The sequence below is a fragment of the Bubalus bubalis genome, chromosome 6, assembly GCF_019923935.1.
Source record: "Bubalus bubalis isolate 160015118507 breed Murrah chromosome 6, NDDB_SH_1, whole genome shotgun sequence".
NCBI lineage: Eukaryota > Metazoa > Chordata > Mammalia > Artiodactyla > Bovidae > Bubalus > Bubalus bubalis.
In genome coordinates, this window is record NC_059162.1 from 3,285,563 (window position 1) to 3,357,651 (window position 72,089).

The window sequence follows — 72,089 nt, forward strand, 5'->3', positions numbered from 1 at the left end:
ACTTGATCTCTGGTTCCTCTGGCTTTTCTAAAACCAGCTTGAACATCAGAAGTTCACAGTTCACATATTGCTGAAGCCTGGCTTGGAGAATTTTGAGCATTACTTTACTAGCATGTGAGATGAGTGCAATTGTGCGGTAGTTTGAGCATTCTTTGGCATTGCCTTTCTTTGGGATTGGAATAAAAAATGACCTTTTACAGTCCTGTGGCCACTGATGAGTTTTCCAAATTTGCTGACACATTGAGTGCAGCACTTTCATAGCATCATCATTTAGGATTTGAAATAGCTCAACTGGAATTCCATCACCTCCACTAGCTTTGTTCGTAGTGATGCTTCCTAAGGCCCTTGACTTCACATTCCAGGATGTCTGGCTCTGGGTGAGTGTGATTAATCACACCATTGTGATTATCTGGGTTGTGAAGATCTTTTTTTGTATAGTTCTTCTGTGTATTCTTGCCACCTCTTGTTAATATCTTCTGCTTCTCTTAGGTCCAAACCACTTTTGTCCTTTATTGAGCCCATCTTTGCATGAAATATTCCCTTGGTATCTCTAATTTTCTTGAAGAGATCTTTGGTCTTTCCTATTCTATTTTTTTCCTCTATTTCTTTGCATTGATCACTGAGGAAGGCTTTCTTATCTCTCCTTGCTGTTCTTTGGAACGCTGCATTCAAACAGGTATATCTTTCCTTTTCTACTTTGCTTTTTGCTTCTCTTATTTTCATAGCTATTTGTAAGGCCTCCTCAGACAGCCATTTTGCTTTTTTGTATTTCTTTTTCTTGGGGATGATCTTGATCCCTGTCTCCTGTACAATGTCACAAACCTCTGTCCACAGTTCATCAGGCACTCTGTCTATCAGATCTAGTCCCTTAAATCTATTTCTCATAAAGGATTTGATTTAGGGCATGCCTGAATGGTCTAGTGGTTTTCCCTACTTTATTCAATTTAAGTCTGAATTTGGTGATAAGGAGTTCATGATCTGTGCCACAGTCAGCTCTTGGTCTTGTTTTTGCTGACTGTATAGAGCTTCTCCATCCTTGGTTGCAAAGAATATAATCAATCTGATTTTGGTGTTGACCATCTGGTGATGTCCATGTGTAGAGTCTTCTCTTGTGTTGTTGGAAGAGGGTGTTTGCTATGACCAGTGTGTTCTCTTTGCAAAACTCTATTAGCCTTTGCCCTGCTTCATTCTGTACTCCAAGGCCAAATTTGCCTGTTACTCCAGGTGTTTCTTGACTTCCTACTTTTGCATTCCAGTACTCTATAATGAAAAGGACATCTTTTGGGGGTGTTCTAGAAAGTCTTGTAGGTCTTCATAGAACCATTCAAATTCAGCTTCTTCAGCATTACTGGTTGGGGCATGCTGCTTCTGCTGCTGCTAAGTCACTTCAGTCGTGTCTGACTCTGTGCAACCCCACAGATGGCAGCCCACCAGGCTTCCCCGTCCCTGGGATTCTCAAGGCAAGAACACCGGAGTGGGTTGCCATTTCCTTCTCCAATGCATGAAAGTGAAAAGTGAAAGTGAAGTTGCTCAGTCGTGTCCAACTCTTAGCGACCCCATGGGTTGGGGCATAGACTTGGATTATTCTGATACTGAATGGTTTGCCTTGGAAATGAACAGAGATCATTCTGTCATTTTTGAGATTGCATCCAAGTACTGCATTTTGGACTCTTTTGTTGACTATGATGGCTACTCCATTTCTTCTAAGAGATTCTTGCCCACAGTAGTAGATCTCATGGTCATCTGAGTTAAATTCACCCATTCCAGTCCATGTTAGTTAGCTGATTCCTAGAATGTCGATGTTCACTTTTACCATCTCCTGTTCGACCACTTTCAATTTGCCTTGATTCATGGACCTAACATTCCAGGTTCCTATGCAATATTGCTCTTTACAGCATCGGACCCTGTTTCTATCACCAGTCCCATTCACAACTGAGTGTTGTTTTTGATTTGGCTCCATCCCTTCATTCTTTTTGGAGTTATTTCTCCACTGATCTCCAGTAGCACATTGGGCACGTCCAAGGTCAGGAGAGGCAGCCGAGAAGAGCTACCCCATCTCCAAGGTCAGGGGAGGCAGCCATGAAGAGATATCCCATCTAAGGTAAGGAGCGGTGGCTGCACTTTGCTGGAGCAGCTGTGAAGAGATACCCCACGTCCAAGCTAAGAGAAACCCAAGGCAGCAAAGCTGCTTAAGTCTTCTGCATTTTTGTTGCTAAGGGTGTCCTCCATTTGTACCTATGCAAGCAGATGTTAGCACACACATGCAGAAAATTAGATTCATCTTTATTAACTTTCATAATCTTAAATTTAGTCTGTCACTTGGTGGCTCAGACTGTAAAGTGCCTGCCCACAATGTAGGAAACCCAGGTTCAATCCCTGGGTCGGGAAGATCTCCTGGAGAAGGAAATGGCAATCCACTCCAGTGCTCTTGCCTGAAAAATCCCATGGATGGAGGAACCTGGTAGGCTACAGTCCATGGGGTCACTAAGAGTAAGACATGACTGAGCAACTTCACTTTCAGTTTTTAACTATTAGAATCAGTCTTCAGTAGAGATTTAAAAAAAAAATCCAATTGTCATTCTATATATTAGCAAGTGATAAGAGAATCTTATATCCCAACTAGCACAAAAAGACTTTCCTTCAAGCCTCAGGTGTTCACTGCCGTGGCATGATTGTGGGGGGCCTTCCCAGGTGGCTCAGTGGGCATGATTACAAATATTTTCACAATTAGACATTTTCTCAGCTCACACCTTAAGTAAAGATCCTCTGGCAGGGTAGAAGAGGTGCTTAATACCTATGGCCCCTCACTCATGTACTAGGAACAGGATACTTATATTTTAGATAAAGACTCAAAAAGAATTAAATGATAGAGTCAGGGTTAGGTATGAGGCTCACGCCAGCTAAGATTTTATTCAAGAAAAAAAATGTAACTGAAAATAAAAGTCACTCAAATGAATGAGAGTTTCAAAAAACCCTATAATTCTTCAATGGCAGCTTTTGCACCCGCTGTTCAAGCCGGTTCTAACCCAACCAAGATGCTGGAAGGCAGAGCACACAGTGGTGCCCATCAGGCCAATGAGGGCGATGAAGCTCAGGGCTCCCCGCTGCCGCTTTCTGGGTTCTAAAAGAAAGAGGAAGGAACAGAAGTTACTGGGGACGCTCCACAATTACAATGCTGTCAACATGCAGCAGCCATTCTATCAAGGCACTTGGGGTTGTACGTTAGACCATTTGGTCTTAAGAGGTCAGCCAACTCTTTAGCCTGCGCTGGCAACTGTCAGATACTGCATGTAAAGTTGTCACAACAGGATTGGACTTGAAAACAAATTATAGGATAATAATTAGAGCACCTTTGCTTTAGGATCTTTGGGAACTTCTTTCCTCTTCCAAAAGGTAAGCACAGACAGAAGAGTCTCTTCCCCACTTGTCTCTCAGAAACACCGTTTATAGTACAGCTGAGGAGCAGATCTGAAGTCTGACTGCCTGGGTTTGAATCCTGGCTTTCTAGTGTACACTTAGTAGCTCTGAGACCTGGAGTCTTAATCTTTCTAAGCCTCAGTTTCCTCATCTATATATTAATACTATCTATGTCATGGAATTGTTATAGGGTTAAACAACATATGCTGAGGTCTTAGAACAGCAATAGACACATTGAAAATGTTCAGTAAACATGAGCTTTGTTATTAAATTCTATTCAAAGGTTAACAGAAGGAAAGAAGATAACCAATCTTTCACCTTGGTTATCAAGTTACTTTGATAGCTACAGCTTGGTTATCAAGTTACAGAAAGACAAAGTAAATTGTTACTTTGCTTTTTGAAAAGCCTTGCTAAACAGGAAAGTACAGTAGGAGAAGATTTTAAATTTGTTTCCTTGGCAGACAGCAGCGTGTCCTTACCTCCTGTGTAATAGCCGTAAGCATAAAGGACTCGTCCAACGATCCAGGCCAAGCCCAAGCCAGAAACTATGCGCTAAAATAGAAGGGCTCTGTCAGTGTTTTCATTCAAGAAACAGGCAGATGTTTATTAACATCTAGGATTGATTACACACTTTAATAAAAAGTTAACAATTTCACAGATATGGTAAAATACTCCCTACCAAATGAGGGTAGAATGAAATTGTTTTCAGTCAGAAAAATCAAAGCACTGTGATCCTTCTGTGAACTGCTCGCAGACCTGAGAGGTGATTGCTGGCCTGCCTTCTCCTTGGTAGGTGGGATGGCAGGAACCGCCGGGCTTGCCTTGGAGGAGTCAGGGTGCTAGAGCACAGTGATTCTGCTCTGGGAGCGGCAGGCCTAGGGGTTGCAGGGCAACAAGGAGAGGAAACCAACGGAAAGGCAGGACTGGGGGAGCAGTGCTGTGAGCAGTGGCCTGGGCATTCCGTGCTGACGGCTGCTTCATCAGTGAGGGCCCCCAGAGGGCTCCGAGGGGCTACACTGCGCCCTATGCCCAAGTGTGGGGCTCTCCCAGAAAAAGCCAGAGGGGGTGCTACGTTGTGAACCCCAGGATATGCAGTCTTGGGAGGGGACAGTCTCCCTGTTTCCAACACCCTTCAGAAGACAGAGGAAATACTCATGTGAGATGGAAAAATCCTTCTATTTGGCCGCCCTCCTGGGGTGACAACCCCTCTGGTCCAAAGGAGGCCAGGGAGAAGGAGAGAGGAGGTGTGAGGATGTGAGTCACTGAGTGCCGCTGTCCTCAAGCATCTTTCCAACTCAGCACTGTCATGAGTGGGGTGAGGTTCCTACTTCAGGGTTTTTATTTGTTTGTTTCCATGATTTTAGGGAGTGTTAAATATTGGTAGGAGTATGAAACAACTATAAATAAACACCCAGGCACATATGTCTCTATCTAGGAGGTCTGTAGACTCATTAGGCTGCTCTGTAAACCCAGGAGCTGCATTAGGCGCTTGTCCTCAGAGCAGTCTTAGGGTATTTTTAAAGAACTAAGCTCAAGGAACGGGATCCCGGGGTGCAGGACAGAAGCAGGGTTTGGGTGCAGAGCAGAGGCTTATGGAAGTCTCAGAACCCTAAATGTGAGGTACCAGTCCTCTGGTCACAACCCAATGGAGGGGAAATCTGGCCCCTTGAAAGGAAAGTTTCTGTCCAAAGCAAGACCCAAACGGCAACTAACCAGAGAACCTTGCTTTATTTCGATAAGGTGCAGCGCAGACCAAATCCAGGGCTCACAGGGCCACTGCAGCCTACAAGGCACTGAAGTGCCCCCTCACCCCTGCCGTCACCCCCTGCCCACCACTGAAGCCGTGCTGCTCACTGTACACCAGGCAGACCAGATAGGCTCCTGCTCCAGGGCCTCCCCTGCCCATCTCCCGCCTGGGGGTGTCTGGAGACATGTGCTCCCTACCAACTGCCCAGGTGCCACCTTCGCTGCAAGGAACACCTCCTGACTGCGCCCCTCAGCACTGGTCCCCCAGCATTCCCTTTCCACCATGCCCGCTTGTGTTTCCTCTGTGGGGAGCACCACTTCTAATATACTATGTGATGCATGAAGCTGAAACTCCAATACTTTGGCCACCTGATGCGAAGAACTGACTCACTGGAAAAGACCCTGATGCTGGCAAAGATTGAAGGCGGGAGGAGAAGGGGACGACAGAGGATGAGATGGTTGGATGGCATCACCGACTCAATGGACATGGGTTTGGGTAAACTCCAGGAGTTGGGGATGGACAGGGAGGCCTGGCGTGCTGCAGTCCATGGGGTCGCAAAGAGTCGGACAGGACTGAGCGACTGAATTGAATTGACATGATGTATTGGGTTGGCCAAAAAGTCTGTTCAGGATTTTCTATAAGATGTGAAAAAACGCAAATGAACTCTTTGGCCAACCCAATACTTGCATTACTTTTTCATCTGTAACCCCAAGTAAGAGTCAGTGCATGAGACCAGGAATCTGTGCCTGTTTTGGTCACTGCAGTAAACTCAGGTGTCCAGGAAATTTCTGTTGCCTGAATAAATACAGCAAAGGAAAACTCGATAAACATGAGCCTCCTAGGAGCAGACAGTCCTACGGGTTCAAATTATGACTTTTTTACTCTAGTTATTTGATCTTGAGAAAGTTATACAATATTCAAGAGGTTTCTCATCTGTTAAAAAAAAAAACAAAACAGGAAAAATTCTACCTGCTTTAAGAAACTGTAAGAAGTAACAGAATTTAATTCTTTAAAATATATGGTGCCTAGACATCAAAGATGTTCATTGAATGTTCATTTCCTCTTCCCGCCCCAAAGACTCAGTGAATTAAATCTATTAAATCTAATCAGATGCCTCCCTCCTCCACCCCCACCCTGCCCCCCCCAAAAAAAAACACTTGTGCTGTGCGTGCTCAGTACTTACTGGGTGGTAAACACCTCCAACAGCTAGAAAAAATAAGAAGGGAGGGTACACTTCCAACCTGGAATAGAAAGAAAAACTTTTTTTTAAGAAAAGCACCCTACTTAAGTACGTCCATGTAAAACTAAGACCTTTTTACATTCTTACTTGCCAAGTTAGAAATTTGAGAGTAAAAATAATCATTGAGTAGAGGTGGAAGGCTGGACCACTAAGATCATCCACCTTCTTTTGCTTTGCTTGGGATTAGAGGTAACTCAGAAGACAGTGAGTCCAAGACCTCAGAGCTAACACAGTGAAGAGGTGAATTAGAGTCAACTTGCTTACAGAGCTCAAAGCCTGTCACCCCCTAGGCTGGGACATTCAGCATCACTTTAGAGTGGACTTGTTGCAAATACTGCAGAAGAGTACCTTAGCATTAAAGACATGTTGGGGGAGGGATGGAGTGGGAGGTTAGGGTTAGCAGATGTCAGCTATTATATGCAGAATGGATAAACAACAAGGTCCTATTGTGTAGCACAGGGAACTGAATTCAATAGCCTGTAGAAAACCGTCATGGAAAAGAATATAGGTATAACTGAATCACTTTGCTGAAAGTAACACAGCAGAAATTAACACAACAAGGTAAATCAACTTCAATTTAAAAAAAGAAATGGAAAGAAAAGGTTATCCAGTCTCTCACCATCCTAACAACTCTTAATTTTGCTTAATATTTATTTTAATCTGTTCATACACACATTATGTGATCCTTTTAATGAGTATCCATGATCATCATCCCAGTTACTCAGCAAACCAAGGGCTGAGGTGTAGGACAGAAAGCTCCCACTCTGCGGACGTCTCAGGAGCCCAGCAGGGCCAGCACTCACGTGTTCTGGTGAGCTCGCTGAATGCAGTTGAAGATGTGCCCGTTTTCAGGGTCGCTGCTGTACATGGTAGGGTACTGTTAAAACAAAGCGTGTGTGATCATATGGTCAAGTGCAGCATTCAGTGCTGAGAGTTAAAATCAGCCTTAAAGATAATGTATCCCAAAGCATCTTCTGTCATAACTTTGGTAGATGATCATTCAATTTCTGCTTAAATACATGCAGTGAGAGAGGTCTCATTCTCAGAGGCAGATTCAATCTGGGTCTATTAATATCCAGAGCAAGGACAGATGTCTGTGCCATTCAAGGGGTGGAGGCAGCATGCGCCAAATTCAGTGCTCTTGTTGACATTATGCCATCACTGGTGGTTTTGAGATGCACTACGAGCAGTAACTGGGTCCCAAGAGTCAATCAGATACCACAGCCTTTAAGGTTCCCTTACTGGGGGAATGGAAATTGTGTGTGAGAATGTTAATGGATGTGTGCATTGAGAAAAAGAAACTAGACATGAGAACTTTAAAAGGAGTTCTGCTTAGGGAGCCTAATTATAATTATTCAACAGAGTAGACATTTAAAATTGCTCGCCAGGGACAGCTTCAGTAATTATCCCTTCTAGATTAGCTGGAACTAAAGGAAGCATTCAGCAGACCTTCCCCCTACGTCTAATGTCCAAGCACATTAGACGGGATAACCGTGGCACCACATGCTTCTTTTCTACTCTGGAGACAGGAAAATCACCAGAAGACATCGTTTTAAACAGGCGCACCAGAAAACAACTGCTATTTAACCCCCCCGTTTTAAAATTTTATTTATCTTTGGCCACACCTCAAAGGTTGTGGGATCTTAGTTACCTAACCAGGGATTGAACCCGGGCCCTCAGCAGTGAAAGCATGGAGTCCTAACCACTGCATCACCAGGGAGTTCCCTGTTTAACCTCCTTTAGAAAATAACTCTCTTCCCAGCAAAGAGCTCCAGACAAAAGCACACCTGGTTTTTCTACAGAAGAGACAAAAGAGAAACAAGACTGAAGAGACCCTCTAGCAGGGCCTGTACTTCTTTCTCTCCTCCCGCCGGACAGGGGCAGAGCTTCTAACAGGAACGTCCCTCGCACCGCTAGCATCTCACCTCTGCCTCCGTGGCTGAAAACGGGTTCCTGCCCCGACACGCCTATAAGGGCACCACTGTGTTCCCACTCACCTCCACTTTGTACTTCTTGCGGGCCTTGGAAACATTGATGGCTAGATGAGTTACCATCAAGAAGCTGGCAGCACCAGTTAGAATCACGAAACCATATTCCTTAGAGAGGACGGCCATCCTGACTCTGTGGGAGAAAGGACACATTAGGGTGCCGCCCGGCAGCAAGGGCGCTGTGCCACAGGAGGTCTCAGGAGTGCGATGCTCTGTTACCAGCAAGTGCATCCCTACAAATCGAAAAGAGCTGTGAGTGATCTGATGGCTCTAAGAGGTAGTCAGAGATGTTAACCACCCAACAGAATCTTTACAAAAATGACTGAAGTCTGCAATATACGCACAGAAAAGTTCACGATCACATTCTCTTCTGTGCTGGAGTTCCTTTGATCAACACTGCATTTATGAGATTTATCTAAACCACTGCAGTGGTCATTGCCATAGGATGGTCTGGCCACTAAAAACCACAATTTAAAAAAATATTTTATAAGGCAAAATGCTAAAAGATTACCAGAAGGAGACGGACAGACAAAAAGGGAAAAACAGAAAGAGAGAGAAAAACGGGGCATAAACCAGTAAGTGCACAATGACCCCAGGCTTTCGTTTGTCTGGTGGCACGGGGGACACGGGGGGCAGGGACCTCTAGGCCTCGCTTAGACCCTGAGGCACGTGCTAGTGAGGCAGCAGGAGCATCACACTGGAAGGGAAGGCATGGTTTTTAGTGCTTTGAAAGCAGAATGGGGCTCCGAGCAGCTCTTGGAGAACCCAAGCTGCTACTGCTGCTAAGTCGCTTCAGTCGTGTCCGACTCTGTGCGACCCCATAGATGGCAGCCCACCAGGCTCCCCTATCCCTGGGATTCTCCAGGCAAGAACCCTAGAGTGGGTTGCTATTTCATTCTCCATGGAGAACCCAAGGTGTTCATCAAATCAATACTTCAAAACTAACTCCATGATGCGTCCTGGTTCCTGCAATGCCACTTACTTTGAAATGCATCAAAAATGACGATATAAGCTAATATAGCAAAATATTAATTCTGGAACCTGTGTTAGATAGATGTATGATAAATGTACAATTCTTTCAACTTTTCTACATGTTTGAGAAATTTCTTAATGAAATATTTGGAGGGAAAAAAAACTCATCTCAGCATTTTTCAGTGTTCGGCAGTTTCAGCTCTTTGAGTTCCTGTCCTGCCCCAGGAGGGAAAGAAGGAACGCCAAGGAGAGGAAAACTTGGTGGTTGGGAAGAAGCCCTAATAATGCTGCCTCCAACCTCTCTGAACTTTATCACCAGATGTCCAAAGAGCACGGCAGCATAAAGAGAAATAGCTACAAGGCTTCCCGAGCTCTCAGCTGCTGGCCCACCACATGCACGGATGCCGCAGGCCGACAGCTTATGTGTGTTCTGCCCTCAGCTTAGAGCTTCCATCCCTGCTAACTGCCTGGCTACATCTCTCTCGTAAGCCTGGGAGGGCTACCCTGCTCCAAAATGTTTCCAGTCATCCTCACTAACAACCCTACCAGATAGTATTCTCCCCATCTTCCAAAGAATGCCCAGAGGTTAAGTAATGTTCCAAAGGTCTAAACGAGAAAGTAGCAGAGTTGGGATTCAAATTTAGATTCTGATTAGGTTCCGATGTCCCCTTTCAATTCCACTTGACGATTCAGAGCTGAATTGACACTGGAGTCACAGTATCTTTCTCAGTGTGGAATCTGGGGCCTGTAAACAGCTCAGCTCTTTAAAAGTTTAAGTTTCCCTTACATCTGCAAAATATCATTTGAAAACAAAATCCTAAAATCTGCTCACCCCTCACCGTGTTTCACAATAATTTCCATCAGTTTCCCTTGCTATAGTCTTTCTTCACCTGGAGCTGCTCGCTGAGGGGTACCCACCACCCTCTTCTTTGGGACCGCAGACACATTCTGGAAAGGGCCATTCCCATGACTCAGCACCAAAGTCACCACCAGGTCAGCCTCTCCTGGGCCATCACATGTGGCTGCAGAGAGCAAGGAGTCTCTGGTTGCCCTCCAAGCTGCCCTGCCCTCATTCTCTTCTAGAGTTAGTCATTTTCAGAGTTTAGAAAATCAGCTTGGGGAGAAAGCTTTAGTAGTAGATAGTAAAACAAAAATACGGAGTGAATACCAAACACCTCTTTGAAAATTAAAATAAACATGACTACCTGATTACCCTGGAGTTCAACACATCTAGGCCAAACAGGCTATTGGAAATGAAGCTGTCTCTGACTTTGCCAAAAGCTGCCTGTTTAAGAATTATATGGTCAGGCTCAGCTGGTAAAGAATCCACCTGCAATGCGGGAGACCTAAGTTCGATCCCTGGGTTGGAAAGATCTCCTGGAGAAGGGAAAGGCTACCCATTCCAGTAATCTGGTCTAGAGAATTGCATGGACTGTATAGTCCATGGGGTTGCAAAGAGCGACTGAACGACTTTTACTTCACTATCTGGTTTAAAGTTTCCAAGCTGAAAGTCCATTCAGACCTCAGCTTTGGACGGCAGGCTGGGCTCCCTCACAGCCTGGGGTCACCTGGTGACTTTTCAGCATGCTTGTAATCTTCCCCCAAATCCCGTAAGTTCCATTTTACAGAAAAGGAAATAGAGGCACAGGTAGCAAGGTGAAGGCAGAGCTAAGGCCAGAACAGTCTGTAGAACTTTCCCCCAAATACTCCAACTAGCCCTGGCAAAACATTAGAATTCGTGGCCAAGTCACTGGCCTCTGTTTCTCTGGCCTGTAAGGGTTTGGGTAGAAGAAGGTAGGTGGCAGGACAGAAAAGCGCCTTTTGAGCATATGTTTCTACTGCAGGCAATGAACTTGGAAAGGCAACTGCTCAAAAATCTGCAATTTGGGGCTTCCCTGGTGGTCCACTGGCTAAGACTCCATGCTCCTAGTGCAAGGGACCCAGGTTCAATCCCTGGTCAGGGAACTAGATTTCACATACTGCAACTAAGAGTTCTAATGCTGCAACTAAAGATCCTGTATGCCGCAACTAAGACTCAGTGCAGTCAAATAAATAACTAACAAAGGCACCCCACTCCAGTATTCTTGCCTGGCAAATCCCATGGACAGAAGAGCTTGGAAGGCTGCAGTCCACGGGGTTGCTGAGGGTCGGACACGACTGAGCGACTTCACTTTCACTTTTCACTTTCATGCATTGGAGAAGGAAATGGCAACCCACTCCAGTGTTCTTGCCTGGAGAATCCCAGGGATGGGGGAGCCTGGTGGGCTGCCGTCTATGGGGTCGCACAGAGTTGGACATGACTGAAGAGACTTAGCAGCAGCAGCAGCACATAAATATTTAAGAAAATCTGCAATTAGAAATGAATGTTTACTACTGTGTTCCTCTTCCAAAATATAAATGCAGTTTCGGAGGACATGCTCAGGCAGTCACACCCTAATTAAAGTGCGTCTCCTCACATGCTGCTGTGATGATAGGTACTGGGGGAAAAGGAATCAGGGTGGGGACAAGCAGAAGCAGGAGCAAGACCTTTGCAGGGCAGAGAATCTACATGAAGGGGGACCTAGAGTCTGATGCTAAAGTAGGTGGTTTGCAAAAGATGGTGTAATGGGTCAGGAAACTGTAAATGTGCCAGGGGCAGGAAGAGAGAGGAGGCCCTCCCCGAGGCTCTCCCTGCAGGGGCCATGGACACACCCGCACCAGTGCAGGAGCCAAGCCTGTTCAGCCCGCCCAGACGCCGCCATGCACTTTGACCCAGTGAGGAGCCCCGCTTCACAGGCGCAGCAGCCAGCACTTCCCAGCTGGTGTGATCAGGGCTAGAAGAGAGAGAGCGGCCAATTGTACCAGCTACTAAGCTCCCACGAGGGAGGGACCATGTTTGTCCAGCATCCTCCGTGCCAAGCACAGAGTGTGTGCTTATAGAAAGCTGTAGAATAAACGGAGCAAGCTGTAAGTCCAGGTGGCTTTCAAAATGATCCCTCCACTTGGCACAGTGCCTGGCATAAAGTATGTGCCTAACCCATGTCAGTTTCCTTTTTATCCCCCTTAAACTATCTACTGAAACAATGGAAGCAATTGGATGTATGAATTCCTGGAGAAAGAAATCAGAGCACAGAGAAAAGCTCTGTCACTATAGCTGATGAAGACACAAATCCCATGCGGATTGACAATGCTTACAGCTTGTCCTTTAAGAAAAGAATCCGTTTAATTCACTTAGGGGTCAAAAAAAAAATATCTTCATTTGATGAACCCCTATTTTCTGAGAAATCCAGGGCAGAGAGCTGGACACTCCCAACCTGTCATGGGTTTGGGTGTGTGCACTGGGAAAGGGGAGGCACTTCAGCTCACAGCAGCCGTGTCCCAGGCAGCCCAGCCACACCCAAGGCGGGGCCACCCGCAGCTAGTAGATAGCTCCCACGGCACAGGCTTGAGAAGCTGATATGTGGAACACAAACCTCTCTTTGACAGGAGCACTCATTCGGACTGCACACCACGGTTCGTTGATTACATACCTGCTCTTTGTCACCAGCAACCCATATATCCACCCAGCGAGATAAGGTTCTTGGGGTGGGAACTCTGCCCTAGACTTTGCCTTCTACATGGTGACAGACACATATTGGTCCTTTTGGAACTGAACTTTCATGACCAGGGTAGATTACTCTGTAACTATCTTGGTTGTATAATAGCACTTGTTAATTTTCATGCAGTTTTCAAGGTTAGTCACACACCAGCTGTAAAGATTAAAATTTATGATCTGTACAAATAAAAATTTATTTAGTTACTTTGCAGTGTTACATGCTTCTGGGGGACATGTAAAACAGAACCATCTGGAGAACAGCCTGAAAGCAGGTAGTACACTTTATACTGTTCGTATTTTAAAAATGTTCAAAAATTCTACTGGGAATCTATCCTAGGGTAGGAATCAGGAAGGCAAACAGATATGGTTCAAAGACTTCAGCACTGTTTATAACAGCAAAAACAGAAATGGAACAGATGTCCAAACAAAGAGGACTACCTAAATAAATAACATGGCCATAAAATAGAATAGAATAGAATCATCAAAAATAGTGAAATATTTCAGATGGTGAAACAGATTTAAAATACAGAGTGTTAGGTTAAAAAAAGACAACAAAGTGTATATCTTAGTTTTCTCAATAACAGAAAAATTAAAGAAGAAAATATCAAAATCATAAGCATAGTTATTTTTAGATGGCTAGATTAGATTTTCCTTTGTACCTTTCTAGAATGTCTAGAGGAGAAGGGAATGGCACCCACTCCAGTACTCTTGCCTGGAAAATCCCATGGATGGAGGAGCCTGGTAGGCTGCAGTCCATGGGGTTGCTAAGAGTCAAACACGACTGAGTGACTTCACTTTCACTTTTCACTTTCAAGCATTGGAGAAGGAAATGGCAACCCACTCCAGTATTCTTGCCTGGAGAATCCCAGGGATGGGGGAGCCTGGTGGGCTGCCGTCTATGTGGTTGCACAGAGTCGGACACGACTGAAGCGACTTAGCAGCAGCAGCAGAATGTCTAAAATGAGCAAATATATGCCAAAAAGTTATATGAAAAATGGCCTAACAAAGACCTAAGCAGACATTTCTCCAAAGAAGACATATAGATGGCTAAGAAACACATGGAAAAATGCTCAACATCACTTATTAGAGAAATGCAAATCAAAACTACAATGAGGTTTCACTTCATACCGATCAGAATGGCCATGATCAAAAAATGTACAAACAATAAATGCTAGACAGAATGAGGATAAAAAAGGGAACCCTCTTGTACTGTTCATGGGAATGTAAACTGATAAAGTCACTCACTATGGAGAACAGTATGGAGATTTCTTTAAAAACTAGGAAACTACCATATGACCCAGCAATCCCATTATTGGGCACATACCCTGAGAAAACCACAATTCTAACAGACACATGTACCCCAGTGTTCACTGCAGCACTGTTTATAATAGCCAGGACACAGAAGCAACCTAGATGTCCATCGGCAGAGGAATGGATAAGAAAGCCATGGTACATATACACAATGGAATATTACTCAGCCATAAGAATGAACAAATCTGAGTCAGTTCTAGTGAGGTAAATGAACCTAGAGCTTGTTATACAGAGTGAGGTAAGTCAGAAAGAGAAAAATATCATATATTTATGAATATATATGGAACCTAGAAAAATGGTACTGATGAATCTATATGTAGGGCAGCAACAGAGATGCAGACAGGAAGGAGAGGGTGGAATGAACTTAGGAAGTAGCACTAAAACATATACATTGCCATATGTAAAAGAGATAGCCAGCGGGACTCTGCTGGCTGGCACAGGGAGCTCGACTGGTGCTCTGTGACACCTAGAGGGGTGGGGCGGGGAGGTTCACGATGAGGGGGACGTATGTATACCTATAGCTGATTCATGTTGATGGATAGCAGAAACCAACACAACATTGTAAAGCAATTATCTTCCAGTTAAAAATAAGTAAATTAAAAAAGAAACCAGCCAAAAAAATGGCCTGACAATAATTAGTAATTGAGGAGACAGAGGAACAGGCAGTATGTTATAATGGAGCCAAAGAGTCAGACCTGACTTTCAGCTTGAACCCTGTTACTTACCCACTGAGTGCAGAACACAGCCTTGCAGGTAAGGGTGCAGTTCTGAAATCAAATTGTCTGGGTTTGGAACCTGGATCTCATACCCCTAGCTGTGGGTCCTCAAGAAAATTACTCAGTGCTTTTCAGCAGCCTTGACCTCCTCGCCTGTTAACTGGAGATGATCATGGCACCTACCCCACTTCATATAATAGTTGTAAAGCTAAATAGGGACACTGTCTCTAAACACCCATCAAGCTACCTGCCACATAGTAAGTACTCAATGAATGTTATATATCAGGTTACATTATGTGTGCTAATGTTCCATTAACTGTCTTTGCCCTGATTCAGTGATAAAAGGCGATGTTTGAATATATGATGATAGGATACATTTAAGAATTTATAATTTTGAATTACCATTTTAAAAGAGCAAACATGCCCCTTTTTTCCAAACTCTTACTAGCCAGCCATGCTGTAATAGGTTATCTGACAAGCAGGAGTATCCAGAAGGAAGCAGGCTTCTAGTACAGACCATGGAAATCAGCAAACTCTAGTCATGCAAGCCCTCCCTGTAGCCAGACACCCTCATATTGCATGGGGCTGAGTGCGTGTTCATTTACTTGTCGGGTTCATTGCGTGCCTACTATGGCTGCTCCATGAGCCGGTGTAAGAAAGAAGATGATAAGCTGGATTTGGCCCCTGCCCTCAGGGAGCTCATGTTCTATTGCAGGAAGTAGGCAAATAAGAAAACAAATAGTCAATTCCAGATTTTTCCTTCATAGCAATGATCAGAAACCAAGTACAAAAACTGCCCACCAGGGACTTCCCTGGTGGTCCATTGGTTAAGAATCCACCTCTCAATCAATGGGATGTGGGTTTGATCCCTGGCTGGGGAACTAAGATCCCACATGCCGAGGGGCACCTAAGCCTGTACTACAACAAAAGATGCTATAACTAGGACCTGATGCAGCCAAAACAAATATTTTTAAAAACTCCTCTCAAAAATGAAACTAAATGGGTTGGGGAAAGGCAGAAATAGGACAGAAGTGTTTCTATTCTCTCCTCACGTAGTAACTACAGAGGTATTTGTTTCTAGTTAACTACTTCCTGGCACACTTAAGTCAAAACAGTTGAGAGAACATTAAACTGAAGGTTTAAAAAGAATTAGTTTTTCTTTTTATTTACAAAATTCTTGTGTCTTATTTAATGGCAGAAATCCTTTTGGGAATGTTTTTATTCCTAGCAGACTTGAATACCGTTTATGATTTGTCTTCTGCCATGGGAAAATCTAAGGAAGCACAGACAGTGAGAATTCTGGAGTTAAACTCATGTTCAGACCCCACCTCTGGGAGCTTGTGAATGTCATTTAATTTCTCTGCCAAATTGGAGAATACTATTTACTTCACAGGATGGTTTGAGGAGTTAAATGAGATAAGCTAGACTAAGCATCTGGTACAAACACTTATTAAATGCTGATCCAAACACAAAGACATATTGTACATCCTGGCAAGTATACGTATCTGTCCATCTATGTGAATACCTCCCAAATAAGGAGAATATCGACTTTTCTACAAATCAGTAATGCGCTCTGACTTAGGAATTAATTCTAATAGTTTGGGATAGATTCAAATTTGGCAAAAGGCGGGTCTATTAGATTCCTGACGTGGACAGCATGATGACAGAAGAAGTTAATTTCCTAGTGTGGATAGCATGAGAACATTTAATTCATTTATTCAACCCCGATATACAAAGTGTCTATTCTATGCCAGGCACTGCTTAGGTGTGGGAGTATAGCAGGGGACAAGATGCAGTTCCTGGTCTCAACGCACTGACATTCTAATGACAGAAGACTGACAAGAAAGATGCCAAGTCAATCTGAGTGAGCAATGACTGTGTGTGTGTGTGTGTGTGTGTGCGTGTGCGTGGGGCTGCATCAGGTCATAGTTGCATCACGCAGGATCCTTCATTGTGGTGCACAGATTGTCCAGTTGTGGCATGCAGGCTTAGCTGCTCCATAGCATGTGGGATCTTAGTTCCCCAACCAGGAATTGAACCTGCATCGCCTGCACTGCAAAGCAGATTCTTAACCACTGGACCGCCAGGGAAGTCCCAGAAATGACAATTATGGAGAACATACAAGGCGGTGGTGAAAGGGGATGGGTGGGGGAGGGGGCTACTACAGCAGGATCGTCTGGGAAAGGTCGCTTTTCTGCAGCCAACATCTGCACTGACAGATGGATGTAGAAGAAACAGCCATGCAACACTGAGGAAACAACATTCCAGTCAGAGGGAAGAGCAAGTGCAAAGAAAGGCTCTGGGGGAGGAAAGGCCTGGACTCCAGTGAATGGTGAGAACAGCTGGAGATAAGGTTAGAGAGTCAGGTCCAGACTATGAGAGGGTCTTTACACGTCATGTAACGTTTCAATACTTCCTGCTTCTCCCTCAAGGGACTAAGATAAGATGAGTAGAAGAAAGGGTATGCAACTGTTAAGTGTTAGCAGAGGAAGCATCACTTTCCAAAGGGAAAGGTGTTTGATTAAGCAAACATGACCATCATTAACCACGTGAGCCTTGGGGTGGATTCAACTCCAAAGAGCTTTCAAGATATGAAAACAGAGCAGGAGTAGTAGAGACCCTAAAGATAAAGAAGAAAGAATTCTGAAAAGAAGTGGACCCCTCTGGGAAGAATCATGAACAGAATATGCCCTTGGCTTTGGTGAGGGGGACCCTGTGCGGCCAGGCTTTAGGGGAATAGTAGAAAATGGAGTCCATGTGTCGAAGGTCAAGAGGCAAGTGGGCTGTAAGGGAATACATCTCGGGCAGTGCTCCCTCCTGAATTCGCTCCCACTGTCCAATCCCGCCAATACGGCCTGTGCGAGTCCTACCCCTTCCCAGGCAGCCATTCTTCCCCATGGACCCTCACCAGCCTCAGGCTCTACCTTTGGATATTTGCGTATTTTGAGAATACCTTAGAAACCAAATTACTCCTGTAATATACATATTAAAACAGCAGAATTTCTGCTTGTAACTTTTTTATTTATCAAAATGTTTATTACTGGCCAAACATAACTTTCTGAGCACATATCAGGTTGGAGGGAAAAAAACTAGGAAGCGTAGCTAAGCAGGTGGGGCATGGGACCAGACCAGTGGGTTTCTAGGGGGAGATCAGAAAACACTGGTGCCCTGGTGACGGGTGGGGCCTTGAAGTCTGCGGTGGAGGGAGCAGTACTTGGAGCAACAAGTCTTTGGTACAGCCAGTGAATAGGCAGTGGATTTTTAAAAAGCCACAAGGCACCATTGTCAAGTCTCACTTTAGGAGTGATCAAGCTTGGACTTAAAATGAGGCTGTGTTGTCTCAACCCTAGAAGATATGCTCTTCTGCAGTGCCTGAGTTCATGGGGTTCATTATGCTATCTGGCTAAGGCACTCTCCTCCAGGAATGACTGACTGATTCTCCTGGAAACACCACCACTGAAGTGCTTTACTTCACTATTTCCTCCGATTCCCGCTTCTGCCACCACTCCCCTTATCTCACTGGGGCAGGGGTTCCTTCAGTTACAAAAGGATTAATCAGAGAACTTCCTGAACTACACCCAGCAGAGTACTCCTGGGGTAAAGCTCTCCTTCACTATTCACTCCACTCCCTCTGAGCTGCCAATAGAAATTCCCCAGGCACAATCAGCGGTGCACAAATGGAGCAAAAGGCAAGCTGGAGCACTGGGCAACGGTCTGAAATAATTTATGACTTTTGAGCCATGAAGTTTAAACAACTTATCTTTTACTAAATGTAAATCAGGCAAATATTTCAAGGGAGAGAGGATTTCAACTTTCAACTCTCTCTTTGCCCTCAAACAAATAAAAGCCTGAGTGGGCAATGGTAACCCCTACTTCCATTTGCAAGATTGCTCTTCTCCATTGGTACAGCAATTTCTCCACAGTTTTTATTATTATTATTATTCTTCTTGTTAATGCATCAGGACTGGGACAAGGCTAGGGCCCTGACAGCTGACTTGGCGCCATCCCCCAGTATTTCATTAAAATCCTTATTTGTCTGCCTGTGCTATTAATCCAATCTTCCTTACTTTACATTTTACATGGTATTTTTTCATGAGAATACTACAAGGATGGTAACTTAAAGGGCTTCATCTGACCATATCAAATGGACTTCTATGAGTACCCAGCCTGGGAGGTGGTTCCAAAAAATCGGAAGTTGTGGCAGAGGTCTACTCAGCCTATACCCTTTCAATGAAGTAGTTGTCCAGCCTCGTTTCTGCCTCCAAATATATCTACAAAGGAAAAGGCCTCAAAATTATTTCCAGGCAAGACAGCTGTGCCCATATAAAGCTACATGGAGAAAGTTAAGAGCCTGGAGAGAAGTAGCACAAAAGTAATTCCCCATTTCCATGATGGGAGAGGAAAAAAAGAGAGTTTCTTTGGGCTCATCCTACATTTTCAAAATGCCAGTCTGGTAACTTCTATGCTAAACAGATGGTAAAATTTGTTTGAGAGTCAACATTTCAAATGGCAGCTACATTTTAAAAGAAAGACATGGACAGTTAAGAGAAGGAAATCAAAACTATTCTCCACAATTGCTTTGCATATTCAGTAGACATTTCTCCAAGGGCTAAAAATGAAGTCAGTTGAATAGGCAGACCATCACGTCTCCAGCCTCAATTATTAATTCAAGTGAGGCAAACAGCAGAGGCAGATCACAAAGTGGTTCTCTCCCAGTTTCTCACATTCTTTAATTCCTCATCAACACTGCTGGCAGAACACTCAGAAGGTGGAAGGCAGCTGTAAGTTAGGGGAATGGAAGAGCTGTCTTTTTAAGAGAGAAATGTCCTACAATCCAAATCTATTCCATTGAAGATTAAGTAGCCACAGCTTGAAATATAAAATATTCAAGTTCCACATGTCACTAAAAAAAAAAAATACTTATTTATCTTTTTTAGCTGTGCTGGTCTTTGTTGCTGTGCAGGCTTTCCCTAGTTGTGGCAGGCAGGGGGCTACTCTATAGCTGCAGCGTACGGACTTCTCGTTGCAGTGACTTCTCTTGTTGTGGAACATCAATAGTTACGACATGTGGGCTCAGTCGCTGCAGCTCCTGGGCTCTAGAGCTCAGGCTCAGTAGTTGTGGGGCAGTGGGTTTAGTTGCTCTGCAGTCATGTGGGATCCTCCTGGATCAGGGATCGAACCCATGTCTCCTGCATCGGCAGGCAGATTCTTTACCGCTGGGCCATAAGGAAGCTTCACATATGTCATTTTAATTCCAATGTTTTGGTGAACTGTCAGTGCTGAGGACAAATGGCTAGACCACTATACTCGCTGGGAGCAGGAGAGGGGCTGGTGAAGGACCAGCTTGATGCTGACGTCTGAGTGAATGCTTCCTGGTTATGTTGGATGAGCCTGCACTGACGGTCATACTCTGTTAAGGTCAAAGCAAATTACTTGCTCTCTTCTTCTCTGGACTCTGACTTCAGCGTGAAAACACACTGAACACACACGCGGAGTGGAATTGCCCTTGGAAGAACCACTAAGTCAGCTCTTCAGGAATCAAAGAATACTAGATTGTAAGACTGAACAAATCCTGGGTTCCCTTGTTTGTGCAATGATGAATTCTCCCAAACAGAGTCTTGACCCAAGAATTCTTGACCCTATGGGCGAGAGTTCCTTGATGCGCTGACCTAGAAGCCTTGCGCCACCATGGACCATCTGGAGCCCAGCCTCCAGGGAGGCGTGATCCCAGGGACAGGCTGCAGAACATGTCCCATGGTCTAAGGGCACCAACCTCAGAGGACGGGGGGAGAACAGGGAGAAGTCATGGGACGCAGAAGAGAATAAAACTCTTGTAACAACGCATTCCCCCGATGCTGGGAGAGGCAAAGAGAGAAGAGGGCGGCAGAGGATGAGATGGTTAGATAGAATCACTGACTCAATGGACATGAACTTGAGAAAACTTCAGGAGATAGTGGAGGACAGGGAAACCTGGGGTGCTGCAGTCCATGGGGTTACAAAGACTGAACAACAACAATGCATTCAAGGGGGCTGATTTGATACAATCAATTCAGAACAAACCATTTCATCGGATGGAATGCTCACTTTAACAAAGTCCACACTTACTACCTTCCTCAGTACGGCCTCAAGATGAGGCCTTCCCCGTGTTATCCCCTACTGAATGCTGGGCACCACATGCAGTGCAGGGTCGCAATGGTCATCAAGACAGAGAAAGGAGGTCCTAACATTCCAGAAAATGGAGTCAAAAGGAGGAAGACAACTTGGGAGGACCATGGAACAGGAGGGGAAGAGACTGAACTAAGGTCTCTGAAGGATGTGATGTGAGATGTGAGAACATAGTAGAGAAAACAGCAAGTACACAGGCACAAAGGAAAGGGCTTCACTTGTATAAGGGAGAAAAAGGAGACCAGTGCTGGCTGTAGGGTAGTGATATAGACTAGACGAAGAGTGGTGGGAAAAATCAATGATTATTAATAACATTATTATTAGGACATATATTATTTACTGTGTGTCAAACACGGTTCTAAGTAGTTCATCAGTATTAACTCATCTAAATCCTCACAGCATCCCTATGATATATTATTACTCCATTTTGCAGATGAGGAAACTGAACATGAGAAGGTTAAGTCATTTGGCCAGGACATGCAGCTATCACGGAGAAAGCCTGGATTCACACACAGCCAGGCGGTCTGGCTCGAGAGTCATGCTCTAAACCCTTGGGTATATATCCTTTCTCAACAAGGTTGGGGAGCAAGTTTGATCACACTTAACCTCTTCAGAACTTTGCTACTTCCCCAGACCCTCTCCTGAGGATAAAATATATTAACGAGAATAGAAAGCTAATAATTAACTCCAAGTCTGTGACTGATTAAAGCCCGAGAGCTTTCTAATTGGAAGAAGAAAAAAACTTGGAAAAGGTCCAAGTTTGGGGTTTTTTTTTCCTTTCTTTTTAATGAGTGTTAGCACTGCAGTTGGAGAAGGCAATGGCCACCCCACTTCAGTACTCTTGCCTGGAAAATCCCATGGACGGAGGAGCTTGGTAGGCTCCAGTCCATGGCGTCGTTAAGAGTCAGACACGACTGAGTGACTTCATTTTGACTTTTCACTTTCATGCATTGGAGAAGGAAATGGCAACCCACTCCAGTGTTCTTGCCTGGAGAATCCCAGGGACACGGGAGCCTGCTGGGCTGCCGTCTATGGGGTCACACAGAGTCGGACACGACTGAAGCAACTTAGCAGCAGCAGCAAGTATGTATGACAAGAGGAGATATTACAGGAAAAAAAAAAAACAAAAAACCTCTAATCTTTCAGGTGTACAGGTTTGTAAGGAGCAAAGCAGCACAGAAATTAGCACTTCTTTTTTATATCATGATTCCCATACAACCTGTCCCTTAATTAGCATTATATAGGAACGGAGGGGAAGAATGAAACTAAGCTCTGACTTCCTGAAGAGGAAAAAAAAACCTCTAATGAGTCACACTGACACCACTTGGACTTTCCATCACAAGAAATGTGGGTGGACTGTAGTTAATTCTTAGCAGTTGCTGAGTTCCCGTGAGTCTCCATTCAGAGTCAATCTGAATGGAGGAGCTGCACAGGCGGCAGCGCTTGTCTGAAACAAGAGTCTAACTCTTCAGGCCTGTCTGTACTTAGAAGGAAGCTGTGTCACAATCCTTCACATTTCTTAGGCTGGAGAAGTAAAAAAAGCATATAGATAAAAATTAATTTCTTAGGCTGTTAAACAAAACAGATTGAATTAAGGCACCAAAATATTAGAATACAAGTTCCAGTGAATGAGTAGGTGGACTCAAGAAAGAACTCAGAGGGTAACAGAGGATTGATGATTCTAAATCCTTAAATCCTTAAAGGTATTTGCAAATATATTTGGAAGGTAGTATAACTTCCCCATGGAAAATAGGTAGACAACATAAGAGACAGGGCAATACAAAAATTCTATTTTACATAGTAGTAACCTACCTGGTAACTTCTGAATTCTTCTTTTTCAAAGGGATGGTATACTCATAAGTAGTATTATAGGTATACTCATAAGTAGTATTAATGAAACCAGTTGCAAAAAACCATAGCAGTATATTCTTTAAAACAAAAATTGCTTCTAAAAAAGGTAAATGGCTCATGATCAATTGTGCTTGACAAGGCTGTTCTGAATACAGATTCAGAATATTTAAATAGAAATAAAGGTTCCAAAAAGGAAAAGGAGTACGCCAAGGCTGTATATTGTCACTCTGCTTATTTAACTTACATGCAGAGTACATCATGAGAAACGCTGGGCTGGAAAAAGCACAAGCTGGAATCAAGATTGCCAGGAGAAATATCAATAACCTCAAATATGCAGATGACACCATGCTTATGGCAGAAAGTGAAGAGGAACTAAAAAGCCTCTTGATGAAAGTGAAAAGTGGAGAGTGAAAAAGTTGGCTTAAAGCTCAACATTCAGAAAACAAAGATCATGGCATCTGGTCCCATCACTTCATGGGAAATAGATGGGGAAACAGTGGAAACAGTGTCAGACTTTATTTTTGGGGGCTCCAAAATCACTACAGATGGTGACTGCAGCCATGAAATTAAAAGACACTTACTCCTTGGAAGGAAAGTTATGACCAACCTAGCTAGCATATTGAAAAGCAGAGATATTCCTTTGCCAACAAAGGTCCGTCTAGTCAAGGCTATGGTTTTTCCAGTGGTCATGTATGGATGTGAGAGTTGGACTGTGATGAAAGCTGAGCGCCAAAGAATTGATGCTTATGAACTGTGGTGTTGGAGAAGGCTCTTGAGAGTCCCTTGGACTGCAAGGAGATCCAACCAGTCAGTCCTGGGTGTTCTTTGGAAGGAATGATGCTAAAGCTGAAACTCCAGTACTTTGTGGCTACCTCATGCGAAGAGTTGACTCATTGGAAAAGGCTCTGATGCTGGGAGGGATTGGGGGCAGGAGGAGAAGGGGACGACAGAAGATGAGATGGCTGGATGGCATCACCAACTCGATGGACGTGAGTCTGAGTGAACTCTGGGAGTTGGTGATGGACAGGGAGGCCTGGCGTGCTGCGATTCATGGGGTCGCGAAGAGCCGGACAGGACTGAGCGACTGAACTGAACTGAACCGATAGGGAATATAGATTCCCTGGTGGCTCAGATGGTAAAGCGTCTGCCGCAAAAGGGGAGACCCGGTTCGATCCCTGGGTTGGGAAGATCTCCTGGAGAAGGAAATGGCAACCCACTCCGGTATTCCTGCCTGGAGAATCCCAGGGACGGAGGAGCCTGGTAGGCTACAGTCCATGCGGTCGCAAAGAGTCGGACAGGACCGAGCGACTTCACTTCACTTCACAGGGAATATATTTAGATATTGCTATCTGTGCAGCTAGCACTAAATGACTTTTTCACAGACTGATTTGTCATTCACTTCATTCCAGATTTCTCCATGTAGGTTCATTTCCTTTACTATTCTCCAGCTTAAGAGGTTCTCCTTCACGGACTGCATCTCTGCAGAACCCTAAACTGGCAGGATTAAGTCTAAATAAGGGGTAAGACTGCCCTTCTCCAGTTTTGTTCCTTATGTATGGAAAGTGACGTGAGGTTGCTCAGTCGTGTCCGACTCTTTGAGACCCTATGGACTGTAGCCTACCAGGTTCCTCCCTCCATGGGATTCTCCAGGCAAGAGTACTGGAGTGGGTGGGTTGCCATTTCCTTCTCCAGGGGATCTTCCCGACCCAGGGATCGAACCCAGGTCTCCCTCATTCCAGGCAGACGCTTTAACCTCTGAGCCACCAGGGAAGACCCAAAGAGTGTGTTGCCTCCCCGTCGGGGAATCGAACCCCAGTCTCCCGCGTGACAGGCGGGGATATTCACCACTATACTAACGAGGACGGCGGCTATGTAAGCCCCCGAAATGCGGTTTCTATGATTGGACACAGTACCTCTACCAGTATCTGTTTTATATATAGTAACATCATTTGGGAGTGGGGTGGGGAATGGCTTGACAAAGTTTTCTATTTCTGTAACACTGTGTCAGGAGGGAAGCTTAACAGAATGTCTTCCCTGGCAGAAAGTATTTGTTTGGATTTTAGATATAAACGTATTAAATTCAGTTAAATTTAACTCCTGTGACAATAAACAATTCCCTGACTCGGGTACTATATGCTCATTACTGAATTGGTTGACCTAAATTAAGCACAGACTGTAATTTTGACCAGTAACCTTGGGCGCTTCCTAGAAACTGTAGACTCCCAATGATCTACAGATTTCCCATGGGGTGCCCTTGCTCCAGCTCCCACGGACAGAGAAATCTAACATCTGCGGCAATTCCACACGACCACGCCCAGGTCTACAGCACCTGCTAAGAGCCACACATCTGCAGGGCAGTTGGGAGTCCTTCCCTCCAGAACCCCTTTTCTCTGTTAGGGAATTAAAGCCACAAGCCCGAGGTTCTTCTCCTACCCACCCTCTTTGTCTCTGCTTTTCTTTTATCTCCTTTCCCACACTCTGGTGCCCGAAGCTACAATGTAGCGGTATACTTCATGAGGAAAGTGTTAGCAGAAGCCAGAACATCGGGGAATAAGCTACCAATCAGCCCCCAGGCCCTTCCACCGCCCTGCAGCTGCCCCCCCGCTGGGGCCCTAGGGCTCCCTGCAGCCACTTCGGATGAAGGGCTCCTCTGAAATTCAAGACAGAATCTAAACGAAGATTCCGCCTCCTCTCTTGCTTTAAGGCGGCGGTAGGAAGTGACCCACTCGTAGGTTCCAATACAAACATACGGAAAAACGTTTCTATGAGGCCGGAGGAAAATAAACACAATTCCCTGGGAGGCCCTCCCGGAAACTTCCTAGCAACACATGCACATCCGCAGCTGGCGCAGCGCTCGCAGGCCACTTTAAAAACCTGTGTCACCCATCAGGCCTGCACTGCCAGCTGCTCCTGCAGTGCCCTGCGCGCCCATCCTGTGCACCAGAGATGCGGTTGGCAAGGTCGGGTGGGCTCCGGGAGGCAGAAAGAAAGCGCCCGGGGTCCACACAGCTCAGGGAACGGGGGAGAGAAAAGGAAGTAACTGAGGAAGCGTTGACCTTGAGAATCTCCCCGAGTTTTAGATAGCGAGGCTAGCCTGACTTAGACGCTCCAAACTCAACTACATCATAGGGAGGATGGAGGGCAAAGGGGATGCAAAGGTAGAAAAAAGAAGGGGGCCAGCGAGCGAGCCCCTATTCAGCTAGGGATGGCAGAGATATGGGCAGTGCCCAGCGCAGAAGCTGAAGTGCCCCCCGAGGCCCACCCTCTTCGCTGCCCACAGGGGCCGGGACTCACCTGGATCACCTTCGCTCGCCCGGTGCAGAATGCAATGCGCAGCGGAAGTGTAGGTGCGGCGTCCTTGGCCTCTATCAGAGTGGGGCGTGGCCCGGGGCAGTCCCCGCCCCAACCCCGGGCAGTACGAGGCCACACCCCCAAGGCAGGGCTCCGGGTGCCCGAGAGGGACTTCAGAGTACCACCCCCGGCCCCCTGGTTTTGAGCCAGAGTCTAAATTTTCCTCCTCCTTAAGGTTGTCTTCCTCTGTCCATGGAATTTTCCAGGCAAGAATACTGGAATGGATTGCCATTTCATTCTCCAGGGAGATTTAACCCTCCCACCCCCAAATACATTTATCTGTTTCTGCAAATGCCATCGTGGCCGCCTCCCTAAACTCTCCCAGCCAGTTCATATTTCTCGGGTTGCATTTGCTGCATGAAGTGAAATGGATTGCCATTTCCTTCTCCAGGGGAACTTCCCGACCCAGGCTGCACGGTAGGACCTTAATAATTTATCCCTAGCAGAGCCACCGTAGTCCGCTTCTAGGCGCTCTGCGGTGAGGGCGGAACCACAGGTTTGCACGGCGCGTGCGCGAAGTGGGAGGGCGCCCAAGCAGAGGTTGCCAGGGAGGGATGCGTATGTTCTGGCTGTGTTTAGTTTGGGGTAGGCGCTCACGGTCCCAGATTGCTGCATTCACCAGATGAAGCGTTTAGGGATGTTCGAGCCTGTGTGTTTCCCTAATATTGTTAGGTTTTCCAAAATCCGGCACTTAGCACTTCGAGCGTGATGGCCGCACCCATTCGCCCCCATCTTCACACACGCTGCCCGCTCGCCCGCTCCAGCTCTCCGGAAACGAGACCGCACAGCCTCAGGGACCCATAGATCCTTGATAGCGAATTTCTGCCCCAGTTAGGCCCTCTAGTCTGGGCATGGTGCGGTGAGATTTTAAGTGAGGGCTGCAGGCTGGGTCAAGCTGGAAAGAATGGAGCTTACTTGTAAGTGCTGTAAGCTCAGCTCCGGAACAGTCGACTGCAGAAAGCACCAATTTCCAGTTTTCACGTATCTTAAGTGGGCCCGTCACCCCTTTACTCTGGACACTCCACATCCTACTAGGGATCACCACATGTGGGCCAACCCTAGTGTCTCTTATGTAGGGGGTACTTCCTCTCTCAATGACAGCCTGTGCTTCCAGGTCGAGGTGTAGAAAGGCTGGAATCTTGATCTTGGAAAGGCGCTGCTGCTGCTGCTGCTAGGTCACTTAAGTTGTGTCCGACTCTGTGCGACCCCGTAGACGGCAGTCCACCAGGCTCCTGCGTCCCTGGGATTCTCCAGGCAAGAACACTGGAGTGGGTTGCCATTTCCTTTTCCAGTGCATGAAAGTGAAAAGTGAAAGTGAAGTCGCTCAGTCGTATCTGACTCTTAGCGACCCCATGGACTGCAGCCTACCAGACTCCTCCATCTATGGGATTTTCCAGGCAAGAGTACTGGAGTGGGGTGCCATTGCCTTCTCCGTGGAAAGGCTCTAGGGTGGGTGTTTTAGTAATTTGTCGTATTCACGTACCTGGAAGTATTTTGAGGGCTCATAAAATAGTTACTATTGTTTCAACACCTTCCGACCAGTCTCACGCTTTCAGCTTCTTCAGTAAAGTGAAAGTGAAGGTGTTGTTCGCTCAGTCCTGCCCAGAGTCTTTGTGACCCCATGGACGGTAGCCCGCCAGGCTCCTGTGTGTTCACGGAATTACCCAAGCAAGAATATTGGAGTGGGTAGCCATTCCTTTATCCAGAGGATGTTTCCAACCTAGGGATGGAACCCTGGTCTCCTGCATTGCAGGCAGATTCTTTATATTTGACTCACCAGGGAACCCCTTGTATTTTAGGGTTTCTTGCAGAGAACAGTTTTCATTAAACACTGCAAATAAAGAGGTAGGAAAGCATTTGTACATTATTGAGGGGCATTTCCCCACTCCTTTGCTTCCATAGATTGAGGGTGTTCTTTGTTGTAGTCTTTTTGTCTACCTCCTGCCACCCCTCCCCACGCCCCCCCACCCCCCACTCCTCCCTGCTCCAACCTCATTTCATATGTTGAAACCTAATCCCTTCTCTGAAGGTATTCATGGGTTGGGCCTTTGGGAGCTATTAGTTCATGAGGGTTCAGTTCAGTCGTTCAGTCGTGTCGGACTCCTTGAGACCCCATGAACCACAGCATGCCAGGCCTCCCTGTGCATCACCAAGTCCCGGAGTTCACCCAAACTCATGTCCATCGAGTCAGTGATGCCATCCAACCATTCATGAGGGTGGGCCCTGCACAAATGGGATAAGTGTCCCTGTAAAAGAGACCCCAGAGTGTTCCCTTGGCCCTTCTGTTGTGTGAGGACACAGCCAAGACAGCCATCTATGAACCAGGAAGAAGGTTCTCATCAGACACTAAATCTTCTAGCACCTTGATCTTCACCTTCCCAGGCTCCAGAATTTAGAGAAATAAATGTTCACTGTTTAAGTCACCCATTCTATGGTATTTTTGTTATAGCAGCAGGCCAGCAGTAAGACACTTAGTGACTGTTCTATACAAGAGAAGGCAGCCTGAGGTGGTAGAAGGAATGACTGAAGAGTCAAGAGTAATTCTGGCCATTCCTTTCCCAGTTATCCCTGTTTGACACAAATACGTACTTAATCACACAGATTGTTGTTGTTCAATTGCTAAGTTGTGTCTGACTTTTAGAGATCCCATGGACTGCAGGACCCCCCCAGGCTCCTTTGTCCTCCAGTATCTCCCAGAGTTTGCTCAAATTTATGTCCATTGAATCAGTGATGGTATCTATCTATCTCATCCTCTGTTCCCTTCTTATCCTTTTGCCTTCAATCTTTCCCATCATTGGGGTCTTTTTTCCAATGAATTGGCTCTTTGCGTCAGGTAGCCAAAGTATTGGAACTTGAGCAGCAGTCCTTCCAATGAATATTCAGGGTTGATTTCCTTTAGGATTAACTGGTTTGATCTCCTTGCAGTCCAAGGGACTCTCCAGCACCATAATTCAAAGGCATCAGTTCTTCCATCCTCAACCTTCTTTATGGTCCAACTCTCACATCCATACATAACTACTGGAAAAACCATAGTTTTGACTAAATGGACCTTTGTTGGCAAAGTAATGTCTCTGTATTTTAATATGCTGTCTTGGTTTGTCATAACTTTTTTTCCAAGGAGCAAGTATCTTTTAATTTCATTGCTGCAGTCACCATCTGCAGTGATTTTGGAGCCCCCCAAAATAAAGTCTATCACTGTTTCCATTGTTTCCCCATCTTTTTGCCATGAAGTGATGGGACCAGATGCCATGATTTTGGTTTTTTTGAATGTTGAGTTCTAAGCCAGCTTTTTCACTCTCCTCTTTGACTTTGATTGAGAGGCTCTTTAGTTCCTCTTTGCTTTCTGTCATAAGGGTGGTGTCATCTGCATATCTGGGGTTATTGAAATTTCTCCCTGCAATCTTGATTCCAGCTTGTGCTTCATCCAGTATGGCATTTTGGATGATGTATTCTGCATATAAGTTAAATAAGCAAGATGACAATATACAGCCTTGAAATACTCCTTTCCCAATGTGGAACCAGTCCATTGTTTCATGTCCAGTTGCTGTTTCAACAACAGTTCTAACTGATGCTTATTGACCTGCATACAGATTTCTCATGAGGTAGGTAAGGTGGTCTGCTATTCCCATATCTTTAAGAATTTCCCACAGTTTGTTGTGATTCATACAGTCAAAGGCTTTAGCATAGTCAATGAAGCAGAACTAGATGTTTTTCTGGAATTCGCTTGATTTTTTATATGATCCAGTGGATGTTGGCAATTTGATCTCTGGTTCCTCTGCCTTTTCTAAATCCAGCTTGATCATCTGGAAGTTCTCAGTTCACGTACCGTTGAAGCCTGACTTGGAGAATTTTGAGCATTACTTTGCTAGTGTGTGAGATGTGTACAATCGTGTGGTAGTTTGAACATTCTTTGGCATTGCATTTCTTTGGGATTGGAATGAAAATTGACCTTTTCCAGTCCTGTGGTCACTGCTGAGTTTTCCCAATTTGCTGGCATATTGAGTGCAGCACTTTAACAGCATTATCTTTGAGGACTTGAAATAGCTCAGCTGGAATTCCATCACCTCCACTAGCTTTTTTCATAGTGATGCTTCCTAAGTCCCATTTGACTTCAAATTCCAGGATGTCTGGCTCTAGGTGAGCAATCACACCATCATGGTTATCTGGGTCATTAAGATCTTTATTGTATAGTTCTTCTGTGTATTCTTGACACCTCTTATTAATATCTTCTGCTTCTGTTAGGTCCATAGTGTTTCTGTCCTTTATTTTCCACATTTTTGCCTGAAATATTCCCTTGGTATCTCTAATTTTCTTGGAGAGATCTGTATTAACAGTATATATAAACAGTATTTGTTTTATAAAAGTAGTATTTGTTTTATAAAAGTAGTATTTGTTTATTGCAGACATTTTGGAAAATGTGGCAGGAAACCATAAGAAGCAAAAATGGAATCATACTGTATATACTTTTTATTGTCTCTGCTTTTTCTGCTTCATAAATTATAAACCATTTCCTCTTTTTTTTCTTGAATAGTTCATTCTTCAACATTCATTTGGTACTGACTGCACATCATTTCACAGCATGGACATACCAATCCCCTCGTGTTGGAACTAGCTTGCTTTCAATTCTTTACTATTACAGCCAGTGTACAACCTTGTAGATAAATCTGTGTACATCCTCTTGATTATTCCTTTTGGCTAAATTCCTTTAAAGAGGAAGGGTCAGAGGATACACATGTTTAAGGTCTTTTGCTATCTATTGACAAGATGTACTCCAGGAAAAGGTTTATAATCTCCAACACTGTTAGATATCATTTTCCTCCATCTCCAAGTGAGGATAAGCTCTTTCTCACAAGGTTATTATGAAGTTCAGTGAAGTGAGGGAAGAAGTCCTACACTCCTTTTGACACAGGATAGTGTAATTTTCAAGTTCCTTTCCAGCAGCATGAATTATGGAACACTTTGGTTCAGAGGTTACTTTATCCCTATTGCATTCACTATTGGTTCATTTCTCCATTTACAGTGTCTTCTTCCAAGTTTCTCCATAAGGTTGCCTTTGACCTCTTAAGCTCTCTGTCCTTGGATTCGCAAACACTGCTCCCTCCAGATGCTTTTCTTCCTGCTTTCCTTTACTGGTTCCTCTTCATCGACTTGTATCTTAAAAGTTATCCAGGATTCTCTAAAGCACTGTCCTTTATTTCATTCTCATTCTTCTCTTTGATGAATCTAGTCTTTGACTCTGCCTTATTGATTACATCCACTCCTGTGGTTATTTGGGTGGTTTAGAGTCCAAACCCTCTTCTCTTTGGGGAAAAGTTCTCATTTTCTGTATGTTCTTTGGAGGTAGTGCTTATTAAAATATTGGAGTTGAAGGGCAATTCTTCCTCTGCCTCATTTCAGAGGAGCTAAGCTCAACATTCAGAAAACAAAGATCATGGCATCTGGTCCCATCACTTCATGGGAAATAGATGGGGAAACAGTGGAAACAATGTCAGACTTTATTTTTTTGGGCTCCAAAATCACTGCAGATGGTGACTGAAGCCATGAAATTAAAAGACACTTACTCCTTCGAAGGAAAGTTATGACCAACCTAGATAGCATATTCAAAAGCAGAGACATTACTTTGCCAATAAAGGTCCGTCTAGTCAAGGCTATGGTTTTTCCAATGGTCATGTATGGATGTGAGAGTTGGACTGTGAAGAAAGCTGAGTACTGAAGAATTGATGCTTTTGAACTGTGGTGTTGGAGAAGACTCCTGAGAGTCCCTTGGACTGCAAGGAGAGCCAACCAGTCTATTCTAAAGGAGATCAGCCCTGAGTGTTCTTTGGAAGGAATGATGCTAAAGCTGAAACTCCAGTACTTTGGCCACCTCATGGAAGAGTTGACTCATTGGAAAAGACTCTGATGCTGGGAGGGACTGGGCGCAGGAGGAGAAGGGGACGACAGAGGATGAGATGGCTGGATGGCATCACTGACTCGATGGACGTGAGTCTGAGTGAACTCTGGGAGTTGGTGATGCACAGGGATGCCTGGCGTGCTGCGATTCATGGGGTTGCAAAGAGTCGGACACAACTGAGTGACTGAATTGAATTGAACTGAAGGGGTTGGGCACATGTTTTCATCTCTGCCAGTCAAATATTACTCTAAGACTCCGACACTCAAGAGAATGAGCAGCAACAAGGGGACGCTTGGAATTCTCATTCATTCATGTGTCTGTAGCAGTGGATGGACAGAACTCTTGGAGAGGTTTTTCTGGCCACTCCATTGGAAACTGCAGCTTCTCTCTCCTCAAGGCACTCTTTATCCCCCTTCCTTGTGTTATTTTCTACCATCTGACATATTTTTGGATTTAATCAATTGCTTCCTTTATGACCCAAGTCCCTCATTTGAATGAAAATTGCACGAGGGTGAGGATCCTTCTGGAATTTTCGCAGCTGTGTCCCCAGGGCTCTGAGGTACCTGATACGGGGTACGCACTCAATAACCATCTGTTTCGTGAATATATAGCTGGCTAGTTCTTGTTGCCTCATTGTCTGGAACTCCCTGGGTTCGTGACCTTTTCATGGAGCCTGTGCCTCCAGCCTACCACAGATTCTGTGAGTCCCCATAGCCTTTCAGGAAATATCCTGTTCAGTGAGTTAACAAGAGTCAGTTGCTGTTTCAGGCAGAGCAGTTTACTGTATCACAGGCTTCTAACCTACAGGGTAACCAAAACCGCACTCATTACCTTCCCAGCAAACTTGTATGTTTATTAGCAAAGGACATCATCTGAACAATTATCTTGGCTAGATAACTGTCTTCCACTCCTTGGAAATCAGATACTCCTGCAATGGAATTCCAGAATAGTGTTTTATTTAGCAGTGTGATTCTGGGTGGGGTGCAGGGGGGATTGTATAAGTTCTCTGAAGCTTTTTTTTTTAAATGTAAAGTTAGCATACTAATAGCTATTTTGCTTGGCTCCTGTAAAGATAGCATGAAGCCTGAGCCTACTAAGGACACTTAATTAATGCTGTTACTAACTGATTTTTGTTGATGACACCTCAAAGCAGTCACCTTTCTAGTCCCTCTGCCCTAGTTTAGGCTTCAAGTCTCCTCTAATCTAGACAATGACTGTAACCTTTTAACTGGATTCTCTTTAAACATTCATCACCCAGAAACCGTCATAGTTACCTTTTCAAAGCAGACCTCTCCTTTGGTGACTGATGTATAGCTTTAGAATGAAGTCCAGACTCTCCTACACAATATTCCAAGATTCTTTAACAGTCTAGCCTTAAACTGCTTTTCCAGAATCTTCTCATTTAACATTAGTTTCGTAAGCATTCGTTGAGTGTCTACTAGATGCCAGGAAGTAATAGAACTCTACTTTAATAGCCAGTAAAAACAAAATAAGTCACAGATTGTGACTGAGATTTTAACCTGAAGCTTTAGGAGGCAGGAACGACTTCTGTTGTCTCTTTTGTGCTTCTGTCATCCACCGTGAAAAGAACATTTTTTCAGGAAGCATTGCTTCTTCACTCAGAGTCCCAGAATGGGATACATGGCTTGCAGACCCAAACCTGATTTGCAATATGGAGCCAAACTTGGCTGAAAACAAACAAGGTCAGCCAAGCCTAGCACAAGCACAACCAGCTTGCCAACTTCTGCATGAGACATAAATATTTTCTGTCTCGCTGCAAGTCTGAGTTTGTAAGTTACTTTAGCAAAACTGGAATAATACAGAGATAGAACCAAGAGAGCTTGCTTGTAGGCTGGATGTGTGGATAAGGAAAAGGAAGAAATCAAGGCTTTTGTCTTGCAGCAGAATGGAGAAAGAAATCAATTATCAAGGAATTATCAAGTTGGTAGGGGAAAGAATTTGGGTAAGGGAGTCAAGCTCAGCTTTTGACATCTCTAATAGTCTGGGTAAGCTAATTGCTGTTGAACAAGTAACCTCAAAATAGCAATGGCAGAACACAATAGATTTGTCTTTTCTTGTTGATCAAACAGTTCAATGTGGGTATTCAGTGGGTGATGTTTTGTGTACTGACTCATGAATCTAAGCTCTATCTTGTGACCCTGTCCTGCTCTAGAGCTACATCTGGCTGCATGGGAAGCTAGGAAATGCTTGGCTGGGAGCTCAAGGGGATTTCCCTAGTGGTCCAGTGGCTAAGATGCCATGCTCCCAATGCAGGGAGCTAAAAATCCCAACTAAAAATCCCACCTGGCAAAACAAAGATGGGAGATCCTACATGCTGCACTAAGGCCTGGTGCAGCCAATAAATAAACACGTATTAAAAAGGACTTGATGACCAACCAGCTGATCCCTTCCACTACGTCTTATTTTGAGATACCTCTTAGATATCCAGGAGAAGATAGTTACCATAAGAGTCTGGCTCCCAGTCTGAGCTTGAGGCACACTTTTAGAAATGAAAGACACGTGGATGGTATTTAAAGTCACACACAGATTGAATAGAATGGGGTCAGGATAGAGATCCCTACTGTTGGGCTCCTCAGCATTTGGAGGTTGGTCAAACAGGAAGAACTGGCATAGGAAAACAAGAAGGTAAGAGTTTATTACCAATGAGGTCAGAGGGAAACCAGGAGAGACTGATGTTACCAAGACGAGAGAGGAGGAAGGAGTGGTCAGCTGGCAAATATTGCCGGAAGGTCAGGTAAGGTTTGGAAAGAGAAGTGACATGAATAAGGAGAGCTTCAGAGGAGAGATGGGGAAGGAAGGAAGTTTGACTGAAGGTAGATTGAAAGAATTGCAGATGAGGAAACAGAGATAACAGGGTATAGACAACTCTTTGATAATGTTTGGCTGTGAGGGGAAGTAGAAAAATAAAGGGTCAACAGGCTCTTTGTTATAAAAATAAAATATATATATATGTAAATGTATATAATTTATTATAAAAATGAGAAAATCTGATGCTGTAAGAAATGGTATGACTAAAGAAGGCAATCTTTGGCCAGCCAGGGGTAGATGGAAGAAGTGGGGAGACTGTTTAATATACATATATATAAACAGGAAGGGAGATAAAAAATGACAATGATATCTTTTACTATGGAAATAGTTCTAGGAAAGCTCACCTATCTCCACACTCCTTTCCTTCCAGGTGGAGAGAGCTCGACTACTGCGAGTCCTGGCTCCCCTGGCTCCCCTCTTTGCCCCTTCCCGTGCTGTCCCCAGGGAGGTAGAATGACTTAACCTGATTGGCGACTCTGGGAAGAATAAACTGAACACAGCTGGCTCAACTTCTCTCTTCTTTCTCTTGGGAAAGAGGAAAAATACGCATTTATCAGTCAGGCAAAAAATGTGAGTGACCTCCCATATTTTTATGTGTTTATATATATAAATATATATTTATATGATCTGTTTGGACTGCTGCAACAAAATACCACAGACTGATGCCTTACATAAACAACAGAAATTTAGTTCTCACCCTTCTGGAGGCTGGATGTCCAAAATGTGGGTGCCAGCACGGTCGGGGGGGCCCTCTTCTGGGTCTCAGATTTCTCACTTTATTCTTTCTGCCCTCATAACCTAATCACTTCCCAAAGGCCCCATCACCTAATACCATCAACTTGGAGTGAGAATGTCAACCCATGAATTTGAGGTTCAGTTCAGTTCAGTCTCTCAGTCGTGTCTGACTCTTTGTGACCCCATGAACTGCAGCACGCCAGGCCTCCCTGTCCATCACCAACTCCCGGAGTCCACCCAAACCCATGTCCATCCAGTAGGTGATGCCATCTTATCCTCTGTCATCCCCTTCTCTTCCTGTCCTCAATCATTCCCAGCATCAGGGTCTTTTCAAATGAGTCAGCTCTTCACATCAAGTGGCCAAAGTATTGAAGTTTTAGCTTCAGCATCAGTCCTTCCAATGAACACCCAGGGCTGATCTCCTTAAGGATGGACTAGTTGGATCTCCTTGTGGTCCAAGGGACTTTCAAGAGTCTTCTCCAACACCACAGTTCAAAAGCATCAATACTTCAGCGCTTAGCTTTCTTTATAGTCCAACTCTCACATCCATACATGACCAGTGGAAAAACCATAGCCTTGACTATGCGGACCTTTGTTGGCAAAGCAATGTTTCTGCTTTTTAACATGGTGCCTAGACTGGTCATAACTTTCCTTCCAAGGAGTAAGCGTCTTTTAATTTCATGGCTTCAGTCACCATCTGCAGTGATTTTGGAGCCCAGAAAAATAAAGTCAGCCACTGTTTCCCCATCTATTTACCATGAAGTGAGGGGACCAGATGCCATGATCTTAGTTTTCTGAATGTTGAGCTTTAAGCCAACTTTTTCACTCTCCTCTTTCACTTTCATCAAGAGGCTCTTTAGTTCCTCTTCACTTTCTGCCATAAGGGTGGTGTCATCTGCCTATCTGAGGTAATTGATATTTCTCAGGCAATCTTGATTCCAGCTTGTGCTTCCTCCAGCCCAGCGTTTCTCATGATGTACTCTGCATATAAGTTAAATAAGCAGGGTGAATTTGAGGAGGGGACCCAAATATTCAGATCATAGTATATGTGTGTATGTATATAAATATATACATACACATATTTATAACTGTCTGCTGAAAGGGTAATGACATCCAAGTAGCATGGAACACAACTAGGACCCAGATCTTGATTATTTTGATTTCTAAATACCATTCCTGGGCTTTTCTGGTGGTACAGTGGATAAGAATTCACTTGCTAATGCAGGGGACATGGGTTCAATCCCTGATACAGGAAGATTCTGTGCACCATGGAGCAGCTAAGCCCATGCGCCGCAGCTGCTGAACCCCTGCTCTAGAGCTGGAGAGCCAGACCTTCTGAGCCCACACGCTGCATTTAAAGAAGCCCCCGAGCCCTAGAGCCTGTGTTCCACAGCCGCTGAGCCCCTGCACCTAGAGTCTGCAACTAGACTCTGCAACTAGTTGCTCTGCAACTAGAGAAAGCCTCTGCCCAGCAACCAAGACCTAGTACAGCCAAAAAGAAATTAAATACATAAATGCCATCCCCCACAGGGAGAAACCAGGGATTCTTGGGAAAATGGCTGAAAACCAGGGCAGCCTAGAAAATTTTTGTTGTGCTAAAAAGTAAAGATGTGGTAAGAAATTTTGATTTTTAACATAAATAAGGATAGTAATAAGCTGGTACTGCTGCTGCTGCTGCTAAGTCGCTTCAGCTGTGTCCGACTCTGTGTGACCCCAGAGACATCAGCCCACTAGGCTCCTCTGTCCCTGGGATTCTCCAGGCACGAACACTGGAGTGGGTTGCCATTTCCTTCTCCAATGCATGAAAGTGAAAAGTGAAAGTGAAGTCGCTCATTCGTGCCCGACTCTTAGAGACCCCATGGACTGCAGCCCACCAGGCTCCTCCATCCATGGGATTCTCCAGGCAAGAGTACTGGAGTGGGGTGCCATTGCCTTCTCTGAGTAATAAGCTACAGTTCATTAAATAAGACTGTGAACCATACTGATAATATATAGATAATATGTAATATCTACGTATATAGGTACATAGGAGGCATATGGAAGTTCTCTGTAATATTCTTAAAACTTTTCTATAAGTTTGGAATTTCTATAAATTTAAAGTTGAAAAAATGCAACTACCATTATCCTTACCCTGTTAAAAATATTTTTAAAATATAAAATTTATATATGTACATTTAAATAAGTATAACTCCCATCTTATCCCCGCTAACACTTTTCAACATCTATCACACTCTGTAATTCATATATTCATCATGTCATTCGTTATTGTTTGTCTTCCCTCCCCTACTGTTTCTTTAAGAACGCAGGCTCTACTGCTCACTGACACACGCTGGAGGGCCTGGAGCATTGTCTGGCATGCAGTAGGTGCTCAATACATACCTGTTGAATGAATGAACAGGTTAGAACTCTCTGGGTCTGGTAGGGCATTATGGCTGACTCTCTGTGGGCCTTTCTCCTGGCTTCTCCAGCAGCATCTCTGCTGGCTCTTCTCACGATACAGGTTATGTACATCATTCTCTCAGCCTCCAGTTTTCCTGTGGTGTCTTTGGGCAGCCTTTCAGTAGGCTTCCCACCATCCTTCAAGGAGACCCTTGCTGGTGAGAATTTAGATGGGCTGCAGCCCGCTCCCTCTCCCTGTGGTGGCCTCCATGTGGTCCTCAGCAGCACTCGTTCACCATTTACCCTCATCAGGGAGGCAAGCTGGCTTCCAGTACAGTCTGCTCTTTCATCTATTCAACTTATCATTCTCCACACCAATAAACACACAGCCCTCCCTCCAGGGAACCTCTAATAAGCTCTTAAAGCAGGTCCTTAAAGGTGCTCCCACCATGCTTGAGGTACACGGGAAGCACCACTCGCTTATACATACCCCTTGGGGTAGGCTGGAACTTCAGTACAGAAGCCTTTTCCTAAGTCCTTTCTGATCTTCAACCCCTCAAACCCTTTTGTATCTTTGATAGGCATTACTCATTTAATTGGGTTTTGGAAGCCTGCTCACACCTTTCTGCACAATATTCTGTCTCTCTTTTTACTTTGGTATCTCATACATGGTGTCTCAATCAAAACGTCCAGTTTAGCATCTTATTGCACATGTAAATCTATGACCCATTGTGGCTTCAAGTTGTGTTGCTACCAAATAAATAACTCATTAGTCAAAAAGCAATTTCAAAATTATTCAGGTTCTTTTTTGCATTTTTCCTGAATACCACAAAGTGGACTTAAGTTTACAGTGTGACTCTGAAAAGCTTAATTTCCAACTTGTGTTTATATTCCTCATACGTCACAGATGTTCTCATTCATTCCTCTCTTCCAGATTTCCCCCAAGTTCTTCCCCTGGTCTTAACAGGGATCACTAGCCCCTCCTTTTCCATTTCTCCCATATTTTGCATCCCTAAAAATCCCAAAGAATAACCTAGCCGAGTTCATCCTTGGCTAGATAGGTGTGATCAGGAATGTTTGGTTGTACATAAATGGTAGCTGGCAAAGATTGTCCAGCTCCTTTTAATTTATTTTTATTTATTTTTTGGCCATGCCATGTGGTTTGTGGGATCTTAGTCTCCCGACCATGGATTAAACTCATGCCCTTGACACTGAAAGCACAGCGTCCTGACTACCGGGCCACCAGGGAATTCCCTGTACTTCATTTCTTAATCTCTCTTGTAGGCAGGTGTGGCTGTGTGAGTAATGCAGTGTAAACAAAGTTGAGGTCTGCTGTTTCCAGACCTGACCCAGAAGACTACCTGCACTTTCCTTTCTCGCTTCTCCTGAGCTAGAATGGCAATGACCAGAGTAGCCTTGGGTGGTAGAGCTGCTATCAGCCTCGGGCCCTGCGTGATTCTATGAAGAGAGCCAACCTGGAATAGCTTTCCCGGGATGTTACATGAGTGAGAAATAATGGTTTATTTTGATTAAGCCATTTCACGTTGGTATTCTATTTTATTGCAGCAGTTCAGACTACTCTAAAAATATAGAAATTAGAACGAGGAGGAGGTGCTGCTGTAATAAAAGTCAAAAATATGTAGCAGCGACTTAGCAGTTTGGGAGCATGCAGTGAGGGAATGGAGAGCTTTAGATCATTGTTATCTGAGGGAGATGCAGTGGGTACAACACTTTCTGATATAACCAGGAAGGCAGTTACAAGTTTCTCCTGAGCCTGTAGTTATGGAAGAAGCAGTTGGAAAGAGCCAGAATTTTAGGGTGGGTTGGCTGCCACTTGCTCCTTTTAGCAAGGTGTAGATCTACAAACTTTGGAGCCAGATGTGTTTGAGAATTCAGAATTTTTTGAAGTTTAGAAAGTTAGTAGTACATGTATTGGGTAGTATAAAACACCCTAGCAGAGTTGGGGGCAGCACCCCATAATCAAATACATTTCTAGTTCTGCAGTTAGATGCATGATCATTCATGTTAAGCAGGATAAATAAAAACTGTATATAATCTACATCAATTTAGGTCAAGTTTCACCATTATAAAGTTATAGAAATGAGCCATAGAAAACCTTGGTTTTCAGAGTTTTTTTGGTTTCAGAATTGTGAATGAGACATTATGGACTAAATGATAAGAAAGATGGGACTTTGGGATAAGACGGTAGAGCAGGACTTGAGCTCACCTCTGCTCATAAGCTCATCAAAATTACAATTAACTGCTGGATAACCATTGATAAAAAGACTGGAACTTACCAGAAAAGGTATTTTACCCCCAAAGATATATAATAGAAACCACACAAGATGGTTAATAGGGGTGCACTTGTGATATAACTGAATGCTGTACCACCCAGGCGGGCAACCCACAAACTAGAGAATAGTTAAAGTACAGAAGTTCTCCATGGGAGTGAGAGTTCTAAGGACCATGTCAGGCTCTGCAGCCTGGAGGTCCAGCATCAGAAGAAGGAGCCACCAGCACATTTGGGTTTGAAGGTCAGTGGTGCTTGAGCACAGGAGCTCCATAGGACTGGGGGAATAGATTCCACTCCTGGAGGGTGCGTATATGGTCTTGTGTGCATCAGGACCTAAGGCAAAAGCAGTGACTTCATAGGAACCTGGGTCAGACCTCCTTCTGTTCTTGGAGGGTCTCCTGAGGAGGCAGAGGGTGGCTGTCATGTACCCTTGGGACATGGGCACTGATGGTGGGGATGTTATGAAGTGTTCATCTGCCTAGGCTATCATGGAAGCAGACATCTTGTGGGACATTAGCACCAAAACTTGGCCCCAGCCATCAGCAGACAGGCTACCTAAAGAATTCTGGAGCCCACAGCCACCTATAGACTTGCTCCTCAACACAGACCTGCCCACCAGAGGGCCAAGACCCAGCTTCACCCACCAATGGGCAGGCACCAACCTATCACACCGGAAAGCCTGCAGAAGCCTCTGGACCAGGGCCAGATACCAGAAGTAAGAGAACTAGGACCTTACAGCCTGAGTAATGAGTCCACAAACACAGGTCTGAACTTACCCAGATCAGCTGGTCCTTGGCCCTTGGGTGATGAGAGGGGAGTGTATTGCTGAGATAGATAGAACATCCCCATACAGAGGGCCACTTCTTCAAGGTTGGGTAATGTAACTAACCTACCACATACATGAAAATATAACTAGAAATTTAAAGAAAATGAGATGGCAAAAGAATATGTTCCAAATGAAGGAACAAGATAAGATAAAACCCGGGAATAACAAGAAATCTACCTAAGAAAAAGTTCAGAGTAACAATCATAAAGATGAGCCACAATTTTAGGAGAAGAATAGATGCACAGAGCAAAAAGTTACAAGAAGTTTTTAGCAAAGAATTAGAAAATGTAAAGAATAATCAAATAGAGTTGAACAATGTAACTGAAATGAAAAACACTAGAAGGAATCAATAGCAGAATAAATGAAGCAGCAGAATGGATCAGTGAGCTGGAAGAGTGGTGGAAATCATTGCCATGAAATAGAATAAAGAAAAAAGGAATAAATAGATATAAAGGCAGTTTAAGAGACCTCTGGAACAACATCAAATGGCCCCAAATTCACATTATACACATCTCAGAAAGAGAAGAAAGAAGGGGCCTAGGAAAGTGTTTGATGAGATAATAGCTGGAAACTTCCCCAACATGGGAAAGGAAACAGTCACCCAAGTCTCACACAGGATTAATACAGTGTCCCATACAGAATTAAGCCAAAGAGAAACACGCCAAGACACATAGTAATCAAGTTTATAAAAATTAAAGATAGAGAAAACACTAAAAAATAAAAAGAGAAATGCAACAAATAACATACAAGAAAATCCCTATAAAGCATTAAGCTGAGTTTTTCAGTAGAAATTCTGCAGATCAGAAGGCACTGGCATGATATATTTAACGTGATTAAAGGGAAAAACCTTCAATGAAGAAAACTCTAAGAGTAAGGGTCTTTCAGATTTGATGGGGAAATAGAAAGTTTTACAGACAAGTAAAAGCAAAAGAATTCAGCATCATCAAATTAACTTTATGACAAATGCTAATGGAAATTTCTAAGCAGAAAAAAAGGCCACAGCTGGAAACAAAAAAATTACAAAATGGAAAAGCTCACCAGTAAAGGCAAACCTACAGTAAAGGTAGGAAATCAACACTCACAATCTAGTAGGGAGGTTCAAAGGCAAAAGTAGCAAAAACCACCTGTATCCACGATAAGCAGTAAAGGGACACACAAAACAATTAGATGTAAAATATGATATCAGGACCAGTAATCATGTGGGGTTGTTGTTCAGTCACTAAGTCATGTCTGCTGCTGCTGCTGCTAAGTCGCTTCAGCCATGTCCGACTCTGTGAGACCCCATAGACGGCAGCCCACCAGGCTCCCCCGTCCCTGGGATTCTCCAGGCAAGAACACTAGAGTGGGTTGCCATTTCCTTCTCCAATGCATGAAAGTGAAAAGTGAAAGTGAAGTCACTCAGTCGTGTCCAACTCTTAGCAACCCCATGGACTGCAGCCTACCAGGTTCCTTCATCCATGGGATTTTCCATGCAAGAGTACTGGAGTGGGGTGCCATTGCCTTCTCCAAGTCATGTCTGACTCTTTGCAAACTCATGGACTGCAGCACACCAGGCTTTCCTGTCCTTCACTATCTCCCAGAGTTTGCTCAAACTCATGTCAGTTGAGTTGGTGATGCCATCCAGCCGTCTCATCCTCTGTGGCCCCCTTCTCCTCCTGCCCTCAATCTTTCCCAGCATCAGGGTCTTTTCCAGTGAATTGGTTCTTTGCATTAGGTAGGAGGGTACAAATGCAGGATATTTAAAATGCATTTGAAATTTGAAGATCAGCAACTTAAAACAATCATGCGTGTGTGTGTGTGTTTGTGTGTGTACAAATAGATTGCTATAACCAAACCTCATGGTTTTGCAAACCAAAAATTTATAGTAGATACACATATACTCTCTCTTGAGAGTCTCTTGGACAGTAAAAAGATCAAGTCCTAAAGGAAATCTCTTGAGAGTCTCTTGGACAGTAAAAAGATCAAATCCTAAAGGAAATCAGCCCTGGATATTCGTTGGAAGGACTGATACTGAAGGTGAAGCTCCAGTACATTGCCCACCTGATATGAACAGCTGACTCACTGGAAAAGATCCTGGTGCTGGGAAACATTGAAGGCGGGAGGAGAAGGGGATGACAGAGGATAAGATGTTTGGATGACATCACTAACTCAATGGACATGAATTTGAGCAAACTCTGGGAGACAGATAAGGACAGGGAAGCCTGGCATGCTGCAGTCCATGGGGTCACAAAGCGTCGGACATGACTGAGTGACTAAACAACTACAACAATAACAACAACAACACACACAAAAGGATTTCAAACACTAAAAATTATCATCACATCAGAAGAGAAGAGAACAAAAGAGGAAAGCGGCGGGGAAAGACCTAAAGAATCCTAAGCAATTAACAAGATGATAATAGAAACATACATATCAATAATTGCCTCAAATGTAAATGGATTCAATGGTCCAGTGAAAATACACAGACAGGATGAATGAATACAAAAGCAAGACCTGTATATTTGCTGTCTATGAGACCTGCTTTAGATCTAGAGACACACACACACAGAAAGTAAGGGGATGGGAAAAAGTACTCCATGAAATGGAAAACAAAAGAAAGCAGGGGTAGCAATTCTTATACCAGAAAAAACAGACTTCAGGGTAAAGACTACTAAAAGAGATAAGAAAGACACTACAAAATGATCAAGAGATTAATCCAAGAAGATGCAACATTGTAACACTGTAACTCATTGTAACTCACTATAACTCACTTTAACTTATTGTAACACTGTAACTCATTCACTGAGGCCACCATCACTCTGATACCAAACCAGACAAGGATATCACAAAAAAGAAAATTACAGGCCAATGTCATTGATGAACACAGATACAAAAATCCTCAACAAAATACTAGGAAACTGAATCCAAAATGCATTAAAAGAATCATGTACCATGATCAAGGGTGATATATCCCAGGGATCCAAGGATTTTTCAATATCCACAAATCAATCAGTGTGATTCCCTACATTAACAAATTAAAGAATAAAAACCATATGATCATCTCAATTGATGCAGAAAAATCTGTTGATAAAATTCCACATCCATTTAGGATAAAAACTACAGAAAGTAGGCACAGAGGGAACATACCTCAACATAATAAAACCCATATAAACCAAACCTAAAGCTAACATCATACTCAACAATGAAAAGGTTAAAGCATTTTCTCTGAGATCAGGAACAAGACAAGGGTACTTACTCTCACCACTATTATTCAACATAGTTTTGGAAGTCCTAGCCACAGCAATCAGAGAAGAGAAAGAGATAAGAGGAATTCAGATTGGAAAAGAATAAGTAGATCTCTCACCATTTTCAGACAACATGATACTATACCTATAAAATCCTAAAGATGCTATAAGAAAACTACTAGAGCTCACCAATGAAATTGGTAAAGTTTCAGGATACAAAATTAATGCACAGAAATTAGCGACATTTCTATACAGTAACAATGAAAGATGAGAAAGAGAAATTAAAGAAACAATCCCATTCACCACCACATCAAAAGGAATAAAATACCTAGGAACAAAACTACCTAAGGAGGCAAGAGACCTACCTTTACTCTGAAAACTATAAGAAACCGATGAAAGAAACTGAAGATGACACAAACAGATGGAAAGATATAACATGTTCTTGGATGAGAAGAATCAACATCTTAAAAATGGCTATATATCCCAAGGTTCAGTCACTCAGTCATGTCTGGCTCTTTGTGACTCCATGGACTGCAGCACTCCAGGCTTCCCTGTCCTTCACTACCTCCCAGAGATCACTCAGACTCATGTCCATTGAGTTGATGATGCCATCCAACTAGCTCATCCTCTGTCATTCCCTTCTCCTCCTGCCTTCAATCTTTCCCAGCATCAGGGTTTTGTCCAATGAGTTGGCTCTTTGCACTAGGTGGCCAAAGTATTAGAGCTTCAGCTTCAGCTTCAGCATCAGTCCTTCCAATGAATATTCAGGGTTGATTTTCTTTAGGATTGACTGGTTTGATCTCCTTGCAGACTGAGGGACTCTCAAGAGTCTTCTTCAGCGCCACAGTTTGAAAGCATCAATTCTTCAGTGCTCAGCTTTCTTTATGGTCCAACTCTCACATTCATACATGACTACTGGAAAAAGCATAGCTTTGACTGCTGCTGCTGCTAAGTTGCTTCAGTCATGTCCGACTCTGTGCGACCCCATAGACGCAGCCCACCAGGCTCCCCTGTCCCTAGGATTCTCCAGGCAAGAACACTGGAGTGGGTTGCCATTTCCTTCTCCAATGCATGAAAGTGAAAAGTGAAAGGGAAGTCGCTCAGTCGTGTCCAACTCTTAGCGACCCCATGGACTGCAGCCTTCCAGGCTCCTCTGTCCATGGGAGTTTCCAGGCAAGAGTACTGGAGTGGGGTGCCATTGCCTTCTCCGTAGCTTTAACTAGACAGACCTTAGTCGGCAAAATCATGTCTCTGCTTTTAAATATGCTGTCTAGGTTTGTCATAGCTTTTCTTCCAAGAAGCAAGCATCTTTTAATTTCATGGCTGCAGTCACCATCCACAGTGATTTTGGAGCCCAAGAAAATAAAGTATCTCACTGTTTCCATTGTTTCCCCATCTATTTGCCATGAAGTGATGGGACCAGATGCCATGATCTTTGTTTTTTGATTTCTGAGTTTTAAGCCAGCTTTTTCACTCTCCTCTTTTACCTTCATCAAGAGGTTCTTTAGTTCCTCTTCACTTTCTGCCATTAGAGTGATGTCATCTGCATATCTGAAGTTATTGATATTTCTCCCAGCAATCATGATTCAAACTTGTGATTCATCTAACCCAGCATTTTGCATGATGTATGCTGCACATAAGTTAAATAAGCAAGGTGACAATATACAGCCTTGATGTACTTCTTTCCTTATTTTGAACCAGTCTGTTGTTCCATATCCATGGTTATATATGGATTCAATATAATTCCTATCAAATTACCAATGGCATTTTTCGTATAAAGGGAACAAAACATTTTTCAGATTTGTATGAAAACATAAAAGGTGTTGATTAGCCAAAGTAATCTTGAAAAGGAACAGAGAACAGAGCTGGAAGAATCAGGCTCCCTGACTTGAGACTATACTACAAAGCTACAGTCATCAAAACAGTATGATACTAACATCAAAACAGTTATATAGATCAATGGAACAGGACAGGAAGCCCAGAAATAAACCCATGCATTGTGGTCAATTAATCTATGACAAACAAGGCAAAAATATAAATGGAGCAAAGAAAATCTCTTCAGTAACTGCTGGGCAAACTGAATAGCTACATATAAAAGAATAAAATTAGAACATTCTCTTACACCATATACAAAAGTAAACACAAAATGAATTAAAGACCTAACTGTAAGACTGGATACTATAACACTTTTAGAAGAAAACATAGGCAGAATGCACTGACATAAATTGAATTAATACATTTTTGAACTTATCTGCTAGAGTGATGGGAATAAAAGCAAAAATAAACAAATGAAATACAAACTTAAAATTGCATAGCAATTTTGCATAGCAAAGGGAATCACAAATAAAATGAAAGGGCAACCTACAGAATGGAAGGAAATATTTTCAAATGATGTGACAGACAAGGAATTGATATAAACAACTCTACAGTTCAATATTAAAGCAATAGACAATTAAAGAAACTGTTGAAGATCTCAAGGAATGGGCAGAAGATCTAAATAGACATTTCTCTAAAGAAGACATATAGGTGGACAAGAGATACATGAAAAAAATGCTCAATATCAATAATTATTAGAGAAATGCAAATCAGTACCACAATGAATTATCAATTCACACCAGTCATAATGGCTGTTATCAAAAAGTCTACAAATAATAAACGCTGGAGAGGGTATGGAGAAAAGAGAAACCCCTATGCTGTGGATAGGAATGTGAATTGGTGCAGCCACTACAGAGAACGGTTTCTTAAGAAACTAAAAATATACCAAACAATCTAATAATATCACTTTTGGGCATACATCCAGAGAAAAATCTATTTAGAAAAGATTATGCACCCTAGTGTTCATAGCAGTACTATTTACAATAGCCAAGACATGGAAGCAACCTGAATGTCCACCAATAGATGAATGGATAAAGTAGATATAGTACGCACACACAGACACATACACATATATATATGCATACATATGTATAATAAGTTATTGCTCAGTCATCAAAAAGAATGAAATAATGGCATTTGTGGCAATATGGATGGACCTAGAGATTATCATTTTAAGTGATGTAAGTCAGACAAAGGCAAATATATAATATTGCTTATTGACGGAATCTAAAAAAGGACACAAATGAACTTATTTACAAAACAGAAATAGATCCATAGATACAGAAAACAAACTTATGGTTACAAAAAGGGAAAGTGGGGCAGGGATAAATTAGGAGTTTGGGATTAACAGATATATACTACTGCATATAGATAACCAACAAAGACCTACTATATAGCACAGGAAATTATACTCAATATTTTGTAATAGCTGATAAGGGAAAAAAATCTGAACATAAAATATGTATCTATCTGAATCACTGCGCTGTACACCTGAAACTAACATGATATTGTAAATCAAGTATACTCAAAGTAAAAAAATAAAAACTATTTTATAAAACTATTTTATTTTATAAAAATAAAAACATATATATGTATATAAATGTGTGTGTGTGTATATATATATATATATATTTTTTTTTTTTTTGACTGCACTACATGGAATGCAGAATCTTCGTTCCCTGACAAGGGCCTGAACTTGCACCTCCTGCAGTGGAGGTGCAGAGTCTTAATCACTGGACCACCAGGGAAGTCCCTATATTTTTAAAAATAAAATTACAAGACAGAGATGAGTCCAAGCAAGAACTGACCTGTTTTCAAGTAGAAAGTGACTAGATAGAGTAGATAGAGCCCAGAATTGGGGGCATTTCTTAAATGTATCTCAGACTGCAAGAGATCAAACTGTTCTTGCTCAGAGACTCCCTGTTGGGCTTTCTATGTCAAAAAGAAGCTAGCTCTAAGGTCAGTATCCGAATAATGCTCTTGCTTTCCTGCTATGCCTTTGTTTCAGAGGGACTTAAAAAAAATCTTTTCATAGCTGCATGTCTATATTCATCTCTCAATATAAATTTTTTTGTTTGTACAAGAAGGTTCCTACTAAATTTATGTTATTTGTTTTGCTTTTTTTAACATAATACAAAAACATCAGAAATCTTTTCATATCAGCACTTAGCACATAGTTTCTTTAAATTGTGGCATTTTTAATGCAGCAGTTGAATGCACTTATATTTTGTTTAACCAGCCCATTATGGTAGACAATTTCATTGGTTCCATTATTTTTCCTCTATTTTGTGAAAAAGGCTGCAGTGAATATCCTTGAAAAGTTGAAAAGATACTCTGGCATATTTTGCCAGTATATCCTTAGCGTAAATACCTAGCAGTGGGATTGTAGGGTTAATGAGTCTGTACATTTTAAATATTGAAATCAACCATCAAAAGTTTTCTCCAGGAGGTGTCAACAAATTTACCCTTCAACAACATTTCGGGACAATGTATGAGAATGACTGTATTTCATGTTCAACAACTCCAGAGGGAGTTATGGGTGTTCACAACCTCCATGGATCCATGAAGCCTTCCTGCCAGTGTCATGGGAGAAATGCTGTATTCCGTCATCTTGGTTCTCATTTCTTTGCCTTTGTGTAAGGCTGAAGATCCCATCTATACTTTTATTCATTTTTTAACTTCTTGTAAAATCCTTTGTTTATTTATCTGTTTAGCTTTTGTTATTTGAATTTATTTTCTCTACTTGTATAACTTTTTACACAAATTAAGGATATCTGTTGTTTATTTTCCTGTACTTCAAATATCTTTCCCCAATTTGTTAATGAGTTTTAGGATTTATTTATTAATGTGTTTATTTATTTATCAAGGAGAAATTTATAAATTTGGTATGGTTAAATTTATCAAACTTTTGCCTTATGTCTCAGTGCCTTGATATCTTTCTTGGAAAGGTCTTTTCCCACTCCAGAACCTATTGTAAATTCATTCATGCTTTATGTAGGAATTGTACAGATTTATTTTATGTAAAATCTTTGATACATCTGTAATCAATTTTGTTACAAACAGTGACATATGAATCCACCTTATTTTTCCTACCCCAATACTATTTTATTTACCCCATTGAGTAGATTGCATATAAATTAACTGATCAGAAATGATATCTTTATTATGAACAAAAACACTATGCATATTTAGGTCTCTTTCTGGATTCTCTCCTCTGTTCCACTGATATCTTTTTCTTTTAATTTAATTTTTTAACTTTACAATATTGTATTGGTTTTGCCATATATCAACATGAATCCGCCACAGGTATACACGTGTTCCCTATCCTGAACCCTCCTCCCTCCTCCCTCCCTGTACCATCCCTCTGGGTCGTCCCAGTGCACCAGCCCCAAGCATCCAGTATCGTGCATCGAACCTGGACTGGTGACTCATTTCATATATGATATTATACATGTTTCAATGCCATTCTCCCAAATCTTCCCACCCTCTCCCTCTCCCACAGAGTCCATAAGACTGATCTATACATCAGTGTCTCTTTTGCTGTCTCGTACACAGGGTTATTGTTACCATCTTTCTAAATTCCATATATATATGTGTTAGTATACTGTATTGGTGTTTTTCTTTCTGGCTTACTTCACTCTGTATAATAGGCTCCAGTTTCATCCACCTCATTAGAACTGATTAAAATGTATTCTTTTTAATACCTGAGTAATACTCCATTGTGTATATGTACCATAGCTTTCTTATCCATTCATCTGCTGATGGACATCAAGGTTGCTTCCATGTCCTGGCTATTATAAACAGTGCTGCGATGAACATTGGGGTACACATGTCTCTTTCATTTCTGGTTTCCTCGGTGTGTATGCCCAGCAGTGGGATTGCTGGGTCATAAGGCAGTTCTATTTCCAGTTTTTTAAGGAATCTCCACACTGTTCTCCACAGTGGCTGTACTAGTTTGCATTCCCACCAACAGTGTAAGAGGGTTCCCTTTTCTCTATACCCTCTCCAGCATTTATAGCTTGTAGACTTTTGGATCACAGCCATTCTGACTGGCGTGAAATGGTACCTCATAGTGGTTTTGATTTGCATTTCTCTGATAATGAGTGATGTTGAGCATCTTTTCATGTGTTTGTTAGCTATCTGTATGTCTTCTTTGGAGAAATGTCTATTTAGTTGTTTGACCCATTTTTTGATTGGTTTGTTTATTTTTCTGGAATTGAGCTGTAGGAGTTGCTTGTATATTTTTGAGATTAGTTGTTTGTCAGTTGCTTCATTTGTTATTATTTTCTCCCACTCTAAAGGCTGTCTTTTCACCTTGCTTATAGTTTCCTTTGTTGTGCAGAAGCTTTTAAGTTTAATTAGGTCCCATTTGTTTATTTTTGCTTTTATTTCCAATATTCTGGGAGGTGGGTCATAGAGGATCCTGCTGTGATGTATGTTGGAGAGTGTTTTGCCTATGTTCTCCTATAGGAGTTTTATAGTTTCTAGTCTTATGTTTAGATCTTTAATCCATTTTGAGTTTATTTTTGTGTATGGTGTTAGAAAGTGTTCTCATTTCATTCTTTTACAAGTGGTTGACCAGTTTCCCCAGCACCACTTGTTAAAGAGATTGTCTTTAATCCATTGTATATTCTTGCCTCTTTTTTCAAAGGTAAGGTGTCCATAGGTGCGTGGATTTATCTCTGGGCTTTCTATTTTGTTCCACTGATCTATATTTCTGTCTTTGTGCCAGTACCATACTGTCTTGATGACTGTGGCTTGGTAGCAGATCCTGAAATCAGGCAGGTTGATTCCTCCAGTTCCATTCTTCTTTCTCAAGATTGCTTTGGCTATTCGAGGTTTTTTGTATTTCCATACAAATTGTGAAATTATTTGTTCTAGCTCTGTGAAGAATACCGTTGGTAGCTTGATAGGGATTGCATTGAATCTATAGATTGCTTTGGGTATTATACTCATTTTCACTATATTGATTCTTCCAATCCATGAACATGGTATATTTCTCCATCTATTTGTGTCCTCTTTGATTTCTTTCACCAGTGTTTTATAGTTTTCTGTATATAGGTCTTTAGTTTCTTTAGGTAGATATATTCCTAAGTATTTTATTCTTTTCGTTGCAATGGTGAATGGAATTGTTTCCTTAATTTCTCTTTCTATTTTCTCATTATTAGTGTATAGGAATGCAAGGGATTTCTGTGTGTTGATTTTATATCCTGCAACTTTACTATAGTCATTGATTAGTTCTAGTAATTTTCTGGTGGAGTCTTTAGGGTTTTCTATGTAGAGGATCATGTCATCTGCAAACAGTGAGAATTTTACTTCTTTTCCAATTTGGATTCCTTTTATTTCTTTTTCTGCTCTGATTGCTGTGGCCAAATCTTCCAAAACTATGTTGAATAGTAATGGTGAAAATGGGCACCCTTGTCTTGTTCCTGACTTTAGGGGAAATGCTTTCAATTTTTCACCATTGAGGATAATATTTGCTGTGGGTTTGTCATATATAGCTTTTAATATGTTGAGGTATGTTCCTTCTATTCCTGCTTTCTGGAGAGTTTTTATCATAAATGGATGTTGAATTTTGTCAAAGGCTTTCTCTGCATCTATTGAGATAATCATATGGTTTTTATTTTTCAATTTGTTAATGTGGTGTATTACATTGACTGATTTGCGGATATTGAAGAATCCTTGCATCCCTGGGATAAAGCCCACTTGGTCATGGTGTATGATCTTTTTAATGTGTTGTTGGATTCTGATTGCTAGAATTTTGTTAAGGATTTTTGCATCTATGTTCATCCCACTGATATCTTTTAAACAATTTTAAGCATGGGATCACTACTTAAATTTAAAAAAAGTTTATCTTTTTGATTGGTGCAATTAATATGATTAATAGAGTTGGGGATGAAGACTTGGCTGCTGAATGGTTGTAGCAATACTAAAGAACTAACCAGCATGGCCAGGATGGCTTGGGCTGAGGATTTTACCTTTGTGCTTGCTGTGTTGGGAGGGACTGGGGCCAAAGGCTCAGCCAGCATGGTTGGGGCTGCCAAGGCCAGGGCCAAGAAGACAGCCTGAATGGTCAGAAGATTGCTTACACACTTGGGAACTGACTGAAGAGCAAATGTGTTGGGAATAATGCAATCCAAGTTTCTCATAATCTGAGAAAGACATTACAATTATGGAAAAGCAGAGGTTGGAAAAACTCTGTGGTGTTAGTTTGGAATTGGAAATATTGGTGCGAACTCATTGTTTTGAATATGTACAAGTAGAATGATATAAAAATAGATTTATATGTTATAGATGTGTATTCATATATTTCTGGCTCTATTTCCTATAAAGAACTAAAAGCAATAATATTCCAGTAACAATGACTATAATTAGTGCCCAGATCTTGGTTTCTAAATACTTTTTTTCCACTAAAAGTAATGATCCTTGGATAAATGGTTGATTCTGGATGTGGGGGGGAAAGTACAAGATGAGCCTTGAAGATCCTTTTTGTGCCTGACAGTTAAAGTTGCTCAAAGAATAATAAGTGAAATGCCATAGAGACATAAGAATCAGCTTAAAACATGTTCCTTTGGTTAAATCTGGGACAAATCAAGCATCAAAACATAATAATAATAACAAATGCAGTCCTCCCAATAAAATAGAAATCCATGCATCCTCAGTGTTATAAATAAATGCATAAATAAAGAAAAATAATTGGGGGAGAAAGGAAAACTGTGCTTTAGAGTAAGATGCCAACTTATAAATGTAGAGGGAATGATGAGTTATTAATAGAAGCATTTTGCAATCACTGTAATAATATTGTCACCCTGTTTATTTAACTTCTATGCAGAGTATATTATGCGAAAGGCTGAGTGCTAAAAATTGATGCTTTTGAATTATGGTGCTGGAGGAGACTCTTGAGAGTCCCTTGGACAGCAAGGAGATCAAACCAATCAGTTGTAAAGGAAATCTGCCCTGATATTCATTGAAAGGACTATTGCTAAAGCTGAAGCTCTGATACTATGGACACCTGGTGTGAAAAGTCAACTCACTGGAAAAGACCCTGATGCTGGGAAAGATTGGAGGCAAAAGGAGAAGAGTGTGGTAGAGGATAAGATGGTTAGACAGCATCACCTACTAAACAATTTTGAGTGAACTCCGGGAGATAGTGAAGGATAGGGAAGCCTGGTGTCCTGTGGTTCATGGGGTCTCAAAGAGCAGATATGACTTAGCGGCTGAACAATAACAACAAGAAAGTAACTGGCTTGCTCTCTTTAGAAATGTCAAGGTCATGAACGTTGGGAAGGTTTGAAGAACTTGAGATCAAAGAGACATGACAATTAAATATTGTATATGATCTGGATGAGATCCTGAACCTATAATAGGTATTATTGGGATAATTGACAAAATTTGAATGTGGTCTGTGGATTAGATTCAAATGAGCCCTTTAAGAGGTGAAACACCATCGAGACATTTTCCTGTTAGCCTGGAAGAAGATAAACAGCCATGTGGTGAACTGTTAACAGAGGGGCCAAATGGCTAAAACCCAAGGAAGACTTGGAGTCGAGGGTGACCTCCAGCTGACAGTCAACAGCAACCTCAGCCTTACAACAGAAAGGAACTGAATTCTGCCAAAACTGAGATAAACTTGGAAGAGGATCCAAAGCTCCAGATGGGACCATAGCAGGACACCTTGGTTCAGCCTCATGAGACCCAGAACAGAGAACCAAGCTATGTTGTGCCAGACTTCTAACCTACAGGAACTATGAGACTGTAAATGCAAGTTGTTTTAAGCTGCTGAATTTGCGATAATTTGTTACACAGCAATGGAAAACAAATACAGACACTCAGGATGCAATTGAACTGCTGGGAAAGTTTCTTGATCAATGGGAAAACTGTCAACCCTCTGAAACCTGGGAAAAATGCTACTAGATTACTTGTGTGGTTTGAAGTTTCTGCTGAAGCTAAATTGGAAAGGAACACTTTGCATATAGATAATGTACAACATAGAAAGTTAGCAACTAGTATGTTAGAGCTGTTATCCTGGGGAGGAGGTTTGATTTTTATTAAAAAATAGTAGTTGCCATATAAAATTCCTAGAAGAGAACATAGGCAAAACATTCTCGACATAAATTGTACCAGTGGTTCAGGTCAGTCTCTGAAGGCAATTGAAATAAAAGCAAATAATTTAAATGGGATATAATCAAACTTACAAGCTTTTGTACAACAAGGGAAACCATAAACAAAATGAAAAGACAACTCACAGATTGGGAGAAAATTTTTGCAAATGATGTGACTGACAAGTGCTTAATTTCCAAAATATGGTAACAGCTTATAAAACTGAAAAACGATGACAGCAGGAACAACAACAAACCCAGTTGAAAAAGTCAGCAGACCTAAATAGACATTTCTCCAAGGAAAACATACAGATGACCAACAGGCACATGAAAAGATGCTCAACATTGGTAATTATGAGAGAAATGCAAATCAAACTGCAGTGAGGTACCACCTCACGCCGGTCAGAATGGCCGTCATGAAAAAGTCTACAAATAAAAATGGTCAGTATTATGAGTTGACCTGTGTGCCCACCCCACACCACCCTCATTTCTATGCTGAAGTTGTAATCTGTAATGTGACTATATTTGGAGATAAGGTATTAAGAGCAATAACTAAGGTTCAAGGAAGTGCTGAGGGTGGAGGTGTGATCCTTAGAACAAGAGGAAGAGACACCACAGATCTCCCTCTCCCCGTGCACTTGTGGTGAAGAGGCCGTGTGGAAGCCTGCTGAAAAGGTGACTGTCTACAGAACCAGGAAGAGAGCCCCCACCAGAAACTAACCCTGACAACAGCTTGGTCTGACTTCTCGCCTCCAGTATTGTGAGAAAATTAATTTCTGTTCTGTAAGTCACTCAGTCCATGATGTTTTCTTAAAAGCAGCCCTCGCCAACTAATACAGTAGCTGGCTCATTAGTCAGTCTAATCTAAATAAAGTGGAATCAAGGTATGAGAATCCAGTTTTCAGCAGCCATATTGATAGAGGCCCAGGTTCTGAATGGAGAAGGAACTGGCTTGATTTTATTACTCACTCAAAAATGAGTCGCTACCAACAGCTCAGTTTTCTGAAAAGCTGAATGCCTTTAAGTACTGAAATTTTAATCATTTCTATTTTTTCCTGTGATGGAGATTGCCACATTTCTCAACAATAACCTTATACCATTTAAAAAACTGATCTTTACACCTTGCCATTCTATGATGAGCAAAGTTTTATTTCACCTCCATTAATTACAATTTCTCCACCCTTTGAAAGGGTCCTACCACTAGTCTCAGTTGCTCAAAACATATATTTAAATCTCCGCTTCATTTTCCATAAACAAGAGATAGTATTTAATTTCACACTTTGGATCTTGGTAATTCCACTACTTTTTGCCTCTCTTTACCTCATTTTCACTCCCTTTCTTTTGATAGCTATTGATCTATTTTGACAATATTCAGATTAATTGCATTTATACTTTGTTCTGAAACTATGGTTAATTTCCCCATAATTTGTCTATTCTATAATTTGAAAGCCAATAGTCAGTGTTAATATTATTATGATGGTACAAATATCATCATAGAATAATAGAATGCTGTATTTATGATAGAATCAAATATTGTGTTGGGCGTCTCTCTTTATTTTGTGTCATGTTCCCTGTACCTCTCAGTGGATAATGATGCTAAACAGAAATATGATAAATATAAGTTAATGTTCCTTTGTAACTCTGGATCATAACTGTGAACTCCAAAAAATTTGCTTGCCATATGCTAGCGGTGTCCTTAGGGTTTAATGAGGTATACAAGATGGTTTTCTCTTAATATTATCATTTATTGAATAACCACTAAATGTCATGCATTCTGATGTACAATATTTTTGTTTTATCTTATAACAACCCTGTATTACTCATATTTTTGCAGATGAGAAAGAACAAGATATTATCTGAAAAGACTGGATTTGAATAAAAGACTGATACCACATTGGGTTAATTTCCCACATTGAGCATGAATTCTGCATCTTGGGATTTGCCTCCATTTCAGGGAAACTGGGGTTGGTGGTCACCCTATAAGTCTAGACTATTTCCTAGAAATTTAAAAAATTATTAAACACAACACAATAAGAATAATTATCATTTCCATGGCTTGGAATTTATTGCTGTTCTGCTAGCCAGTTATTTCATTTGCTAGTATGTGAAAACCGTGTACATCTGCAACGCTGAATGCCGCTTATACTTCAATATATTAAAGGATATTTTTCTCAGTTGGTTTTTATTGGATGGTAATTTTTCTATATGTGGCATACATCAGGACCTTCCTTTGCTGCTTCCTCCTCATATTCTGCCTCTACCATAGAGCACCCTCAGAACTCAGACCTTGAACCTCTTCTCTGTACACTTGTATGGTGATTCATTTACCCCCATGACATTAAATGTTATCCATTTGAGCTCATTACTCCTAAATACATATTGTCAATGCAGATTTTCCCTGGAACTCTCAATGTAGATACTCAATTACCTATTGGATATCTCCTTTTAGATGTGAAATAGCTCAAATTTAAAATGTCTAAAGTGAATTCCTCCAGTTTTCTGGAAAACTTACTTCTCCCACAACCTTCTATATTTATTCCAAAAAAGACAACTCTATCCTTCTACTTGCTCAGGCCAACTTTAGAGCCACCCTTGACTCTTATTTCAGTCTCTGACCCTAGATGAAATCAGGCAAATCCTCCAAGACACACCCAGAATCGAACCACCTCTCAGCACCTTCACTCTAACAACCTGTCCAAGCCACGTCTTACTCGGATTATCGCTGTAGCCTCTTAATGGTATCCTCAGTTCTGTTCTTGCCCATCTATAATCTATGCTCAATGGAAATCCAGAGCTATTCTTTTACAAAACATGTTGTGTCACTCCACTGCTGAAACTCCACAATTTTTTTTTCCATCCCACCCAGAGGATGACTTCACATTATGTGTCACATCATCACCCATCACTGTCCTGCCTCCATCTCTAGTCTCTCTGACTTCTTTGCTTCTTGCAAACTCCAGATATGCTCTTTGTGATTCCTCTTTCCTACAAAGCTTATCCCCAATTATCTGAAAGTAGGATCCCCCATATAACATACAGGGCCAATACAATGAAAATCTGGGATTTCTTGTTAAAAACTGTTTTGTTGTTCAGTCGCTCAGTCATGTCCGACTCTTTGTGACCCCATGAACTGCAGCATGCCAGGCTTCCCTGTCCATCATCATCTCCCAGAGTTTGCTCAAACTCATGTCCATTGAGTCAGTGATGTCACTCAATCATCTCACGCTCTGTCATCCCCTTCTCCTACCTTCAATCTTTCCCAGCATCAAGGTCTTTTCCAATGAATTGGCTCTTTGCATCAGGTGGCCAAAGTATTGGAGTTTCAGCTTCAGCATCAGGCCCTCCAGTAAATATTTAGTGTTGATTTCCTTCAGGATTGACTAGTTTGATCTTTTTGTTGTTCAAGGGAATCTCAAGTCTTCTCCAGCACCACAGTTTGAAAGCATCAGTTCTTTGATGCTCAGCCTTCTTTATGGCCCAACTCTCACATCCATACATGACTACTGGGAAAACCATAGCTTTGACTAGATGGACCTTTGTTGGCAAAGTAATGTCTCTGCTTTTTAATATGCTGTCTAGATTGGTCATAAACTTTTCTTTGAAGGAGCAAGCATCTTTTAATTTCATGTGTGCAGTCATCATCTGCAATGATTTTGGAGCCCAAGAAAATAAATCTGTCACTGTTTCCATTGTTTCCCCGTCTATTTGCCATGAAGTGAAAGGTCTGTCTAGTCAAGGCTATGGTTTTTCCAGTGGTCATGTATGGACGTCAGAGTTGGACTGTGAAGAAAGCTGAGTGCCAAAGAATTGATGCTTTTGAACTGTGGTATTGGAGAAGACTCTTGAAAGTCCCTTGGACTGCAAGGAGATCCAACCAGTCCATCCTAAAGGAGATCAGTCCTAGGTGTTCATTGGAAGGACTGATGCTAAAGCTGAAACTCCAATACTTTGGCCACCTCATGCGAAGAGTTGACTCATTGGAAAAGACCCTGATGCTGGGAGGGATTGGGGGCAGGGGAAGAAAGGAACGACAGAGGATGAGATGGCTGGATGGCATCACCGACTCGATGGACATGAGTTTGAGTGAACTCCGGGAGTTGGTGATGGACAGGGAGGCCTGGCATGCTGTGATTCATGGGGTCACAAAGAGTCGGACACAACTGAGTGACTGAACTGAACTGAACTGAACTGATGGGACCGGATGCCATGATCTTAGTGTTTTGAATGTTGAGTTTTAAGCAGTGTTTTCACTTTCTTTTTATTTAGGGTTTCAAAACCCTTAATAGCTAGGTAGTGTGTCAAAACAAATATGGGCCCTTCTAAGCATGTGACCCTGTGTGAAAGTCTGAAAATCTGCCCAATCCCACAGTCATCTTCTCACTGAATTTGTCTCTGACCACCGTATTTAAAATGTCAGTACATGACTCCCACCTGAACTCCTTATTTGTCCTCTACAATTTCCTTTTTGTCTTTAGCACTTCTCACTCTTTGATGCTTTATAATTTACTTACTTTTATTTTGCATTTTCTGACCTCTCCTTGCTTTAGAATATACGAGAGCGGGGGTTTTGTTTTGATCAGTCCTGTATACTTAGCACTTAGAACAGTGCCTGGCACATAACAGGCACTCAAATATTTGTTGAAAGAAAGGATGAATAAATACACTGATTTTGTAGCCTCATGGTGGAAATAGTTAAGCTTTTAAATCCATCCTTTAGAGGGAACATTCTGTGAACTTGCAATTGTATAAAAATTGCACAAGTTGCTTTCATTGACTTCATTTTAACCCCAGAGCATGCTTGGAGTTAGAACAGAACCCACAGAACAATTGGGCCATCTTGCATTCCCAGAATTTAGCCTCTCCATGTGTGTTTTTCCTCATGCAATCCTGCCTCCCCTTAAAAGGTTCTAAAAAAATTTTTTTTAAATTCTTTGCTCTTTTCCTTTTAAAAAGAAACTTTATAGATAATAATATGGTTTAGAATTCAAGACACACAAAAATGGAGAGTTTTGTCTTTTCTTGTCCCATCACCTAGTTCCTTTCCTCAGAAAAAATAGACACTATCTTTCAATTCTTTGTGAACTTTCCCAGAGATATTCTATGCAGAGAACATACTATTAACATACTATAGTAAATGAGTGTGATGTACACATATGCTCCTTTTTTTCCCTCCAAAAATAACTTGATAATAGCTTATGAGAATGGGGCTATGCTATCTCAGTTTTGACTGAGGTTCTAGGACTCTGGGTTTCAAACACTCCCATGTTTCTCAAGGAGAGGCCAGGGGACCTTTGTAGTACTTGGAGAAGTACTGAAAACTGGTGTTGCAAGCCCTGAACCTTCACCACTTAGGGTGTGACTCTTTCCTAGCAAAGGCCGAGGTGGAGTCTGAAGTTGATTCAGAGAGCTGTTGCCTCGAGTTTTGCAAGAGTCACACTCTATTCCCACAGGAAAGCATGCTTCCCCTTCACCTGCAGCCTAGGACTAAAATTGGTTCTCAGCTGCAGGGATTTTTCTCCACAGAGAATATCCGCAATGTCTGGAGACATTTTGGATGGTCATGACAGGAGGGATGCTACTGGTATTTGGAGGCCAGAGATTCTGTTGAACATGCTGCAATGCAGAGGATAGTCCCCCACAACATGCAAAAAATATGTAGCCTCAAATGTCAGTAGTGTCAAGATTGAGGAACACCAGCCTAAGGATAGGGTCTTCTTCAGGACCACTCAAGAACTAGTTAAATGTCTCTTACAATTATGGACACAGGGAACTGATGTCTGGCCCACGTTAAGAGGCTAAGACTGGCTGGCTATGCTAATGGTGGAGAGGTGAGCTTGCTGAATGGGGGGGAGCCTGCACTCCCAGAGGATTTGATAAGAGGACGCTTGAGTGATTCTTATAAACCAGAATCATAATTGTGAGAGTGAGAGCAGGAAGCACTACAAGGAGAGAAGAGGTGAGCTCACAGAGTGAAGCTGGAGGGATACTGCCAGAAGCTCTGGAATGAAGAAGCACTCATAAGCAATAACCTATGCCAGGGAGCTGCAGGGTAGATACCTCCAGTCAGTGGAAGGTATGGTGAGTGAGTTATCTCTGAAAAACTTCCCAGAATGCTTCAGGAGAAAATGCATTTGTATCAAACAACTGGAAAACCCAGAGACCTTATGACGGTGGAAACAGTATTAGTTAAGATCTTGGCTGACACTCCAATGGCACAGAAAATAATATCCAGAGCTCACAAGATCCTACTTGATTTGGCCTCTTCTGACCTCTCTCACTTCATCTTTTATAATTTTTCTCAAGCCACAGTGGACATCAGACCATTTCTCAAACACACTGATATTGCTCTGACCTCAGAGCCTTTGCTTTCCTCACTACATGGCATGTACTTTCCCAATATCCTTGCCTCACTGTTTTCTTTCTTCACTTGAGTCTCTGCCCAAATTTTACCATCCCAGAGAGCTCTTTCCTGACCAACCCATCTAAAATAGGCAAGTTGCTTGCTATATGTCTCTTCAGTGAACTTAATACCTATAACTTTTTATTATAACTAGCTATGCTTACTCCTTGGAAGAAAAGTTATGACCAACCTAGATAGTATATTGAAAAGCAAAACATTACTTTGCCAACAAAGGTGCATCTAGTCAAGGCTATGGTTTTTCCAGTGGTCATGTATGGATGTGAGAGTTGGACTGTGAAGAAAGCCGAAGAATTGATGCGTTTGAACTGTGGTGCTGGAGAAGACTCTTGAGAGTCCTCTGGACTGCAAGGAGATCCAACCAGTCCATTCTGAAGGAGATCAGCCCTGGGATTTCTTTGGAAGGAATGATGCTAAAGCTGAAGCTCCAGTACTTTGGCCACCTCATGTGAAGAGTTGACTCATCGGAAAAGACTGATGCTGGGAGGGATTGGAGGCAGGAGAAGAAGGGGACAACAGAGGATGAGATGGCTGGATGTCATCACTGACTCGATGAATGTGAGTCTGAGTGAACTCTGGGAGTTGGTGATAGACAGCGAGGCCTGGTGTGCTGTGATTCATGGGGTCACAAAGAGTCAGACATGACTGAGCGACTGAACTGAACTGAATGTTTCTCTTCATGGAATTTAATACCTATAATTTTTTATTAGTAATCACATGATTGTTTCTCTCCTCCATTATAATACAATATTCTTGCAGGGAAACTCTTCATATTTATGTTCCCAGGCTCTGGGGTCATTTCAGCATTTTCTAGATGTCCAATAAACATTTGTGTAAGTGAATAAATGTTTGTAGGTAAGTGAATGAATGAATGAGCAATGTGGTTCTGATTTGCTGGGCTGTTAGATTTGGCTTCAGGTTTGTGAGTGACTGAAGTCTTAGCTCTGCCTGAAAGCAGAGTGCCTTCCCTAACTCTGAGCCTGCCATATTCTCTGACACATTCTCACCTATCAAATGGACCTTGAAGCAAAAGACACCCATGCAGATGGTAGTGGGACCAGTTGACCCCTCTCACACAGCCTTTCAGATAAAAAGCTCACTAGAACATTTGCTGAAGTCACCTCTCTCTGTAAATGAGGTGAGTAATGACTCCAGTGTCCTTTTATTTTTTAAAGTCAAGTATGTCTGTGCTTTATTTGTATTGTCATTTAAGAAGGAGATATATGAATATTTAAAAATAAAAATAGGAATTTATGGTTGAAATGTTGAGAAATTGAAATAAGGGGCAAAATGGAATATGATCATCCTTAATTCTATTACTAGGCATTATTAATTTTAACATTTTGTGTACATTCTTATCATCTTTTGCCTATATATATATATATAAATATTTTAATATGTGTGCCTTTCCCAGCTTAGTTGTGTCTGACTCTTTGTGACACTATAGACTGTAGCCCACAGGTTTCCACTGTCCGTGGGATTCTCCAAGCAAGAATACAGGAGTGGGTTGCCATTTCCTACTCCAGGGGATATTCTAGGTTCAGGGTCGAACCCTCATCTCCTTATTGGCAGGTGGATTCTTTTCAACTGAGCCACTTGGGAAGTCCACTTCAATATGGCTTCATGTTAAAAAATAAATCAAAATGTCATATACTAAAAAATAATTCCACATATTTTATGGCTATTTCCATATAAAGTTTCTTATAATTCCCTCCCAAACTCCCCAAATCTATATACATGGATTTTATTTATCATTTATATATCTTAATCATCATTTCTGCATCTATGTAACTATGAGTTAATTTATCTATTATTATATATCTCTATATCATACTTCTGTGTACCTCTCTTCCTTTCTATATGTAATTCCTGTATGTAATCTAGGTATCTATGTATCCATTCACCTAGCAATCTATTGTCTATGATCTATCTATGTACAGCTCTCTCTCTCTCCCTGTGCAATCATCTAGGTATCTATTTAGGTATCTTGGGATCAATGTATCTATCTTTCTTTCTATTTATGCATGTATCATATGTCTATGTTGTATTTATCTACCAATTATTTATTTCTCAATCTACCATCTTTGTTTTAATCTATATATCTACCTATGTATCTATTCATCTATTTATATATGAGTATATACACTTATGCATGCATGCATCCATGTATCTATCATTTATGTATCTTTAATTTTAATTTACACACAAAAAAGAAAGAAAGGAATCCAAACATAACACATCAGAAGAGAACAAAAGAAGGGGAGAAAATGGTCTGCAAAAAAAAATCCAAAAATAATTAACAAAATGGCAATAAGAACATAGAAGTTGATAATTACCTTACATGTAAACAAACAAATACTCCAACCAAAAGACAGACTAACTGAATGGATTAAAAAAAGAGGCCGATATATTTGCTGCCTATAAGAGACTCATTTCAGATCTATAGACACACACAGACTGAAAGTGAGGGGACAGAAAAAGCTATTCCATGCACATGGGGAAAAAAGCTGAAGTAGCAATACTTATATCAGACAAAATGTGCTTTAACAACTTACTGACTACCCAAATGCTATCAACTGGAGACGTTTAAATATTTGCTTACATAACAAATCACTGGCCAGAGGCATTAGTTTCTGCAAAAATCCCCTGCTCAATAACATGTTAAAATAAAGACTGTTACAAGAGACAAAAAAGATACTACCTTTTTGATCAAGGGATCAATCCAAGATGATATAAAAATTGTACCTATAAATGCACCTAACATAGGAGCAGCTGAATACATAAGGCAAATATTAATAGATATAGAAGGAGAAATTTACAGTAATACAATAATAGTGGGGGACTTTAAGACCCCACTTACATCAATGGATAGATTGTTCAGACAGAAAATCAATAAGGAAGCACAGACCTTAAATGATACATCAGACCAGATAGACTTAATTGATATTTATAGAGCATTCCCAGAGAAGGCAATGGCACCCCACTCCAGTACTCTTGCCTGGAAAATCCCATGGATGGAGGAGCCCGGTGGGCTGCAGTCTATGGGGTTGCGAAGAATCAGACTCGACTGAGCGACTTCCCTTTCACTTTTCACTTTCATGCATTGGAGAAGGAAATGGCAACCCACTCCAGTGTTCTTGCCTGGAGAATCCCAGGGACAGGGGAGCCTGGTGGGCTGCCGTCTATGGGGTCACACAGTCGGACACGACTGAAGTGACTTAGCAGCATAGAGCATTCCAGCTGAAAGCAGTAGAATACATATTCTTTTCAAGTGCACATGAAACATTTTGTAGGATAGATCACATGCTAGGCTACAAATCAAGCTTTGGTAAGTTTAAGAAAATTGCAATCATAGCAAACATCTTTTGTGATCACAATGCCATAAGATTGGAAATAAACTACAATAAAAAGCTGCAAAAAACACAAACATGTGGAGGCTGGACAATATGCTATTAAACAACCAATAGATCACTGAAGAAATCAAAGAATAAATATATGGTAGTAAAATGGACAATCTAGAAGAAATGGACAAATTCCCAGAAAGGTAAAATCTCCCAAGACTGAACTAGGAATAAATAGAAAGCATAAAGAGACTGATCATAAGTACTGAAATTGAATCCATAATTTGAAAACTCTCAACAGACAAGAGTCCAGGACCAGATGACTTCACAGGCAAATCCCACCAAACATTTAAAGAAGAGTTAATACCTCTCCTTCTGAAACTATTCCAAAAATTGCAGAGGAAAGGACACTTCTAAACTCATTCTATGAAGCTACAATTACCATGACACCAAAACCAGACTAAAGATACCAAAATACAGGTCACTATCACTAACAAAATTACAGGTCAATATTACTAATAAATGTAGATGCAAAGATCCTAAAAGAAATACTAGTGAACCAATCCAACAATACATTAAAAGGATTATACATTGTGATCAAGTGGGACTTAATCCCATGGATCTAAGGATTTTTCAGTATATGCAAATCAATCCATGTGATATACCACATTAACAAACTGAAGAATAAAAGAATGCAGAAAAAGCTTTTGATAAAATCCAATATCCATTTATGATAAAAATTCTCCAGAAAGTGGGCATAGAGGAAACACCTCAACATAATAAAGGCCACATATGTCAAACCCACAGCTAACCTCATACTCAATGGTGAAAAGCTGAAAGCATTCCCTCTAAGATCAGCAACAAGACAAGGATGCCCATTCTCACCACTTTTCTTCAACAGTTTTAGAAGTCCTAGCTATAGAAATCAGAGAAAAAGGAAAAATAAAAGGAATCCAAATTGGAAAAGTGACAGTAAAACTGTCACTATTTGCAGATGACATGATACTATACATAAAACATCTTAAAAGATGCTACCAGAAAACTACTAGACCTTATCAATGAATTCAGTAAAGTTGCAGAACACTAATAACAGAAATGCTATTTACATACACTAACATTGCTTTATTTACATACACTAACAATGAGAAATCAGAGAGAGAAATTAAAGAAACAATTCCCTTTATCATCACATCAAAAAAAAAAAAAAACCTAAGAATAAACCACCCTAATGAGACAAAAGACATACTGCAAAAGCTACAAGATGCTGATGAATGAAGTCGAAGCTCACACAGATGAAAAGATACACCATGTTCTTGTATTGGAAGAATCAATATTGTGAAAATGACCATAATACCCAAAGCAATCTACAGATTCAATGCAATCTCTATCAAAGGACCAATGGCATTTTTGGCAGAACTGGAACAAATAATTTAAAAACTTGTGTGAAAACACAATGTGATGTGATGACCCTAAATAGCCAAAGTATCTTGAGAAAGAAGAACAGGGCCAAAGGAATCAGGTTCCCTGACTTCAGACTGTACTACAGATCTACAGTCATCAAAACTGCATGGTACTTGCACAAAAACAAAGATGTAGATCAGTGGAACTGTATAGAAATCCAAGAAATAAATCCATGTACTTATGGGTAATTAATCTATAACAAGGGAAGCAAGACTATACAGTGGAGAAAAGAGTCTCTTCAATAGGTGGAGTTGGGAAAAGTAGACAATTACATATAACAGAATAAAATTAGAACATTCTATAGCACCGTATACAAAAAACTCCAAGTGAATTACAGATCAAAATGTAAGACTCTTCAACTCCTAGAGAAAATCATAGCCAGAACACCTTTTGACTTAAATCATTGCAATATTTTTTGGAAACATTTCCTAGAGTAATATGAATAAAAGCAAAAATAAACAAATGGCATCTAATTAAACTTAAAAGCCTTTGCGTAGCAAAGGAAACCACAAGCAAAATGAAAAGACAACCTGCATAATGGGAGAAAATATTTGCAGAAGATGTGACCAAAAAGGGATTAATTTCCAAAACATATAAACAGCCCCACAGCTCAATATCAAAAAAAACAAACAACCCAATCAAAAAATAGGCAGAAGATCTAGATAGACATTTCCCTAAAGAAGATGTCCATTTGGCCAATAGCAACATGAAAAAATGTTCAACATTGCTAATTATTAGAAAAATTCAAATCAAAACTACAATGAGGTATTACCTCACACTGGTTAGAATAGCCATTATCAAGAAGCGTACAAATTATAAATGCTGGAGAGGCTATGGAGAAATGGGAACCCTCCTATACTGTTAGTGGGAATGTAAATTTGTGCAACCAGTATGGAGAACAGAATGGAGGTTCCTTCACAAACTGAAAACAGAGTTACCATATGATCCAGCAATCCCACTCTTAGGCATATATCTGGAGAAAAGTATAATTCAAAGAGATACATGCACCTCAATGTTCATTGCAGCACTATTTACAATAGACAAGACATGGAAGTAACCTAAATGTCCATTGAGAGATGAATAGATAAAGAAGATGTGACCATATACATATATATGTGTGTATATATATATATATATACACACACAAGTATATAGCAACTATATGCTGGGAAAGATTGAAAGCAGGAGGAGAAGGGGACGACAGAGGATGAGATGGTTGGATGTCGTCACTGACTCAATGGACATGAGTTTGAGTAAACTCCAGGAGTTGGTGATGGACAGGGAAGCCTGGTGTGCTGCAATCTATGGGGTCACAAAGAGTCAGACATGACTGAGTGACTGAACTGAACTGAACTGGTGACTATATATAGATGTGACATATATATGTATAGATGTGACATATATGCATATATACATATATATAATGAACTACTACTCAGTTGTAAAAAAGAATGGAAGAATGTCATTTGCAGCAACATGGATGGACCTAGAGATTATTATTCTAAGTGAAGTGACTCAGGTAGAAAGACAAATACCATATGATATTACTTATATGTGGAATCTAAAATATGTTACGCACAAGTTTATGTGAAAAATAGAAACAGACTCACAGACTTATGGTTACCACAGGGGAAAGGGGATTGAGGAAGGATAAAGAGGAAGTTTGTGATTAGCAGATACAAAGTTCTATAGATAAACAACAAGATTCTACTATATAATACAAGGAACTATATTCAATACCTTACACAAAACCATCATGGAAAAGAAAGTGTGTGTGTGTGTGTATCTGAAATACATATATCTAAATCACTTTTTGGTATACTTGAAACACATTTTTTAAAAAATTTTATTTTATTTTTAAACTTTACATAACTGTATTAGTTTTGTCAAATATCAAAATGAATCCGCCACAGGTATACATGTGTTCCCCATCCTGAACCCTCCTCCCTCCTCCCTCCCCATTCCATCCCTCTGGGTCGTCCCAGTGCACCAGCCCCAAGCATCCAGTATTGTGCATCGAACCTGGACTGGCAACTCGTTTCATACATGATATTTTACATGTTTCAATGCCATTCTCCCAAATCTTCCCACCCTCTCCCTCTCCAACAGAGTCCATAAGACTGTTCTATACATCAGTGTCTCTTTTGCTGTCTCGTACACAGGGTTATTGTTACCATCTTTCTAAATTCCATATATATGCGTTAGTATACTGTATTGGTGTTTTTCTTTCTGGCTTACTTCACTCTGTATAATAGGCTCCAGTTTCATCCACCTCATTAGAACTGATTCAAATGTATTCTTTTTAATGGCTGAATAATAGTCCATTGTGTATATGTACCACAGCTTTCTTATCCATTCATCTGCTGATGGACATCTAGGTTGCTTCCATGTCCTGGCTATTATAAACAGTGCTGCGATGACCATTGGGGTACACGTGTCTCTTTCCCTTCTGGTTTCCTCAGTGTGTATGCCCAGCAGTGGGATTGTGAAACACATTTTTAAAACAATTTTATGAATTTACAGCTGTGCTGGGTCTCTGTTGCTGCACATCTTTTCTCTAGTGGTGGGGAGCAGGGGCTCCTCTCCAGCTGCAGTGTGTGGGCTTCTCCTTGTGGCGGCTTCTCTTGTCGCAGAGCACGGGCTCTAGGGCACACTGGCTTTGGCAGTTGCCACTCTCGGGCTCCAGAGTGCAGGCTCAGTAGTTGTGGCTCATGGATTCAGTTTCTCCGTGGCACGTGGGATCTTCCTGGATCAGGGATTGAACCTGTGTCTCCTGCATTGGTAGGCAGATTCTTTATCACTGAGCCACCAGGAAAGCCCAATATTGTATTTTAAATCACTTATACTTCAAAAAAATCTAAAGGAAGCTAGAGTTATCTCATTCTTTTCTTTGATGAGGGTATTGTAATCATTTAAGGATATCCCAATAGTAGATTTAGAATTACCTTTGCTCTTATTTTACTGTTGCATATAAAATATATAATGTGTACACATGCACGTACACACACTCATATACAAACACACCATTTAGATATGACTCAGGTCAAGAAATAGAGCACTGCTACCACCTAAAGATGCCCAGTGGACTCCTACTCAATTACAGCATTATTTCTATCTATTAGAACTAGAACTCAAACTATTTTGACTTTTGTGATAATTTGTTTGCATTTAAAAAATTTTTACCTTCAGGGATGCATTTCTTAATAGTACAGTTTATTTTTCTGTTTATAAACTGTATTTAGATGGAACCACATTTTATGAATTTTGCTTCTTGCTTCTTTTTTTCTGCATTGTATTTATGAGAGTCATCCATATTGTGGCATGTGCATGCATGTGTCGTAAGTCATTCAGTTGTGTTCAACTCTTTGCAACTCCACGGACTGTGGCCTACCAGGCTCCTCTGTCCATGAATTCTCTAGGAAAGAATACTGGAGTGGATTGCCATGATCTCCTCCAGGCGATCTTCCCAACCCAGGGATGAACCCACATCTCCTGCACTGGCAGGCAGGTTCTTTACCACTAGCGCCACTTAGGAAGCCCTGGTGGCCTGTAGCTGAGTTGATTTATTTTATTACTGAATGACAGTTGTTGTTGTTCAGTTGCTAAGTCCTGTGTGACTCTTTGTGACTCCATGAACTGAAGCTTGCCAGGCTTCCCTTGCCTTCACTATCTCCCTGAGTTTGCTCAAACTCATGTCCATTGAGTCAGTGATGCCATCCAACCATCTCAACCTTTGTTGTCCTCTTATCCTCTTGCCCTCAATCTTTCCTAGTATCAGGGTCTTTTCCAGAGTTGGTTCTTTGTATCAGGTGGCCAAAGTATTGGAGCTTCAGCATTAGTCCTTCCAGTGAATATTCAGGGTTGATTTCCTTTAGGATTGACTGGTTTGATCTCCTTGCTATCCAAGGGACTCTCAAGAGTCTTCTTCAGCACCACAGTTTGGAAGCATCAATTCTTCAACACTCAGCCTTCCTTATGGTTCAACTCTCACATGACTATTGGAAAAACCATTGCTTTGACTATATGGATCTTCGTTGGCAAAGTGATGTCTCTGCTTTTCAATACGCTGTCTAGGTCTGTCATAGTTTTTCTTCCAAGGAGCAAGCATCTTTTAATTTCATGGCTGCAGTCACTGTCTGCAGTTATCTTGGAGCCTGGGAAAATAAAATCTGTCACTGTTTCCATTTTTTCCCCATCTATTTGCCATGATGTGATAGGGCCAGATTCCATGATCTTCATTTTTTGAATGTTGAGTTATTCCATTGTATAACTAAATCTCACTAAAAAAATCAGTTCTAATATTTATGGATATATGGATTGTTTCCAGTTTGTGCTTATTGTAGAAAATGTTTTTATGAACATATAGATGTATTTTGATTCTCATATGCATCAATTTTTAAAGATTATATTTCTAGGACTGGAATTTCTAAGTCACAGTATCTCAGTTTCACCAGGAAATGCCAAACTGTCTTTATGTAGCACCCATCCCTCCCCACATCCCTGAACAGAAGAAACCATTTCTCGGAAAACTTGCTAACACCTGGTGCTGCCAGACTATTAAATTATAATTTTTTTTCACTAATTTCCTGCTGATAATTTATTTGTAGCTCTTTCTCTTTCCCTCCTTTAAATTTTTTTTTTTGCTATTACAAATATTCTAAGGAACCTAATCTCATAGACTATCTTCATAAGATATCTGTAGTATCTTTATCTATAGTAGTATAACTATATCTGTAGTATATTTCCTCATTAGTGGAAATGTTAAGTCAAAGTACTGTGAATATTGATTGTTACAGCCAAATTTTCCTCCCTGAGTCCTTCAGTTTATAGTCTCACAGCAGTAATCTGAGACTATATATCTATATTTCAACAACAGTGGCTATCACTGAATGTTTGTCAACCCCATAGGTATTTCATTTTTACTTGTAGTTAGTTAACAATTAGTAAGTTTTATTATTTATTCATTTGTATTGAATGGATGAAGCTGTTTTATTTGAAAATTGCCAGTTCTCATCTTTTGCCTATTGTCATATTAAATTTGTAATTTTCTTATGAACTGTTACACGCTTTTTATAAATTAAGGAAATTAGACCTTTTTTGCCATGTATGTTGCTGCAATTGGGCTTCCCAGGTGGCGCTTGTGGTAAAGAACCCACTTTCCAATGCAGGAGAATTAATAGACTCGGGTTTGATGCCTGGGTTGGGAAGATCCCCTGGAGGAGGGCATGGCAACACACTCCAGTATTCTTTCCTGGAGAATCCTATGGACAGAGGAGCTTGAGGGGCACGGTTCCCCTGGGGGGCAAAGAGTCGGACATGACTGAAGCAACTTAGCATGTATGCATGTTGTAACTATATTAGCTTATATTAAAATAAAATATATTATTTTAATTTGACACTGATCTTTGGACTTTGTTTACACTAGTTTAATTCCATACAGAACAATTTATTGGTATTGAAATATACCAATTTAAAAATTTTATGAACTCTAGGTTTTAATTCCTTTTTATTTTTTTTTAATTTATTATTATTATTTTTTACTTTACAATATTGTATTGGTTTTGCCATACATCAACATGCATCCGCCACGGGTGTACACATGTTCCCCATCCTGAACCCCCCTCCCACCTCCCTCATATACAGATGGTTAATTCCTTTTTTAGAAAGGCCTTTCCCATGGTCACTCATGCTTTCTCTTTGAAGTTTTATTGCTTACTTTATGTTCAACTCCTGATGCATAAATTGTTGATAATTAGGTTTGAAACCTTTGAGGCACCAAAATATAGGGACGTGGCTTCCCCCTGCTAATGATTTTTTTGTGGGTCTATGATTTTGTGACTTGTTCGAAATGCCAGTGTTACCAAAAAATAAAGTGCCATATGTGTTTGGGTCTATTTTTGGATTCTCCATTTTGTTTCACTGGTACCGGTTTTTTCTCCAGCATAAAAAACATTTTTAAATTTTGGACCATGCCTAGGTTTCAGTAAGCATAACATTTAGAAAGCAAAACATTTTCTTTTTCTTTAACCAAAAAATCAAAGCCATACATAGACATACAAGCACAAAGAATATGGACACTTCGAGCACACTTGAGCAGGGTTCTGTGGGTGCAGGAAGAAGGATTAATATGCGGCTATCTCGCACAGAGGTTAAGGGCTTAGGTGCCAAGGGTACAAAGGTTTAATGTTTGTGTGGATTTTTGATTGCGGAGAAATGCTCTGTACACACATAAAATTGCAAGCTAGGCAAACAATAGATATTAGGGCCAATATCTGGGGGCAAAGTCTGATTTCATAGCAAATCATAAGGTACCTAGTGACTTGTTGAGTGGCTATTCTTTTTCTTTTAATTAAAGTATAGTTGATTTACAGTATTGTGTGAATT

The 72,089-nt window shown here is 41.6% G+C and overlaps 1 protein-coding gene and 1 non-coding gene across 2 annotated transcripts; both read right to left on the reverse strand.

Annotated features, from left to right (window-relative positions):
- Positions 1-2,878: 2,878 nt before the first annotated feature.
- On the reverse strand, positions 2,879-26,432 carry MGST3 (microsomal glutathione S-transferase 3). Its single transcript, XM_006057288.4, has 6 exons — positions 26,276-26,432; positions 8,402-8,525; positions 7,208-7,281; positions 6,348-6,405; positions 3,897-3,969; positions 2,879-3,121 (listed from the first exon to the last, which is right to left on the reverse strand). The coding sequence occupies exons 2-6, from the start codon at positions 8,516-8,518 to the stop codon at positions 2,985-2,987; spliced, it is 459 nt and encodes a 152-aa protein (XP_006057350.3). The 5' UTR covers positions 8,519-8,525; positions 26,276-26,432; the 3' UTR covers positions 2,879-2,984.
- On the reverse strand, positions 24,772-24,843 carry TRNAD-GUC. The gene has a single exon. It is a non-coding gene; the product is annotated as a tRNA-Asp (tRNA).
- Positions 26,433-72,089: the final 45,657 nt, after the last annotated feature.

What these genes read in the sequence shown, in the direction of transcription:
- MGST3 (XM_006057288.4), bottom strand. Translation starts at nt 8,518, where the DNA reads ATGGCCGTCCTCTCTAAGGAATATGGTTTCGTGATTCTAACTGGTGCT. An exon ending in GCAAGAAGTACAAAGTGGAG is followed by an intron (nt 7,282 to 8,401) that starts GTGAGTGGGAAC and finishes TTGTTTTAACAG; the next exon opens with TACCCTACCATGTACAGCAG. An exon ending in TTGGAGGTGTTTACCACCCA is followed by an intron (nt 3,970 to 6,347) that starts GTAAGTACTGAG and finishes CTTCTATTTTAG; the next exon opens with CGCATAGTTTCTGGCTTGGG.